Genomic DNA, 72089 nt, shown 5'->3' on the forward strand with positions numbered 1-72089 from the left:
ATTTAACTTACCTTTTATACATTTAATATCCGAATATATATTGTTTTCATATCACACTCGCATAACAATTGATTAGCCTACTGGGCGTTAGAGGAAAGTTATCTGGTAAGTATGGTGGCATATTAATGTCATCTGTTAACTGATAAGTATGTAGGCATATTATGTCATCTACATACTCTTTTGATCACAAAGCATATCATGTCAAGTCAGGAAAATTGCCATGTCAAAAAATTTGTGCCCCCCCCCCCGCTTCAGAAAACAGAGAAGGATGCTCATATTGAGGTGTCGAGCCCCCTCTAACTATTCGTAATTTTGCAAATGTTAATTGAAATTTTCACCAACGTTGAGATTAGAGTAGAAGATTTTCTTTCTTTCCTGACAGACATACTAAAAAACTAATGCAAACGTTCACGTTTCATCTTTTAATTAAAATTAATTCAATTTTTTTTCGTCTTTCTAATTTCTTTTCCTAATTATACTGGGGTACATGTAGGTTTCTCTTTGAAATACCACTTTTCTTATATGATAAAAAAATAAACATCAGTCCCAAAATTACGCAGGACCAACCTTTCTCAAACACTTTAAACTATTCACTCTATTTTGATTTATGTAATTTACAGGTACGCGTACGCAGCACCTCTTTTAGGGTAATACACATAAGAGCGTTGTGTAGAGATAAAACCTTCTTTTGTGATGGTGAAGGGACAGAAAACATTTCTATAGTTATGGAATAATAATGATACGGAGACTTTTGAAAATCTAATTTTTATCGTTTATTATCATTGAAAATCCTGAGATCCGCTCCTGTTGTTCCGTGATTACCTCATTACCACTGTACCCGAATGATTAAGCATACCGGAAGTGTTCCTGATTCTGCTACACTATCTTGATTTATGCTACGATTGCCCACGAATAAGAAAAACAATTTAAAATCGCCGTTTATTGCCAGGTAAGTCTTCCTTTTTTTTAGGGATGCATGGCAACTTGTAAGCAGTTGCCCGAAGGCAATCTGTTAGAAATTTGTAATCGGTTAGTCGAAAAACAAAATTGAACACAATGTTCTTTAAATTTATTTTTATAAAAATAAATCGCTGCACATATGATTGAAAATATAGCGTTTAACAAAACTATTTAAACTGATTTTGAGATAATAATTGCCTTCCGGGTTGAGACCATGGGGTAGTTAGTCAGTTTTCATAGCGTTAATTATTATGTGAATCACCATGCCGCACAGAGCGACCGGTATCTCTTTAATGATGATAATAAATTGATTGAGAGAAACGTTAAATGGTATACATGTATTTGTCATAATTAGTTCACTTAAGTAATGAATATAATATTTTTTCTTTGATCGATGTTTCAAAGAAAAAATTGGACGGAAAACATCATCAATGAGCGTAGTTTTCCGTCTAAATTTTTCTTTGATACATTGATCAAAGAAACACATTAATTTCTTATCATTTAATTATGATTTTAAATTAATAAAATGAAAGTTTCTTTCACTTTTTCTATTAAAATTTTTTGCATCAAAAACGGTGCGCACGAATACATCACCATTAAGTCAACGTTGCTGAAAATTCAAAATGGCTCTAACCATGCTTACGAAAAACATTCTCAAATATTGCCGTGTGATTACTAACATTCTCGATCTGAAATAATTACAGTTTTTTTTTTTTAAATTACCTGATGTTTTATCCCTCTTGGTATATTTCCCCTGGTAAGTTATCTAGGTTCGTAAATGTAAAGGGAAGCTACTCAAATATCCTAACAGTTCTAGGTCACAGAAATTTTCACCCGAATTTCAAACCGAATATATAAAAATACGTATCACAACCTGTCAACATGGTCAATGCTGTAAAGCCTGAAAGAGTCTGCTGCCGACAGTTCAAGAATTCCTTCCTCATCCATGCATTGTCGTCTTTCTCGGTCATACATTCCCATGATATACGGTTTCCCACGCTTTTGTAGCATAATAAAACATTTTTTCAGAGTTCTATTGTTTCATACTATATATCTCAAAGTAAAAACATTTAAGAAAAGAATGCCGATTAAACGATTTCTTCCCTAGTAAAGTTCTTTCCAAAAACTGCAGACGATTTGATTTGTTAAGCAAAGGGGGGTAATTGAAAATGAAACGAAAGTAGAAAATAAGTCAGGAACGTAACGGACAGGCTCCGAAATTCAGGAAAATATTTATTTAAGCATAAGGATTTGATTAATCCTTTGAAAAGTAATCTTGAAGCGGGAATATACAGGTAACGACTGCCAAAGTAGTTCCGCCTGCTTAGTGCAAGCGAACTCTAGATTTTATTGATGCAGTTATCAAAAGAATTTTTTATCCACTCAGAGTCAAGTCTTTTATAAAAATTAAATGATTAACTAATCAAATTATTAGGCAAACATCGTAGATTAAGGGCTACATTTCAAACTTAGTTTTGTTTTTCGTGACAATTTTATCTTGCATGACATCTGCTGTAAGATTAGCTTGATAATTTTCTAAGTTTTTTTCTTCTACTAATTTGTTTTGAAAATGAAAAAAAAATGTAGTTTTCTATTACAAAATCAAGAGAAATGAAATGTTTTAACTTCTAACACCTTTTTAAATATTTCTATGTATACATACGAAAAGAGGTACATCTTCTTTGATAAGACATATTTCGATAAGATTAACCAGTTATTTGGCCAAAGCGTCTTTCGGTTAAACGATTAGCAATTCTGCATTTGATTGCCATCCCCACTTATTTTCAATAACGTATTTGGAGAACAGTAGCAGAATCTCGGGTGACAACCGCAGTAAATTTAAATAAACCAACAATAAATCAACAGACCCTCATATTAACTCATACTCATTGCAAGTACTACGGAATTTCGCGAATGTCGAAGATTAACTACATGTACGAACAGGTCTACGAGTGCAGTGCGGATGTTGTGCGATTGTCTACGCATAATTAAAAACCGCGCTGTGCCACCACTATGATAAATCATGATTTGCTTCAATTTTTAAGCGGTTAGCTATCTAACCGTTTTATGGCATGGCTTCACTAAAACCGGAAACTTCCATAAGGCGCTACCTATCGACAACAGTAACTTCAGCGAAGCGCTTCCTATGATTTGTATACTGTAATACGCCCCCTGGTGAGAGATTGACAATATGCTGTGTACGAAGAGTGGCTATTATAACGATTATATCGAATTCCTATTAGTATTTACCAAAGCATTGACAATACCTAGAACACTAACTTCAAAGAACTGAGAATTTGGTCTTTATTACATGTTCATCGTGCGATCGCGATTTATAGCAACTGTTAGTTTATTTTTGAAAGTTGAACGATACGGTTAATTATACAGCATGTTGAAGGTTATTACAGACTGGAAAAACATCAGAAATTCTCTCGATCGAGTTTGATTTTCCTTGCCAAAGTATTAAGAAACACCATTTATTAAGTTAAGTAATACCTGAAAAACGTTTTTATAAAAATACCGAATACATCTGTATATTTTACACTTTTTGTAACGTTTTTATGGAAACAATAGGATTACCTCCACAATGAAACGTTTGTTTTCTTTTCTTTTCTTCTCTGTCTAATAAACAGTTATAAAAGCTCTGCTCCCAGGGTTTAATTCTTTACTCCGTCTTTGATAATTAATTACATGTACAAACGATCATAAGGAATCACTTACTTAAAAAATAATGAGGCACTTAAAGTAGTAAAATTAATTTTGAAAAAAAAATGGATTGTAATCGGCAATGTGATCCTCTTCTAAAAATCAACCGATATTATTATTCACAGAAGAATGAGGTATGAAAAATCTTGGCAATTAGCAAAAAATATATACTTAAGGCTTATTTTTAAGTTTTGAAAATTTGATCAATTCCTAGGGAACGTATTATTAGCTGTGAAAATACTTTTTATATTTGAATTAGTCCAATTTGTCGATTATTATTTTGAGCGTTTGAGAAGAATTAAATTAAAATACAGGTGATTAGAGGCACATTGATAGAAAAGAAATCAGTGTATATTGTTTAACCGACATATTGAAGAAAGTGACACTGATAACTTCTTAAGTTACACTGACTTTTAGTGTACATTTGAACTTTTAAATACTAGTATTGATTGATTAGACAACTTTCCTTTTCACATGTTTTATTTGAGAACAATATTGCATGAAGAGTATATGGCAAATGCACATTATATGTCCTTATATGTCCTTATCTAGACATATTGTGCAAGAGTTCTCTTAAATGATACATACATCATATACCATTTACTTTATTCGAACATTTACTTGTTTGAAAAGTCAATAAAGTACATTTCATAAAGCTTGATAATCTTATTTACTCGCCAGTCTTCCCGTAGAAGTAGTAGTTCATAATATTGCTAAACGGAAGTGTTCAGTATCTGTATCAAAATACAGAATGATCAATGATCGATTTGAGAAGAAAAGCTGACTCCTGAAAGTTCGAGGTGGGATCCGGTGCCTAGAAGAAGTAAGCATCCATCGTTGACAGGTTATACCCGCGATGAGCCTACATAACTGGAGTTCTCTGATATCAATTCATTTACAAAGTCTCTGCTCAGTTATCCTTTTTTCTCTGACTAGCCAGCTGTAGATCTACACTACTCCAAATCCATTAATCTAAAGAATTTAATTTGTCATTTATTTAGTTGTTTGCTATAGTAGGCTTTACAATTACTTAACTTCAGATTCAATAGAGCATGAAAGACATTTAAATTTTCAACATCAACATAATTGTTTTCATCCAGAGAACGATTGGATGCCACAGAGAGAGAACTTTTAAAAATGCACTTCCTGTCTTTCAAACTGAAGAAATCTCATGTTTAAATTTTGAAACATGCATTTCAATCTTATTAAAATTTATTTAAATATTCCAAATCCGCTACTGCTTCTCAAACATCTAACATCCCATTCGGGGTCACATCAGAGCGACCTTTCGATTATGAATACATGTACTAGTAAACACAAACACTTTGGCCATGTAGATTAAAGCCTCGGTAAACAATTCTCAAATTAATTCCACGGCTATATATCATCATTATTGATACTGTCTTACGTCGAATTAAAGTAATTTTGGAATCAATTTCATGTATAGTCTGCAGTCTGGCATCTGAACGTGAATAATGCAAACGAAAGAGCCCAAACTATACAAGATACCCACACGTCATACATAATACAGCTTATGCAATGCATATTTTGTTTACTACAAAACTCCTCGGGTGTTTTGGTTCGGTAGTGAAAACAAGAAACCCATCTGAACTATTAGCCAAGATTTAGAAGAAACCATTTTATTTGGCTAATCGAAGATTCACTCTTACATGACCCCAAATAGGATGTTGTTAGATGTTGGAGAAGCAGTAGCGGATACAGAACATCTAATTTTAATTAGATTGCATCCATCTGTGACATCAGTTTGAAATGTTATTGGCTTAACTATTAAGTAAAGTATTACAAAAACAGAATGTCTGTTTTTTTTTCTCTGATGACATTGGACAAAGATATGCATACTTAAATATCATCATTTCATGCACTTTTTTCGGTACATATTAGATGAAAGCATGCTAACCGTTTTTCAGTACTTTCAGTACTTTGAATAATTCGTAATGAATCACAGCTGTAAGCGCGATAGTTTGACAGGGGCTTTGAACTAAGAATTAAATATTAGTTTGTTAGTTTTTAAAAACATAGTTTTCAGAAATCACAAACTGCATTGATACTACGATTCTCAGTTAACCTTGTACTTTCATTAGTGAGTGACATTCTTGACAATACGTAATTAACTTAAAATTAATTTAAATTAAAATTTATTATTTTTTGATTAAAATAAATTACAATTCTCTGGTATATTAAAAATTCGATTTCTTTATTTTCATTGATTGATACTGTTTCCCATGTTTACTTTTTATACAGAAAATTAAAAGTGAATTATTTTTTTTCCACCAGAATTAGCTTTAAATAGATCTTATCGTACACATTAATCGACCAGGTAAACAGAAGCAAAACAAAAATGAAATGAATCGCAATTCCCTGTATTTTCAACTGTTTATTCTTAAAATTGATGTACTCTTTCATTAGCTTGTTTATCAATTAAAAAATACCGGTAATTCATTAATAAATTCCCCAATGATTATCAAAATTGTTTATGTTACGAAAGAGTTGTATCATTAATCTATTAATTTTATTTCATGGTCATTTAATAAAATGTTAGATTTTATATTTGAGGGTTACATTGGATATTCTTTTTTCTTTTTTTAGTGTGGTACTCGAAAAACATGTACCTTTTTCAATTAAAAATCTAATATTTAATTGTAATTATTTTCAAATAGAGCCAATGCAAATTTGTAGTACACGTAATAAATTTTACATTAAATTCCCCGGTAATAAAAAGGCCTTCATGTAGATATTTTTTCTCATAAACCGTATCATATATTTAGGGAAAAAATAATTTTCTCCTGACTTCCCTATTTAACAACTTTATTTAAAAAAAAATTATTCTAAACTACATTTGTGTATATACATGTATACAGTCTCAATACATATTATTTAACTATAATAATCTCTACTTTTTAAAATATTGTAAGAAATCCTTGCTTTTTAAACTGTTCAAACTCATCTCTGCTGCAAGTAAACAAAACAACAGGGGGCTGCAAATTCAGAATACACAAGAGGGTGGACCAATGATATCACTCATAACCTTTTTTCACAGATGAGTGACCAAAGCAGTCCCAGAAAGCAGTCCCGGGGTCTGCTGGTTCTGCTTTTTAGAGGAGTCCCAGAGCAGTCCCAAAGCGGTCCCAGAGCGGTCCCGGGGTCTGCTTTCTGGGACTGCTTAGGTGTCAGGTTGGGTCTGGTCGATTGAGAAGGGATGGACTTAAGCAGTGCGCCTCCGTCAAGATAAGATTATGCTATACGTCTGCGTTAGCTCTCGCTTCTAGTTTCTGGAGCAGGTCAATTCCAAATTAAACAAGTAACTATTACATGTAGCCCTAATTGGACTTAATTTTCTTGGCTGATGTGTATGGTAAGAGACATACACGTTCCATACTTGCATTGGATGCTGGATCTTACATACATATTTCAGTTGAATGACTGAATTAAAATATTAGAAATCCCAAAGGAACTAATTATGCTCTACCTAGACCAAACTAGCAGGTATGATTCACCAAGTAATGGACGATAATATATTTGATTTAGATCGTGGATCTAAGCTTTATTTCCAGATGAGTGACCAGGTTAAAGGTTACGTATCAGGTCCATCCCAAAATAACTTTCAGACCTAAAGCCGAAAAAAACTCGCATGGATAATGTTCTGGGGATAGGGAATGGCAGTCAAGCTTCGAACGCTAGATACAGGATTTGACCAACAATATGTAGATATATGACCAGATTAAAAATTTTTAAGCATTTTCCAACATTCAGATATATAGCCGAAAAAAAACCTGCGTGGATAATTCTCTTAGCGATAGAAACTGGCAGACAAGCTTTGAATTGCTTCAAATTCTAGATTAAGTGATTTAAGTTAAAATTTTCGGAGCAGGTCAAAGAGCAAGAGCAATCTTCTGCATAAAATATCCATGTACTTATGCCAATTAATTAACTATCACCCTCTTTCCATTTTCATACATCAAAATAAAGTAGACACTTGATGCTTTCATGTTCTATAATAAAATTTCGTTTTGAGAATCTAAATATTTGAAAACAGGCTTTGAGAAATTGCAATGTTCTTGAAATTTGCAGAAAACATGTGTATTTGACTACCTTCAGGAAAGAATTAAAATATGAGCACAACCCACGATCCAAAAAATAAAACATGTTTTCTGATCTTCAGAAACAGAGCTTTTATTATGTATTTGCATATTTAGGATCAGAGGTTGTGCTCTATAAGAAATATTTAAAAAATGCTTCAAAATTAGGTCATTTTCAAAGGAATTTACAGGATATGGGGAAAATGACGCATTTTATGACGTCACAATACATTGACTAGATGTGAAATTACGTCACGATTAATAGATACATGGTCACCAACACTCCAAGTGATAAATACTGCATTTGCAACCTAGACTGAGCAGTTTTGATTTTTTAGAAATTCTCAAGACCAAATAATGCCCAAAGTGGCTCCTGCTCTTTCAAAGTAACTATAAGCCCGTGTCGTTTTGATAACTCTTTGAATAGTAGCTAAATAGTTTAAAATATATTGAAGTTCAATTTTGGCTTAAAAAATACATCACTATTAGTTACAAGTGATCTTCAATTTAACTTTCTTTTTTATTACATGTAAATCATGAGTACACAAAAAGAATAATCTACAAAGGTAAAAATAGAATATGTTTTAATATAATGATGATGGTTATTGAGACATCTTTGGTTAGAATCGGAATTCAAGTGTTAAACGACCTATAGTTTATGCATTATACATAATGTCTAAATAACAATATCATAGGAGAATGATAGATATTTATCAGAAATATACGTCTATTTGCCACAATACTTATATCCATAATACACTGCACCTTTGGCAACAACAAGATCTGCATTCTTTGGTATTACAACTGTTCGCAGTTTAAATTTTTCTCGCACCTTTTTTTGCACCAATTTACAATTTGCATATCCACCAATTACGCACACACATTTCATTTCACAGTTTTTGTCCTGTGAAAAATGGTCTTCGATTGTTTTATCTATGTCATCCAACATTTGTTTAAATATTGCTTCCATCGCTTTAACTTTCAAACGAAAGCAACTTTTATCGCCGCTATCTATCCATGAAATCAAATCGGCAGAAATTTTCGTTTTATTGACATTTTTTTCTATTGATGTCTTTACATCGATTTTCTTTTCCCGTATCAAGCTGTGCAAAGCAGTGGGCAAGAGCAATTCTACACCGTCCAAATTACTCGATTTGAATGAGGATTTTTTGGTCTTTAAACTTTCAAAGGAGAAAAATAATTTTTGAAACTCTCCACTGTTGTCCATCTGAAATGTGTTCATCTCATCATCTCCAATTATGATATTAATCATATTGGAAAATGATTGATCGACCCCTTCCCCCCATTTTTTTCGATATGGTTTACCACATACACAGTCTGGCCCTTTTTTACTTGAAACAAGAATTGTCAGTTCACAGGCAGCTGAAAGTACAGTTTATAAATTAATGTGTATTTAAGAAGTATCCAGTTAATTTGTTTATGGCATAGGATATATATATTTTTTTGCGAAACATTATTGTACAGTTGATGCATGGGTTCTTGTGAAAAGAAGTTTGTGTAACACTGTGACCTTGTAAAACAGTTTAGTCGAAGGTTAGATACAGAGAGACGAACGGACTGATAGGGCAAAAGCTATATACCCCAGAAGAATAAATTACAGGGGCTAAAAACGAACAGTTAATAGAAATGAAAGTCCTATAAAGCATACTGCAAAAGTCAAATAGAAAGGTGACAATATCAGATACAAATGGCACCGTGAGCACCAAGCCAATTCAATATTACACACCGCCCCATAGGATTATAATGGCAAGATCCCTATTTGCTCTGGGAGAGCCGAAATAAGTGTCAGTTAAAGAAGTAATACAACACTTGTGTTTTTTGTTCTGATTATTAGGTCATTATTTTTATCTAAGCACGCAATTAAGTACAGGTTTTCCCCATTAATTCCTAATATTGAGAAGGAGCACATGACGGGAGTGGCCTGACTACAGGGGGTACTCATTCCTTCATGGCACCTGATCCCAGTTCTCATTTTTTGGAGGTCCTTGTTTTCCCCGCTCCTATCTGTTGATGTTTAATGGATTTTTGACTTTAAATACTGTTTTTATCACCATATATTTCAGTATTTACATGTAACAAGGATTCTGTAAAAGTCTCATAAAATTTCATATAGTGGTATGATATATATCAATTGCAGATATGAAATTGATACCCAAAATAGTGATAGACGGACGGGCAAACTCACAGATAAAGGTAAGGAGATACCCGCCCACTTTTCAAGCGATGGGTATAATAAAACCATGCAGTATTTTATTGTTCTGGATAAATAATTATGAAAATAAAAATCATCTACTCACTAGAGCCTATATCTAGAATAGCATATTTTGTTCCCTCCTCAAATGATAAATGGTCGACATTAAAGTTCTGACATAAAACATCCGCCTTGACTTCATGTAAGAAAGGAGACACCACCTCAGCTTTGGTCACCAGTTTCCATCGAGCACTCTCTTTATTTATCTATTTGATTTCCAGGCATATAAATGCATTTAATATTGTTAAAAATTATAATTGCAAATAATAAGACATACTGATAGGATATTTGACCTGCACAAGAAATGTTTTTTTAAACATATATGTATGAAACTACAGTAAAAAGTCTTTATAAACAAAAGGTTAAGGGGCCACATCGCTAACCTGAGCAACTGGCTGGGTAAAAGGTTATCTCAGTTCAGTATTCAAGGGAGGGGGTGGGGTATTTGAACAAACTTAAATCTACACTTCCTAAGGATGTTTTTGAATTAATATGACACATAATGGCTTTGTTGTTTTCAGGATGAAAATTTTTATTGATAAAGCCTTTATAATCCTTTTACTCTAATGGCTCCTCTTTTCTCCTAATTCTCACAATATAAACAAGTTTAAATTCACATTACCATTTTGATGCTTTTATTTTGATGATTACACGTAACGTAATCATGGCTTTGTTGTTTTTGTGAAGAATTTTAAGTCTTTTTTCATGTATTCCTACGTAAAATGTTATTCATCCATTGTGGCTCTCCCGGGGGATCATGTTTTGAACAAACTTGGATGATTCCATATAACTACATGTATGACCAATCATGGCTTTGTTGTTTTTGAGAAGAAAGATTTTAAAGATTTTTTTCTATAATTCCAATATGATCACCAATTATGGCCCCAACCGTGCCCTGGGGTGATGATTTGAACAAATTTGAATCCACACTACCAGAGGATACTTCCATGTAACTATGACCAAATAAGGCTTTGCTGTTCCTGAGAATTTTTTTTTCTGTATTAAAGATTTTTCTTATGTATTCCTATGTAAAATTTTGATCCCCCAATGTGTCTCAATTCTACCACCGGGAGTCATGTTTTGAACAAACATAATTTTGCATTTACAGAGGTTGTTTCCATTTAATTATGAGCAATCTTGGGTTTGCTGTTCTTGAGGAAACACCATCAAATTTTCACTATTTCTGAATTATCTCCCCTTGGATGAGGGCATGACCTTTTTTTGAACAAACCTGAATCCCCTTTACCCAAGGATACTGTTTGCCAAGTTTGGTTAAATTGGTCGTCGAGTGGTTCTTGAGAAGAAGATGAAAATAAAAAGTTCAGAATGACGACGACAACAACGACAACAACGACAGACAACGGTCAAATTTTGATCAGAAAACTCATCTGAGCCTCCGGCTCAGCTGCGCTACAAAAGAAGCAATTAAATAAGAAGCAATTATATTTTTTTTTTTACAATTTTAGATACTTTTAAATATTATGGGGAATATAGCGATCGATGGCATTAATATTTTATCATTTTTACATATTCTAGTTTTATTTTTGAAACTTTTGATGTGAAAATGAAATAACCTTTGATTTTTTAACGGAATCTTCAAGTATTCTTCCCAAATCCTCATCTTTCCAATAACTTGGGATAGTAATGATAAATTCAATATCTTTTGGTTTTCGTGCACACTCTTTTGACTCATGATTTGCTTCATCAAAAACTTGATCAGCAATGTAGTTTAGTATTTTTCTATAGATACGTTTAGGACACATTTCACTACCGGTATTTGCCTACAGAAAAGACACAACAATACTAGTAGATTATTTGTATGAAATGTCAGCTGAATCAAGCATCAATATCATTTATCATAGTACTGAAAGTATTAACACAAACCTATAAACGGAAACAAAAAGTTTATTTGCTACAACGCTCACATGAGTCACTTCCTGTTCTGCTGTTTTTCATAAAATTATCCCCTTGTGATATCTTGTTTCCCAGGCCTATTGTTGTTCCAAATAGTCCCTCTGGTCATGATTTACAAATCATATGGTACACTACCTCTAGAATATTTCACATTATTTTCAGGATTTGTGGACCAGTAGTTCTAAGGAAGATTAAAAATAAATTCTACATATATCAATCCACTGTGGCCCAACCCTATCTCCGGGGGTCGTGATTTTAACATTTTAGACTCTTAACAACCTCAAAAAGCCTCCACATCACGTTCAGTTTTTTCTAGTCGCTGGTTTTTACAAATAAAAATTAAAAAGTGTTCCCATATAATTTATTGTGATTTCCTCATCCCTATTACGGCCCAACTTTTCTTAGAAGTAAATGTTTATAATAAAAACTTATAATCTTCCCAATCTCTTAAAGCTCCCACAAAATTGTATGCTATTTTGGCCAGGTGTTTTTTGTGGAAAAGATTTTTTTACTATAAAAATTTATGTACATTTTTATGTACAAATTGTACAGCCCTATTGTAGCCCCATTCTATCAAGGTGGCCATTTAAATTTTTTATATAAATTTTGCTATCTCAGTAAGTTTCCATATCAGTTTTTTGGCCATTGGTTTTTGAGACATTTTTCGATGATTTGTCTTATAAAACAAACGTAAATATTTGATTTCCTTGTGTGCAAACCTGGACTATGAGTGATATGATGTAAACCATTTAAAATCTATGTATGTGAACCACCCCTATTTTTGTCTTTTTGATAATCTCCTTTTGGAAAAGAAGCAGTCTTTTACTTTTATCTACAATTTAAACAATTATCTCATGAATGCATTGTACCAACACTGGTTAAAATTGGCCCAATGGTTCTTGAGAAGATAAAAATATAAGTTTACAGAGTTTACAGAGGATAACAGACGGACAACTAATAATCATAAAAGCTTGCGAGCTTTTAACTCAGTTGAGCTAAGAAGGTATTGGTAAATGGCATTTCATAAATGTTTTAATGTTAATCATAATAGAGAGCTGATAATCTTCTAACAACACGGATCTTGATCCCCATTTCCCTCTCCCTTTCTGAAATGCTTCTTTTACCAGAGCAATTTTTTCCATTTTATGATAAAAAGTACATTCTCTTGTTTTCTTGATATAGGACTGCAGAGCTTCGTAGCCAAACAGTTCTTCGTCTTTCGCAAGAAGAATAGATGTTGGTTGTTTTCTTGTTGGATTATCCTTCCTGCCTTCATCTTTTACATTTATATGTCTCCTATCTTTAAGATCTTGAGTAGCCCAACCAAAGTACGAATTGCTAATTTCTATGGAAACAATATATCTGTCATCGACACCATTCTGTATATCTTGAAAAAGAAAATAAAGAGAAATTACAATAATTAGTACTTTTGCATGAATACAGAATAAAAGCAACAATGGGGTTCTTCATGTTTTGAACATGTATCTGAAATCATGACAGAAATGTTTGAAAAATATAACAAACAGCAATGTCGAATACACATTGAGTGCGTTGACAATTCTCCCATTGGTTGATATTGGTGGTGTAATTTACCAATGGCAAAACCTCGGTACCAATGTTTACTATTGGTAACTTTTATAAGATACCTATTTTGCAGGCCAACCACATAATTATATGGAAGATTGGTAACGAAGATCATTAGGGTCACAACTAAGATGGCTACCTGGACTGTTCCTGTTAGCATGATAACCGTGAAATTTCCTCACTAGTAATAACACTTCAGATGAATTCTACTACAATTCAAGGGAGAATAGTGTTATCTCTACATAGTATTACGAATTTCAAACAAATGATCACTCATTTGACAAAAAAAAAAGAATCACCTGAAGACAAGTTTTCATATAAATCAATTTCCATAAAAATAATTTTATTTTGTTTGAGCAGTGTAACAAACAAGTTTCTTATTAGATTTGCTGTTTCTTGAAAACGGTGAAAAACTCAACATTTGCCGTTGTTAACCACTGCTTTTCACTGGTTACTATAAGTAACGAAGTGATACCACTATTCAGTTGTAATAGTCATTGGCACAGCCTTTGGTTGTTTTGTCATTGGTTTACCAATATGCGATTCACAATTTGAAGGTAACCAATTGCACCATTGTTCTACATTGGTGTCAAAGACAAACCAATGGCAAATCGATATCTGTACCAATGGAAGAATTGTGATCGCACCCATTGGCGAGAATGAAAAAAAAAAAATTGAAAAATCACAAAAAAGTAAAATATGTTATCAAAGATATATAATTATAATAATAGTAATACATGTATTTATGACAAAAAATGATCAGATATAAAAACAGACGTGTTTGTAAAATCTGATGCCCCCTCATGGCATCTAAAATGGGTGTTGAATTTTCTCAAATTCATGTAATACTCCAAAGATCTAGATCAAAAGGCTAACATTTTTTTGTATCCAATGAAATGAAAACTTCAGTTAAATATGAAAGAAATTATAGCCTTACCCAATCAAAATTTATGAGCTAGCTAGGGTTAATGCTACATACGGAATAACTGCCAAATCTTCGATTGCTGGGCATGAGAAGACAAGGCAAATTCATATTTATTTAAATCGTTTATATCAAAAAGATTTCTTATCCCTAATTACAATGTACAATGTAGTTTTTCTTTGTTATCCCCAGGGAACCACCCTTTGAAAGAAAACTTTAAAAGATGTAGGGTTTAGATTTCATTCGACTTTTCAATGATTTTTGATGGAGTTGTAGCATTTTCAATTGATAGTGTGAACCAGATTTTACTGGTCGGTACTCGGTAGAGAACTGGTACTGCTTATGCAATACCTTTAGAATGCTTTTTCATTTTAATTTTGGGCAATACATCGGATATATCAAATATGAACAAAAGATAACCTTTCGTCAATGAAGACTCTGAGGACACAAATTCGGTTTCACAATGCTTTGATTGGGAATCAATCTCTTTACCTGTAAGAAATTCCACGACTTTACATTGCTGAACATTTCAACAGTTATGCAAAAGACAACTTAATGTACATGTAGTACCATTAATTATTCATGAACACGCGTCCATCTTTATGTAAAACAATATTTGCCTGTGAAACACTGATACCCCCATTTGTCAGCCGATGGTGAAAGTTTCTCAAATATGAGTCAAACTTCTATGCCAAGGGGTCATAATATCAAAAGTTTTGGTATCTAAAGGTGTTCCTTTTATCTTTTTACAAACTGTGGAAAATGAAAGCCCTAGTGCTTATTTCATAAAACTTATGTCCAAAGTTAGCTTTTTTTCTGAGCGGGTCAAACCTTAAGGTCAATGTCAAAAGGATAAAAATATCAATTCCAGGACTTGTCACAATAGATATACATGCGTAGTATGAAAGCCCTAACACCAACTGTTCAAAAATTATGACCAAGTTTAAAGTTTGGAATTCATTTTTGGTGTAAAAGTGGGTCAAACTCCAAGCTCAAAGCCAGAGGTCCAATTTGGAGGTAATCAGAAAAAGATCTTGGCACATGAAATGCACCTTTGATAGATGAAATATAAAAGGAATAGCCAGAAGATTTTGAAGATTAAAAGACAAATAGATTGACAGACAAACAAACAGACATACAAGGGTGGTCTAAAAAGTTCGTGGACAATGACGTTTTTATGAAAATAAATGGTTCTATATGAATCTATTGCATATCAAAATATTTCTTATGAAAAAAAAAACAAATCAGAATGATTTAATTTTTATTGATGGAACCTAATATTTCTGTAAAGATCGGGGTATATAAAGGTCGCGGATAGTACGCACGGACCAATTTTTTATATACGACAAGTCAAAAATTAATAAAATTTTTATGAAACACAAATGAAGAGGCTTTAATCATTTTCTGATATCTCTAGTATCACTCACTATATAGACATTAGAAATACAAAACAAAGACCCTGACAAATAGGTGTCAAAACTCGAAAAAAAAAAGCGACGTCGGCCGTTCGCACGGGGCAGCGTACGATCAAAAAATTAGTTTTTATACGGTTGAAACGACGCAAGAGACAAAATATTTGTTAAACCAACTGAACATTATTGAAATCCATTTAGTGTATCAATTTCAGATTGGTATATACGGTTTTCCAACTGTGTGTACAAATTCGAAGACACTACAAGAATTTAAAAACACATGTAATTTACTGAAAATGGAGATTTCTATTCATGATGTTGTTATAAATCTAGCGCAGCGTCGGACTGGGGTGTGCAGTTTGTGTATACAAACTGTTTATATAGATAACATCCGTAATTTTTGTGCATTGTTTTGAATTTTTAAAATGAAATAAATTATAATCTATACTTAACGATTATTGATAGCACTTGGAAGTGCATTGCACCTTAAAAAATTTGAAGTGTGTGTCCATGAACATGTGTTAAATCAAAATCCAAATGTTTAACGTTCTGATGAAATTAGCTTAAAGTCAGACTGATCCGTGCGGACAATCTGCGATCTTTAAAGACCTTGATTTTTACAAAAATATTAAATTTCCTCAATAAAATTCAAACCACTCTGACTTGGTTTTTCATGAGAAATATTTTGATATACAATTGATGCATATAGAACCAATTATTTTGTCAAAAACGTCATTGTCCACGAATTTTTTAGACAACCCTCGTACAGACACTGAAGGCAAACACAATAAATCCCAAATATTCAATATGGAGTTTAAAAAATTTACATGTTTGCCCTTCATTTAGTTCCATGTATTCGTTCTCAGGCTTCCAGTTTACAATGAAACCCTCTTCTTTTCCTTTAAAATAAATAAATAAAATAATATAAAACTCTGGGTGCTTACACTTATTTACATGTACCTGACGCAATTATAAACTTTACCTGTACAGCATTGACAGTGTTTAGCACTTTGATTGTGCTACGAATAACGTATTATCTTTTAAAAAATTAATAAAGATGGGAAATTATGCATGTCAATGCCTATAACTCCAGCTATAACAAATATTTTATTAACTTTGTGAATTTAGTATCAAAACACAGTTCTCATTATTGATATTTATGAAGCTAGTTCATGATATTATAGAAAAAAATCTGATGGAGAGGTTAATCGCGAAAAAAAAATATTATTTAATTATTATTTATTTACAAAATATGGAATTCATGTGTTTCGAATCCTAGCAATAAAAATAATTAGAGACATTCTTACCTCTACTCCTGACATTTCGATAAATGTAAAACCAAATTGCCAGAATAGTAACAATTATGATTGTGGCAATCAAAGCGACTATCTGCCATATCATTTCGTTACAACTAGAAGTGTCTTCGACTTGATTCCTGGAAGGAAGGAAAATCAACCTTAACAAAGAATAGTGGAGAGCAATTCATCAAACAGATCTAATTTCTACCAAACACTTTCCTGACTTTCTAATTTTTTAAAGGATTCTGTATATGAAAGAATGCCACATCCCCCAACCGAAAATTTGAACATTTTGGTTATTACTTAAGGAGTTTTTAAAGTTTTGCGTGAGTTTAGTGTGTGAACTACACAGACTTGACACCTAGGCATATTTCATGAAGCGTGTTAGCGCTTCATGAAAAGTATGTCTTCGAGCAAGTCTGTGTGATTCACACACTATTAATTCACACTAAAATTAAAAACATTCCTTATCTTTACATTTTACATGTTTGGAAGCACCAAAAATATACTCAATATTTGAAGTTCTCTCTGCCTCATATCATTATACTTTCACTAACGTCGCTGTACCCTTATTGTGACGTCACGCAAAAGCCCGTTTCTCCGTGTATATTTCTACGCCTGAGTATACACGAAAATGATATTCAAATCAATTTCCCTGTTGACTCACTAGAAAAACACAGCCAATGTAAATATTTGTTAATGAATAAAATGTCATGAAACTAAATCGATTTGTCTTACAAAGAAAGACATGTTTGAATGCCATTGGACATACATGTATGCATACTTTGTTCAGAACAGTTCATTTTTTGTCATTTTATACATAAAAAAATCAAACTTGATTGATCGTTCAAAGTAATCATTGATGACACAAGTTTGGTTTTCCAGTTCATTCCTTTGGATTCATTTATGTCACAGAATTGGAAGTAAAATTTTCTTTCAACGAATACATGTAACCTGGAAAGCTTTCCATTATGACTGCACTGAATTCTGTGTTTGGGGTCTTTTTGGTCCCTTATGTTGCTTTTAAATCTTTTTCTAATTTTACCTTTATATTTTTTAGCGGTCTGTCAATAAGACACCCAATTTAAATGTTAAAAATTATTTTAGACTGTAATACATTTACAGTGGACCCTCATTTATCCGGACGCTTTGGCTCCCAGTCCATTTGTCCGGATATGTGAAGCATCCGGATATCTGAATCACCAATTAAACAAGACAACACAGCATTTAAAAATTTCGTTCCGATGAAAAATCGTCCGGATACTGAAGCATCCGGATATCTGGCGTCCGGATATCTGAAGGTCCACTGTACTAATTTCATGATTTTTGTCCATGCAGTGTTGCAAATATGGAGAATTTACACTTACCTGCCCTTGATTGAACATTATATATGCATGTGAGGTATAGCTAACACCGTAAGAATTTATCTAAAATAAGACTGGATGGATAATAATGACATGTATATACAAGTATATACTGACAAAACGTCAGAAATACTTAATCTATAGAAAGTCAACTTAGAAGAGTCATTAATATCCTAAAATGGTATAAGATGAGGGACATGGAGTTTAATTAATCTTCTGTTGAACTAGGAAACAAAATTTATAGACATGTATTGAATTTAGAATATTAAATATATTAAATTTATCGTACTACTTTTTAAAAATGTATTTACGTTACTTACTTTCAGGAATATCTACGGAGCAAATTGGCCGTTTCTTAATTTATTAAAACATTATTTTTATGCAGACAATTATTTACCTACTTCAAATTATATACTTTTTTTGCTTAATGACGTTCATCACATTTAATACACCGCAATCTAAATAGATTGTTACAAACCTGTAGCAAAGTTTTTCAAAGTGGAGAGGGGAGGGACTTTAGGTTCCAAAAAATCCACGTGACTACTCGGATTGGATCTAGCTATGCGACATGCTCAAAACAAAAACTGATACAATCTTCCGTACGAATCCAAAGTTTTAAAGGTTCCGTTAACAAAGCAATGAAACTGAAAATTTTGGCCGATTTTTTTAAATAAAAAAAAAACGGATGAGGGAGAATTAATTTATAACATTATGTTTGTCCTATTATATTGCTATCACTCAAAGTACACATCATTTGCAGGCACGCGGAAAGCAATTTCAGTTTTGGGGCACAGCCATACATTTTGTGACCATGCATCACCTTTGAGAATAACCAGTGGACTCGTCCAAGGATACTTTGTCGGCGATTTTAAAAGTTACCTGAGACCTACGCAAGTGAAAGCGCGAAATCTCCGTAAAGAAACTGTTTTGACTGCGGAGCTTCACTCATTCTTCATTCGCCATATAAAAGAATCCACATCTAACAAATAATATCTTTTAATATACAAACATTTTCAAGATAAGCTTCCAATCTGTTTCTAGGAATGCTTTAATCTATAAAAATATTACATTTTCGAGTTTTCAAATTGAGTAAAGCTATGACCTAGCATTAGTTTAGATAACTTAAGCCCCTCTATTTTTTTTTTTTTTTTTGCGGAGGGGGTGGGGGTATTCATGATCATCTTGAGGACAAAACATTTTCAAACATATAATTTCGGAAAGCAAGAAATCTTTCGTAAATGATAAAAACATACCTCTGGATACCTAGCACATCAATGCAATGGGAACAGTTTTCTTTATCTTGAAGTTTTGATATCGCAAAACATGATTGATCTGTAAATGAAAAAAAAATGTAACTAAGTAACCCATATGAAATTTTATATGAAAGGTTTACGCTATAAATCGATATAAACTAATTTTAGATTGTCGTAAAATGATATTTACATTTGTAGACATCCGTAGAATTGTAGCGAAATGGACAACTTTGTGGATATTTACAATTATACATGTTGTATGGACTCTCCTGAATCAAACTTCCTCGCATATTAAACTCCACACAGCTATGTCCTATTTAAAAAGATATCGACGTAAAATACATTTTATACTGACGAAAATGGAAATAATGAATTTAAATTATTTTAATTTTGACCTCATATCTATTTGAGACCGCAGTGGATTAAAAATATAGTATTTTGAAGTCTGCATAGATCCTCCTAGTATTTAAAGTATTTCAGATTTTATATCTTATTTAATTTTACGAGTAACACATCATTTGATTGGCTAAAAGGTTTTTTTTTTCCATTTTGCATAACATAACTTGCCTACGTCACAATGAGTTACGTCGAAAACGTATTACTACGCTTAACGTTACTTTTGAAATTTAATCAATGTGATGCCTTATTCTAAGGGGAAAATTGTCTCGTTGTCTACACTGAATTAAATTATAAGGAATGAAGCTTATTTCAACTTATGCTATACGATATAACATAATATGGGGCAGTTTACGCTTTATTAACCTTTTCAAGCGATTTTACATTCCCGTTTTTGTTATGACTTTGATTATATTATACATCATGATACATGTAGCACCATTTTGCAGAAATTTTGTTTACAATATGACAAAAAGATACACATGTTGCTATCACATACAACTGTGAACACTGAGCTCACTTAATGTTCCCTCAACTCCCATATTATTATAATAGCAAAATCCATGTTTTGCTCTGGGAGACGCGAATAAAGTGTCAGATAAGAAAGTAAAATAGGAGGTGCATAATGGCATTACGTAGTAAATTATTGAAATTATTAAATTGATTGACTGAATTCTCATCTGAGGACAATACTCCCTGAAAAAACAGGGCTACCCCCTTGGATTCACCGTGTTTATCTCTACGTGTGGGTATACACGAAAATGACATTCAAATCAATTTCACAGTTGGCTTAGTAGAAAAATACAGCGAATGTAAATATTGCAAAATGAAGACAACGATAATATTTCGAAATGTCAGTGAAAATACCTTTTCAAAATAATTTTATTGGTCTCGGACACGATACATTAGTTGTCAAACACTCGTTTAAACCACATACATTTGGGATTATGCCTTAAAACACGTCGGAATATTGGTAAAAATAATTAAGATTTCGCCTATGTATAATTCGGTATAATAAATCAGTCACGGAATGGGGACTCGGGAAAAAACAAATTTATGGCTCCCCTCGGCAAAAAACTTTTTTCTCCCTTTGAGAACCATAAATTTGCTATTTCCCGAGTACACATTCCATACAATTCATGCAATTGAATAATATGCAATGCTTTATAAACAACAAGTATGTTAATCACGTTAGCTGTAAAACTTTTTTTTTGTCTTGCACTGTGCAGAACTTAACGTTCAAAATATTGATTTAAAAACACCTACATAATATAATTTATTTTAAAAGGGCATTAAAATGTCTGAACAAAATATAAAAACTTAGATTACCAATGATGGAGACTGACGGAGCACAAACTTCAATGGTTGAATTGGCATAGCTGTTTATGACACAGTGATAAACAAAATCTTTAGCCGATGTACATTTCTGTTTTACAGACGAACAATTCTTCGCCTTTGCTCGTAAATTCCAATCTTCCTCTGTCGTTGGACAGGAGGGTACATACTTAATAGTGTTTGTCGACTCTGGACAAGATTTTGTGTTTTTTGATGAATCAGCTGACTGTAGAAAAACAACACAAATAGATAATTTAAAGTAACATTAATTGTACAAAATAGAGGGTTAAAATTTACTTGATTTTACCAACCAGGAAAAGAAGACAGCAAGCAAAGATCCACCGCATATTTTTGACAGTCGTAAGAAGAATTAGCGATGATTCCAGACAATTGTTCTAAAATGTAAAAAATATGTTATATATATATATTTTTTTTTACAGAAGAACACTATATTTACCTTATTTATGTGAATTAAGGTCAGATAATACAAATATGGATGCCTGGATTGGTATATATTTTTTGACATAACTTCATTGCAAATGGTGCAAATAATAAATTTCTAGAATATAAAGAAATTGTAAAACTTCCGTGACGTTCAAAAGCTACGTAGCTCTTCTGAAACCATCCTTATTATTCTATACAAATACTTTTCAGTTCAAATTCAATTTTTATGTAACTTAGAGCTGTCACGTTATTTAGCAGTCAGTTTCAATTGCGCAATATTTAGCGCATTATATTAAAATAGAGCATATTAACTGTTTTAAGCAATTTTTTTTCACTTGATAAACACAACTAAACAAAATTAAGAAATTGTGGGTTGAAAAAGTTAATAACAAATTTAGATAACTAATTTCTAAAACGATTTTATAACTGATAGGAAGATTGACGTTGTAATCGTGTGTTTTCGACATTAGATAGTTAGGTAATTCAGATATCCGAACTCTTCACATATCCGGACAATGTAACTAGGAACCAAAGTGTCCGGATAAACGAGGCTCCACTGTAATTCATTTGTAATTAATATTTTAGATATCTTTTTATATCTTAAGTCTATGCGTAAAAGCTTGTCAAAATCAATTGATGACACGCCCTTGTTTGCAATATATGATTATCAATTTTTATGCAATCCATGAACCTTCAATACATCTGCAGCAGTATAAATTTTCAAGGGAATATACGAAAGTATTATATAATTTATAGATAAATATTTAATGCAAGTAAATCGTCTGTTTTAGTCTGCAAGTAATACTTAAAATGACTAAAAAATTCACTCTTGTATAACATAAACATGTTACTTGGTCCATCTCTCACATGTCTTTACGAAATGACGTAACGTTGACTAATGAAATGCAATCGGCGAATTATGTTTATCTTGCTATAAGTGATTTCATAAACGAGGAAACCTCACATGATTTGTAAGTGTTAATATAGTCTATATCCAGTAGTTTAAAATAAAGAATAGTTTATTTTGTTGAAATTCGAAAAAGTGATATTATTGTGTGATGCCAAAGTAAGCATTTGCTGTATAAACAGGTCGACACCACGAGATTTTCTGACGTCAGCATAAATTTGCATGTAAATTAGCTATCTGTTAACTTTACCTACTGCTGAATGAGCCGCAAATTGCATTGTGGACTACTACAAGTACCCAGCTGTGTTGAAAACATAGGGCAATTTTAATTGTCCTTTGGAAATTTATTTTTAATTCTTTTTTTTGATATTTGTGAAAGAAATATTTTTAAAAAATGATATATAATCTTTCATTACTATGCTCACATTTACAATTTGCTTTATGAAGACTTATATCAATTTATAATACATCGGCATAAACCATTGTTCAAAGAGATGTAGGTGATTTTGTGTCAATAAAACATTGTTTTTTTCACGTGATATACCTGTACATAGTTTAGGCAGGAAGTATACAGGTCCTTAGTTTTAGACAGCAGGAGAAGGGTGCAATTATTATTTAACCTCTCAATATTATCAGAAAGTGTTTTATGTACATGCAAACATCAAAGCGTTTGTACGCTGTGTATTAATCATCTAAAACAATCTCAATATTAAATATGAGCATGGAGCATTGTCTTCAGAATATATTCTTTCAATTTCGGTCTTATAGAGTGATAAAGAAGCTGTACAGTTTTTTTTCCGGTGACAAGTTAAATAATTGTGCATTAAACCGAAGAAAAACATGTGTCGCCATTGGATCGTAAACACATAGTAGACTGTCATGCTTTGAGACTCAGTCACCTGATTGGAGAATGGGTGTGACGAAGACATCGTCACTTGTTAAAAATTGCCTTCCATATAAGGTAGTCATTTTGTCCTAGTAAATCCTAGTAAATTAAATCCAACTTCCTTTGTTGTCTCAACCGTGCTGCATAATTTTAATTCAGTGTCTTGTCTGAAATAGGGCTGCGATTCGACTTTGTAATTAATATTTTTTCACATGATTAAAATGTAGATCTTAATATCAGATAAGAGTGTTTGTTTATGAAAATTATACCATAACAGGTATACTTTGGCTTCGATTCCATCATGCACTTTGAATATCAACTGAACGTTTTCATTTTCATAAACCGGAACATATGGAGTCTTGTACAGTATTCATATCATTTTAAATATTTAGTATATCATGATTGATAATACATATAAAATCTACTAGAAGCAATTTCAGTGGATCTCGGAAATGTTTTGTTCAGTATATTAAGGCTATTTTAACTTTTTTGACCAACACATTATACATGATAACAGACATTCTTCTTTTTTTTTCAAGTCTTATCACTTCGTGAAAGGGAGGATGGCGTTCTCGGCGCCGCGTCAAACCTAAGACGTAAACATAGGTAGTGACTGTTCCTTCGCCAAGTGCTCGGCACTAAAGGTCTTTCGGATATGACCTTAATGACGTTGGTCCCATGTCACGGTAGGCGTTGGCACGATAAAGATCCCTCACTGCTCAAAGGCCCTAGTGCCGAGTATAGGTCTAAATTTGAAGCCCTTCACCGGCATACAGTGACGTATCCATATGATTGAAAAAATTTTGAGAGGGACGTTAAACAATATTCAGTCAATCAATCAAGTCTTTTTTTTTATAAGTTTCTGTCTACATTGTTAAACATCAATGCCTATGCGTTAAGTGTATTTTTAATACTTGCAAGTAAATGTAGTTTGAATCTTAAGAACAAATTGTCTTACCTATAGCAATGAAAAGGATAAATTTTACCATACGCCATGCCAATATTGCTATCTAATTCATCTCCTGAACAAACACATGTGCACACGAAAAAGATGTATGTATTTTTTCCTGTTATTTCTATTTTTTGTGAATACTCTGGAAAAGATCTCTTGTTCAACTTCCATGTATCATATAGAATAATTTAAAATCACGTTGAATAACTTAATAGTACAGAGTTTCAGTTTTAAGATGCCACATGCATTCTTATTTTATTAAGTATAACATATTCACTTCTCTTGTATACTCAAGAAATGCATTTTTTAAAGAAGAGAACCATGGGCGTTAAGTGGAACGAAATTGTCATTATTTAAATGTCGATTGAGGAAGAAGAAAAAAAACAAGACTAGGAGGAGAGGGTTGTTATATAATACATAAGTTGCTTAGATATTTGTCACTAACGTAAACACTTGAATTGTCTTTAAAAATCAGACCTTCGTTGTGAAAACATGAATAACTAAATTGGTCAAGGTACTGATTCTTAGTATACAACTTTATACAATTAAATAAGCTTTAACAAAATTGCAAAAATAACACTGAATACAAGAATTTAACGATTCGTATTGAACTAATATGGAAGAAAAAAGTTTTTCCAAAAAATAAATGACGTAAGATTGATAGGCATCTTTGATAAAGTGTGCAATTGCTTCATTTAAATACTGTATAAGCCTACGTGAAAGTCTGTTTGATTAACATAAAATTAATTTACACTAAAATTAAAACCCTTCCGTAGATTAAAATGTTATGTGTTTCAAAAGCACAAAAAGGAAAACTCAATATTTCGAATAATTCGCTGCCTTGTATCATCACATTAATATCCCTTTAACGAGCGCTTCCCTTTGCATATATATCTGCGCCTGAGTGTCCAAACTAATGCCAGTTTGATTCATAGAAAATTATTTTTTTTCCTTAAATCTTGATTTTCCCCAATAATATATAAAAAAGAAAAAGACTTAGCATGAATTAAATGGATACCAGTTTCGAACAGTAAGCAAGCTCAAATGTCCTTTAGGAAAACACACATATCAGAAGTAACGAAAACAAGGGCCTCTTTAAACATCATTGGTGGAATCAGCTGCCATGGATGACAAAGCATCCTCTGTCAACCCGTTTAATTTCCAGTTATGTTTAAAGCCAAAAGTATGTTTACCGACTAATTAAATTGTGATCTGTGGTTTTGGTGCTAAATACCTTGTAGGATAAATCAGGATCTATTTTGGAAATGACTTTGTGGTGAATATATAGCAAGATGTCTAACATTAAGTTCTGTGAAAAGTGTGTCGGTTTAAAATACGAATTCTTGCTGACAAAGCAGGATCTAAAGGCAGGAAATAGATATTTAGATACTATTTATACTATAAAAAAAGGCCGAAAGGTAAGGTGTCACAAGACGGTAATGTGAATTTTTTACTCAAAAAGAAAAAAAAATTGAAACACCTAGTTGGATTACTGTAGAAGTACTTTTTTCCGTGTGGTATTAATTAACGCTATATACGCGGTTACATTTTTTTTTTACAAATTTGTACAAGCGTAATTAATATAAATGTAAGGCATATAGTGACATTCTAGAAAATCCGCGCAATTTTCTACCAGCGGATTAAACAGAAATTAAGATTCTGTAGAATTATGACCCCATTGAAAAAAGGACGTCTACAGTAGTCACATTATCATGCATGTACTGTCATCCTTCGATTGAATAATTGTTTGATTTACGCCCCGTTCGAGAATTACTTATGCTTAATTCTAGAAACATGATTATTTAAATCAATACTTCACCAATAAGCATCAGGAAATTGTGTCAATTCTAAAATTTTATAGGGGATTCTTTAACCTCCAAAAGTACATGTACCTGATTCCCTTTTGAATTCTATCCCCTTAACCTGTGCAAAGTCATGTTCACAAAGTATTGATTGTAGATTTTTAAGATCGTTTACTGATTGTTAGCTTTAACTTTTATGCTTTAAAAAAAAATTGATGAAAACCTCAATTCTAATATCAAAAAGTTTCAATTATCAAGAAAGATTTTGTGGATTTTTTTTATGATATGATATTTTATACATGTAATTAATAGAGACCCTTCAATTCTTCCAGGTAAGACGGTAAAGGCGAAGAAACATTTTTAATTAGGATAGACACAAAATAAAATTTCAAACAACGTAAGGCTACACTGAATTTGATTACTGGGTTTAGTCTCACAATGATTTTTTTTTTTGGAAATAGGTCTTGTTTTCTCTTAAACCCAATCAATAAACAAAGGTGCACAGGTTTTGTTTTCGACATAAAAAAATACACGTCCTTAAAGGGACCGACTATAGTTTTATTGTGTGAAAACTACAATAGCGAAACTCTTCATTTTTATACCATTTATAACTTGCATTAACTTCAGTGTACATGCAAAGTTTGGGGGAAATCTACCGTCCAGGTATTTTTGAGGGACCGTCTCAAAATACAGGTACATTTACTATAGGATTATATAGGAAAATGCCAATTTTTAGCACATTAAAGAAAATTATACAGATACTACGAGAGATATTTTGTTCAAATATAATATTTGATGAGTAATGCTATATTATACAATATTTGTAAGAAACACAAAATTCTACCGTCTTGTTACCAGAGGGGGCATGTCAAAATGTAAAAAAAAATTAGCAAAAAAAAAAAATGTAGTATGACATGTAGGTGTGCTGCACAGGCTTGTCATTTGGCTTTTGGATGCATCAGTTCCAATGGTAATTTTCACATGTTAAAATTATATCTCTGGCCATTGCAATTTTTCTATAAAAGGATTTGATTTTTATATCTCAAACATTTGCGCAATGAGTCTTCTTTTCATGTGTATTATTTCACTTTTCAGAGCTGTCTACAGATGCTTTGAGTGAAGAAAATGTCGTTTCCTCTATATCAGTTGATACAACTAATGAACAAGGTAATATTCATAATACATAGAAAATTATTAATAATATTTTGATCTAAAAGTTTTTGAGCTATGTATGTAAGCTAACCCTTCTTTCAAATTGTTTACACCTTCACTTGATTCTTAAGAACATGATTCTTAAGAACATGTATTGTCCTGATAACTATTAATTATCAATACTTGAGATATGTAAGAAAATGAACTTTTTAATTTAGGCAATTGAATACAATGACATTTTTTTGCTTATCTTTCTTGCATTCATGTATATATTTGTATACAATTTCCGAACGAATAAACCTATGTTTGATTTTTTCACTTCTTGAAATAGATTAGCATACTTTGAGTTAGCTGCAGATCTGTAGCTCTCCGAAAAAATATATTGATAGACCGGAGAGCTACAGTGCCACCCATTGAAAAAACTGTATATTTATTGCGCACAAAAAAGTGCACTCGGTTCTTAAATAATTCGTCAAAATTCTAACCTCAATCGCTAAACTGGAATATTTTTAAAAAAGTTCCTTTCTCCTCTATCAAGTACTCGCGTAGTTAACATCTGAACGAAGCATATTGGATCGAATTATCTTGAAAACCAAACTGGCAGTATAAATAAGCGAAATTTCCGATTATTACAACATCAGGGTCAGGAGGACTATTAACAACAATTATGAGGAATGTTTGGTCGTGGAAACAGTGATAGGAACATACGGTTAGTAATATTTTGAGATTACATATTTAAAAACATGGAGAAATAAATCGAGAACCGAGCGCACCTTTTTTTGCGCAATAAATATACAGTTTTTTCAATGGGTGGCACTGTCGCTCTCCGGTCTATCAATATATTTTTTCGGAGAGTTACAGATCTGTGGCTAACTTTGAGTGCGATAAAATTATGAGCATTTTTGCAGAACCTAGTTGCACAAAGTTATAATTTCAGAAAATATAAGAAAACCAGTGATACCAAAAGAAGGATCATCATCAACACTCCATCTTTTGGTCACAGACAACATTATATCAAATGTCACAAAAGCAGATAGCGCGATTGGCTTTTTCTCTACTATAGCCCTCCAGAAAATACATTTGACCGACAATTTCTCTCATGAAAAGAAACCGTATGATGCCTTCAAGTTTGCAATAGATATTGGTGTGGCATCGCTACTACTTTTATTCTTCCTTGTGGTGTGCGCGTACTTTATGAGAAAGGTAGTAAAATGCTTGAGATCTAAGAAGAACCAATCATCTCAACCAAGAAAGCCAATTAGGGAATCCGGTCATTATCAGAGTTTAGAGTCTGTTCCGCTCATTAATGCTAATGATGTTCTGTTTGAGGGTCTAGCTGAAGTAAAAATTCAGTTCAATCACGAGAGGAAAAACTATACTGTCGAATTTGAAACAAAAAGTGAAGTTAAAGAAGGAAGACCCGAAGAAGGAAGCAAGGAATGTTGCTCACATACAGGGAATTTAACTAGTATGGTGAAGGATTGCAGAAATCATGTGACCGTTGAAAATAAAAAGGCTATAATGCTGGTTCAAGGAAATATTGAAAAACAATCGCCTCTCATTGCTAAAACCGATTATATTGAAATGAAATCAAATAATCGAGAAGGCGACAATGGTGACCCGTATCTGAGTGTTGTTCAAAATGATAAATAGAATCGGTGCTGTATTTGTTCGCATTTTTGTTGTAGAGTCTTTAATGTTTTTTTTTTAATTCCATTGTCAATTGCTCTTGTCAGCAAGTCTAATCCAGTTGTAAAGATGTACATGTGCGATATATTATATGTTCTACAATTTGGAAAAATGTGTGTAGATTTTTAAATACCATTGTAACCATATTCATGTTCCTCAATCACTATCGACTTTTTTGGTGATATCCTGCCATTATCATTTCTTGAACTTTGCGGACATTGACAATATTTCACAATTTTGGTGAATTGATGATTTTATTTACGTTCTTAAACCAGAAGCTTGAATGCTATATTTAGGATGTCTTTTACTCGGAAAAATGTTTGGAACAATGTTTAGTTATCCTCTTAAGAAATGTTTAATGCAACCATCAATAACCAGAACACTTTTCCGATTACCCTTCATAGAAAAGTTAAAGGAGAAAAGTTAATAGTACATATTCATACAGTACATCATTACAAAATGAATATTCTTTTTATTACTACATGTATATATAACTGTAAATATTAATTCGTTTGTATCTTTTTCAAAATATGTAAATAAAATTATTTATCATGAAAAAAATGTTTTTATATAATTTACTGTCCGAGAAAGCCAAAACCTACGTGGCAGTATTGTGACTTTGTATTGAATAAGATAAACATGTAATGTTTAACCTATTCCTATTTAATGGAATACAGATGTACTCCTACAAGAAAAAATGTATTGAGTGAAATCGTCCAATCACTATTCAAAGATTCAAAAGTGTTTTAAATGTCTGCAAATGCCTGTCGATTTAATCCTGACAATCCATGAAACATTCCTACGTAAAAAGTATTTTTCAGGGACTTTTCAGTAACTATCTTTTTAAAATAAATAAATGTCCAAAATAACTCTGATAATTGACATACGTAATAACCTTTTGCACATTCAACTATTGTTTAAGACTATGAGATAAATTATCTATACATTGTTAGATACAGAAAACTCTTTCAAAATATGAATAAAAACGTTGCTAAAATCATGTCTATGAAGTGTAAATTAATGTTCGTCTAGACACTGCAACTGAGGTGAGGGTTTATATGAACAAGGGGTTTGAAATCTGACTCGTGATTATAAAGGAAATCTCAAGTACTTTCAAAAAATATGAGTGTCACAAGTTGATATCCTTAAACACAAGGAAATACATGTAAAGTACTTATTATGAATTAATGCATCTGACATGTAATACTGAGTTATGAAGTACACATCGAAATGTTCAGTATACCAGAGTCGTAATTCTAGATGCCCTTTATCATAATAAATATAGAAGACCTTAATTTTATTTTTCACACTAGAAACTTTTTATTTAAGAAGTCATCATCACCGAAAACTACAAAAATGTTCCTTATCTCTATATGCTTCATCTGTCTTTCTTACGACATTATCTTTTGTAGTAAGTATGGTCACGTCAATAATCTAGAAATGCCAATGCTGTAAGTGAATTAATGCCTGAAAATCAAACTTATTTACACTTATACTCGTAGACGTTGATGAAACGATTATTATTTCATAGTTACAAAGTTGATTACGTTTCGTGTCGAATGGGAGCATTATTACTTTACATATGCCAACAAGAAGACACACCTCGAATGTTTTAAGAGTCCATGAACATTTTTGTAATAATTAAAAAAAATGTATCTAAACAGCAAAAAAAGAGGTACACTGTTTCTAGTCAAAATGTGGATAATGAGAGGAAGCTGTGGGACATTTTTAGAGAGAAATAAAGCCCTAAGCATGTCTTTTCTATGGGTATTTCTTCCTACCTGAGAGGTCATGTACCTAAAACTAAAGTAACGGAGAGGACAATCAACACTAGAATACTTCTTATAATTTAACATAGGAAAGAAAAAGCAGGTTTTCTCAATACAAATTGAAATTCAAAGACCTGCTCCCAGAATAATGAAGCATACATAAAAAATTACATTATACCAGGGTCAAACAAAACATTTCAGTATTTGCTATATATGTATTCTTTCCCCCTTTCAAAATTAGTGAGAAAGAAGATATTTATTATATAGTTTTAAATTGTTTAGAAAATAATACCAAAGCTCTAGAGAATTTTGTTTTCAATCATGACGTTCTATTGAACGCTGAGATTGTATTGCGTATACGAGTAAGCCCGAAACATTCAGGATACGAGCGTTCAATATCGAACGCCCCGTTGTAAACAAAAAAAATCGTCTGGTCAAATTCTCAGAGCTTAGGTAAAGAAAGGATGAGGCATCTAGGTAAGAAGTGTTTTTTTTTCTACATAAAAATGAAATTATTTTTTTTTGATTTAGTATGTACTATACCCACTAAAACTTAAATAAGCAAATCATAACGCTCGGTAGGGTAATCGGAATTGTGTTAAATTTAATACTTACAGGAAAGGACTTTATTTGAAAACCGATATCAAAAAAATCATTAATTTCAGATTTTTAGTTGGAAAGATTATTTTAAATTATGAGGAAATGTACAAGCCATATAATAATATAGAGCAGACCCTGTTACAATTGACCATTTTTGATGATAAATGTAGAAATCATTTACTCAATAATATTTATATATGCTTTAAAATATTAAGTTAAGGACAAGACTGTCATTTACACATATTTTCTGCATGGAGTCATGTATTTCAAACAATGAAAAGGCTGTAACAATATTATATTTTTTTGAAAGGCTCATTTATTTTTCGATTTTAAATATTTTAAACATTTAAATATTCCATCAATCAAACTTGATTTACGCGTACTTTTGCAACTTTTATAAACAACATCTAATAGTTTGGTTTACTTAGAAACTCGTATTTGAGCAACGGGGGGGGGGGGCAGGTGGGGGGGGCTCTTTTTTTACTCTTTACTAAGATATGGAAGATAAAATCAGGAGTACTGTATAACAATATATTCTCTAAGTAGTTTTATTAAAACGCTTGTACCAAAAAACCAAAACAACGTAAAAAAAGTGAAATCGAACTCCAATCGACGGAAGTGAATTGTTTATGAAATTGTACCACTTTTCAACAGTTTGAATATAAGTCATAGCCTATTGATTTCATCGTCAGCTGCTTCCTATGTTTAAATAAATTCTTTATTTGCTATGTTTGCCATTGGTCATTTGTAAAACTACTTTTTATTTATTATAACAATGTTCCGGTTCTGCACTTAACATCGAAGTTTATATTTAAAAGATAATTTAGTTGATTTTTTTTACAATGGTATTTCTCGGAAATCAAATCAACCAGAAATATTTTGGTATTCCCAAGGGTGCTAATTGTATTTAGTGTTTTAGAGGCATTTCTTTATATCCATTGGAAGCAGAGGTCATAAACATTAAAATAACCTCGTTAGCAAATACATATCTATCGTCTAGACAAAATCTATGTTGTTTAAATCGACTAAATTCCTGTTAATCCCTTTTTTATCGTTATTTTCATACATGATAGTAATATTGGCATTATCAAATTATAGCTCCTTCCTTTGTCGGGGCCCATTCTTTTCGGCACATTTACACTTGAATATGCACTTTGTCATTAGCTATCACATATATTTTTAGTTTTCTTAAGGGAAGAAGGCAATTTTAATGAACTTGCCTTACGAAGTAATGCTTTGGATCCTCCTTAAAAAATAGATTTTTTAACACCACTATAATTTTTGCCAGGTTTGGTAAAATTAGATTGTAGTATCGTATACATAATTTACACTACAGTACTACTCATCATACAACTTGGTAAAACGTATATAGAACAATTTGAAAAACTTGCTTCAAAATGCAATAAAGGGACTTTCCTATACAGAGACAGTCACTTAAAATAGAAAATAACAGTATAAACTGAACAATTAAAGAAAGAGCGAAGAAATCGAAAAAATCCCACTTATATATGCGTTTGTCTTGAGAACAAATGAGTTAAATGTCTTATAACACAGTGTAACATGCATTGCAGTTTGAAAAATTAAGCAAGCAAAAACTTACGATTAACTTGTGTCTTTTTAAATACGTTTTTCTTCATAAGTGAAATACGATGTTACACTGTATATCCATTTGTACCAAGCGCCGCTTTTTTGATCACCATCATTAAAAAGGCAAACTAAAAGACTTCCGTTTTCTAAGCATCAAAAAGTTTTAATTGATTGCTTTTTCTGTTAACGGAAAGGAAACATAGTATTAAGATATTTATTTGGTTTATATTGCAGATGGATGTTTGTTGAGTTTGCACTCTTTGATAATTATGTGCTAATGTATGTTACAAAAGTCATACAAAAATATAGGCAATGTTCCTCATCGTAATATTATTATTACGAGATAATAGACACATTTTAGTAAACAATATTTACGAGGGCTGTTCAATAAATAATGTGCTCAGAAAGAAGCAAACGACGCTTTTCAATGATTTAGTCTTCATGATTTTACTTATTTATCTCTTTTAATTCAAACAAATGTCCGTAACATTTTCTGTCCAATTTCTGATTGTTTTTAGAACTCATTTTTGGGTACGACCCTTAGTATACTTGAAAAGGGCAGATCCAATCATTTTCTGGATTTGTTTTTCCTTCTAAAAGGTGTTTTTTTTTCAAGTTAGAATTTAGAAAGAAGTCAAAAGGTCAAAGATCTGGCAAAAATTGTTAAAGTGAAAAAACATTAACTTTCTGTTTATCCCGAAAACCCTTTTACTCTTCAGGGCATGCGGGTTTGAAGCTGTCATGAAGAAATTCAATGTGGTGGATTCCTGATTCTGCGTCCTCCTCATATTAACCTTTCGATTTTTTTGCAAAATATTTGCTTTCTAGACTTCTCCAGATATTAAACTGTCTCCCCGAATACGAATTTGAAAAACTATACCACTAATGTTAAAGAAAATTACATATAAATCTGTCTTTGATCTCTTGCATACCTTTGCTCTTGTCAGACCTTCGCGCCGTTTTTATCAAGTAAATTTTATGGTAAATTTTTTTTGATGGTTTTAAGCAATAGATTCATGTTCCAATATCTGTTAGAATATAAAACAAACGTGGATAACTACAATTACTGATATTTTACAATAGTTGTTAAGACTTTCGTACACACTGTCGTTTTCACTTATTTTTCAAAATAAAGGGTGACCTTTGAGTACCAAGCTTTTTTACTGTCCAACGTTTCTTTAAAACAGTGTAAACTACTCCCGATATGATGTCTATCAAATTTGCTAAGTGTCTTAAAGTCAATTATACATAATCGAATATTATTTGTTGAAATTTTGCAAACAGAACATAATTTGTTATAATTTTTGTTGGCAAGTAGGGTACCTATTTTTTATGCCCATTATTTATTTTTTTATAATTGAAATCCACCTGCTCATTTGTCTGTAAAACAGGTATCGGTTGGTGTAAATGTCACATATTTCAGTGAATATTTCTATGGGAGTTTTAACAAGTTTTACAGCAGCATTAATGTAGCTTTTATTTTCACTCTAGTTTACTGATTCTTTACCATTCATTTATAATGCAGTGTCTCTAATAGCCCTTGTTTCCCAGCTTCTCACGATGAAACTATGTGATGAAAAGTGGTCATATAAACTGGTATAAATTCATCAAAGATTAAATAATGAGAGAAAGTCAATTTTAACGTCACATGATATCTGTATTGTATGTCATGCAGTCCAGGATATTCTTTATTGAACAGCCCTCGTATTTTGTCGGCGTATGAAGTTTCGTTCCATTTGATTAAATAGAACTCATGTTAGCAAAATTTTAACATGTTTTGTTATCACGGAGCACGTTTTACCTTCATTGTAATGACAAAAACAACATTGAGAAAGTTTTTATCAAAATTACTCGGCTTTTTAATTTCATTCACGGTTTGTAGAGCCTTCTCCATTTATATAAAAAAAACATCTCCACAACACTTAACACCTAGTTTGCTAACAATTGTGCAAATGCTTGAATTAGTTTGTCAGTGTTTTCAAATTTTAATATTTTTAATATTTATTTCGAACAATGAAGCGCACTTCACGATAAATGATGCTCCCGACTCTATTGAAAAGAATTTTAACTATAATCTGTTTCTTTGCAGACAATCCATCGTACGATTCAAACTCGCTTCCACTCGAAAATTGTATTTTCCGTTTTATACAAAAACAAGGCTTATATTTCATACAGATCCTGGTTTGACCACATTTTTAAAAAAGTTTTTAAAGTTTTTTTTTAAAGTTTGTAAAAAAAAGTTTCCCGAATGTAAGGCACAATATTATTGCTATTCGCTGCTCCGTCACGACCTCCAATGTCATGTTTTTTTGCCTTTTTAAATCAAATCCATTTGTATTTAGAAACCGAAATCTTTTAAATGGAGCTACATATTATATAACCTGATTTCAATTAAAACATCAATACTTGATTTAAGCATGTTTATGTGGAGGGGATTGGATAAGAAAATCTCGACTTGGGAAGGTAGCATATAACAGTACGACATTTAACCCCAGACACGACATAGTTCAGACTTTTAACTACTATTTCTCATTGCAATATCAAACAAGCTAATTCAGAGAACTCGTGTCCCCCGCTTAGGGAAAAAGTCGGATCCCCCTGACTGAATTTGTAGAATTATTAAATGTATACATGTATACTGATGCAAATAAAATACATGTATGTCAATATGCGTATAAAGATTTGATTGCTTATTCTTTATTATGTGTATAGAAAATTCTTTTTATACGGAATATTTATCACACTGTAATAATGATTTTATAACCTCATAATTTTTTCTTTTCACATGCTGAATACTATCATTTAAAAAAAAAAAGAAAATTAAAAAAAAAAAAAAAAAAAGAAAGGTACAAGCGAGATTTGATCCCGGGACCTCTCACATAAGAAGCGGGAGACATACCACTAGACCACGGAGGCGCTTTACATGTGATCGCGTATATGCAGAAGTGAAGTCACATACATGTATATATTCATGCTCGGTATTGTCAAAATTTGACACAATCCATGGTGTTTGATTTATTTAGCCTTTATTAAACAGTTCTAATAGATGTAATAAGAACATAAAGTCCTCCGAGAACCTGTTTAATTTATACGCAATAACTCTCCGCATGCCCCTGTGCTAAAATTAGCGACATGTAATACTATAAATACTAATAAAACAAACGGGGCGGGGCACTTTGAGAGGGATGAGAGAGGTCCTAGGGAGTTTAGGTATAAAATTACATTGCATAAGCTCAAAATCTTCCTGAAATATCGCCCGGAAATGATAGTGTTACACACAGACAGAATGTATAAATTTACGACCTTGAACTTTGACCTTCTGACCTCAAAATCAATAGGGGTCTTCCCTAGGCCACAGGGAGTTGTTATGTAAAATTTCATTGCAATAGCTCAAATGGTTCTAGAGATATCGTGTGGAAACGAAAGTGTTATAACAGACATAATTTTCTTATATATGACCTTGACCTTTGACCTTTTGACCTCAAAATCAATAGGGGTCTTCTTTAGTCCGTACTGAGTTGCTATGCTTAATTTCATTGCAAAAGCTCAATGGGTTCTCGAGATATCGTGTGGAAACGAAAGCGTTACAGACAGACAGAAAGACGGACGGACACACATTTGGTTATATATTGGGTACATCAAGTCCAAGTCCTATTGGATACTGCTTATTGGATACAAAAAAAGTGTACACACGAGAGAGCATTATTTGGGTAGTTACTGTTCAAATCTTATTGGATATTAATCGTCGTGTCCGTATTTAATTGGGTTTTTTTTCTTATTGTTTTTTATTCATTTCAAATTTATATATATCTAATATTTGCAGGTAAATTCAGACAAGACTGAAAACCTTTGGTTTTGAACCCATAATTTTGTCAATTTCTGTGATATAGCTCTTTTATTGTAACACCTAACTAATTTGTTCTTAGCAATAAGGATATACACCTGTATATTTCAAAATATCTAATATTAAGATATATGAATACCTAAGTGCAAAAAAACTGAATTGTGAAAACACTACTCAACACTTCTCAGACTCTGTTCAACCTTTCTTGAATAACAAAATTAAGTATTTCAGGAGAAACCTTTTTGAGTCATGACCAATTAATAATAAGCAAATGCCCATTACATGTTGGACAGAATGAAGGTATCCAACAGGCATTGGACAGGTGTCCAATACCTGTTGGGTTGTATTTTGACGAAGGGATTAAACTACCCAAGAACAATTGAACATGTGTACATTGTCCAATTCTATTTGGGTTTCTTGAATCTCCTCATCAAAATACAACCCAACAGGTAATGGACACCTGTCCAACTCCTCTTGGATATCTACATCCCACCCAACAGGTAATGGACACTTGTCCAATTCTTCTTGGGTTTCAATTGTTTCATCAGAATACCACCCAACAGGTAATGGACATCTGTCCAACTCCTCTTGGATATCTACATCCCACCCAACAGGCAATGGACACTTGTCTAATTCTTGGGTTTCTTGAATCTCCTCATAAAATACAACCCAACAGGTAATGGACACCTGTCCAACTCTTCTTGGATATCTACATCCAACCCAACAGGTAATGGACACTTGTCCAATTCTTCTTGGGTTTCTTGAATTGTTTCATCAGAATACCACCCAACAGGTAATGGACATCTGTCCAACTCCTCTTGGATATCTACATCCCACCCAACAGGCAATGGACACTTGTCTAATTCTTGGGTTTCTTGAATCGCATCATCAAGCTACAACCCAACAGGTAATGGACACCTGTCCAACTCCTCTTGGATATCTACATCCCACCCAACAGGTAATGGACACTTGTCCAATTCTTCTTGGGTTTCTTGAATTGTTTCATCAGAATACCATCCAATAGGTAATGGACATCCGTCCAACTCCTCTTGGATATCTACATCCCACCCAACAGGCAATGGACACTTGTCTAATTCCTGGGTTTCTTGAGAATCCCCTCATCAAAATACTACCCAACATGTAATGGACACCTGTCCAATTCCTCTTGGATATCTTCATCCCTTCAATAGTATATAAACTAAAAGGTATTGGACATTCTTCTTGGGTTACTCAAATTTTTTTTCATAAGAAAGAAAACCCAATAGGTAGTGGACATTGGTTCAACTCTTCTTGGATATTACATCCAAACATTAGAATAAAACCCAACAGGTGATGTTTACCTGTCCAATTCTTCTTGGGTTACTTATACCCTTCATTAAAATTGTCAAATTTGCCTTGGATATTTATACTCTTGTATTAGATTGCAAACCCAATAAGTATGACATTTACCTTCCCTAGCTGAATTCAAATTTATCTGCATAAGCATACATAAGTCCAAAACATATTTAATACTTTAATTCTAATATTGCACATCTCATTCAGTGTACACTTTACAAATAATAGGAAATATATAAGCATTTTGTGCCTAAACTATTTGGCTTTTAAAGAATTTTATAACCATGTTTGCAAAATTTAAATTTAAATATTGGAACTTGGAGCAAGTAATTACAGGTAGAGCAAGATGCTGAAATAGATCACACACTTGTTAAGTATTTGCCTCCAGTTGCTAAGATTGTGTTGTATTACATGGAAAATTTCTATAATCCTGTTTATTATAGATACATGCACAATGCATATTTTCCCTGTAATAATAAAAATACTTCTGAGATGTAATAGAATGGATTAAATAGTCACCGATGTTAAAAGATATTACATGATCTCATTAATCTGGTTTGGAAATCACAAACTTAGTTTTGAAGCCGATAAAACAGTGTCGCACCAGAAAACTCAGTTACAAGTACAATGAATGAATTCGTTGTATCAAAACTTTAAAATAATTGATGCACTATGTCCAAATCTTTTCGACAAATCGGGATAAAGATATTAAATCAAATCATCACTGTTATCCAAATTTTACATGTAAGACTTTGATCCTATATTTCAATAAATGTCAAAATGGTTTTATTTTTGTTTCTGTTCAATACTTTCTTCTTCAAGGTCTCTCATGGCCTATACTGTATGATACCTCAATTGACCCTGCTCTTTTATATTGCCATATGTTTATCCAGTAGCAGTGGTTATGCTCAGGCAATCTTTGAAATATTCCTCATTTCATGCATCTCCTTCAGTTCTGCCTCTGTCCATTTTATTCATTCTGCAATTAGATAAAGGCATTTCTTTGCCGTATAAAACATGTTTTTCTTGACTACAGCAAGATCACCCTTTATGTTGATTAAACCCAACCAAGAAGAAGAAGTATATTTCTTATTCAGAAATATGTATTGATAAATAAAATGGAAGAAAAACTAAATTCTATCAACTCTTTTTTTTTCTTCTATGTCTAACTGCATCTTCATCCTACCCTCTATCCGCCATAATTTTATCAAAATGGAATCATCATTCAACACACAAAACGATGTTGCATATTAATTAGACAGTATGTTAGTTTCTGATTGTTAAGAAGGAGATTTTAAAAAGATTTTACACATATTCCTTGCAAATTTTAGACTTCTAATGTAACACTATCAGTACATTAGGGGTACATAATCTTCAAAAACATCTCTACACTTAATGATAAAGCTTTCACATTAGTATTGTTTTTAGCCCAATGGTTCTGCTAAAGAGGATTTAAAATTGACCCAAACCTTACTAACTGCTTTGAAATTATATTGACAGGGACAGAGACACACTTGACACTCCATCCCACCTTCCTGGGGTATGCTTTGCACAAAATTTGATTAAAATTGACTAAGCTGGATAGAAGTTGAAAATATGAAAAATTACAGTCAAACAGATTATGAATAACTTTCAGCACATCAGACATGAAGTAGTGATCCTTAAATAAAATACACCTACAAGATGAAGCTGTTTTATTTCTTTGAAGTGATATCTAGCATTGTTTCTTTTCCTGTATGCCACCTCTATCAGAACAAAATGTTATACATGTATTAACATAACCTATGACCGAATAATACCCCAGTATTTACTTTACGATTAATTAAGTTCTGGAACCAACCCTCAGATGCCCTTAAAACAAATGATTCTAAACTGGCAAAGGTAAAGGGCATCTGAAGAATTTAAAATAAAATGATAGTACAAACAAGCAAACAGTGTGCATGAAAATGTTGGCAAACACTAGAAAAAATACTAAGGTACTTTCTCAAACTTTAACATGAATACTAAAGAGGTTTTTTGTAGCTGTATTGCACATACCAAAAGCTTTCCTGCAGTTAAAGGTTGGTTGCCTAGTAGTTATGTAGTATGTACAAGTTTTCCCCTCCATCTCTTCTAATTTAAGAAGCGAAAATGTCTCTAAAAATCTTATGGTTGGCATGACGTATTCCTGTTCATTTTACTGATTACTTACAATTGTCCTATTTCTGAGGGTCATCTTCTGATGAGTGTGTTCTCTGCAATGTTCACAATTGAAGTTCCTGTATGACCTGTTACATATTGAAAATCCTCAATGAACATGATTATGGTTTTAATTTCCATTGTAATTATTGATTACTTTTATTAAAAAAATCTAAACCAATTTATTGTAACATAATACTTGGGAAAATATTGATGTAATATCAATGGAAAAGAGGAATCATTATCTCCAGTTATCCTAAAATCACAAGTAAGCATTAATCATATAAATTCACATACGTAAGCCCATTAGCTTTTTGTGCTATTAAATCATAGTCATCGCTGTGCAATAAAGGAAATCAAGTACTAATCCACAGCTTTGTGGCAATAAAGTTACTATCCCGGAGTAAAAAGTGACAAGCCCAAATATAGAGGCAAAACTTAAAAAGTAACATTGAAAAAAAGTTCATCGTGAAAAAAATCAGGGTATTAACTACAGATGATTCTTTTTAAAATTAAAGTTTAATTTAATTTTCGCTACTAAAATTTAATCATATATAAATTAATGATTTAAAAAAATGAAAAAAAGATATTAAATACTCCTCTTCTGGTCATTCACTAGTTCGTCTAATTAAAACGAAGCAAAAATCATTTTGTTTTCATATGCATCTTGAATCATTTAAAGCCATATATGGCGTATGCAATGAAAATTATTAGACTAAAATTATAAGAACTTATTATTTGTATCATTAGTTTATATAAACAAGATAAAGATAGAAATTTTCTGTAAATTACAAAATCTAAGTCATTTGTGTTATAAAGATATCAAAATTTAATTTGGATTCTCGGAATTTTCTCCGACTTGGAAGAAAATACAAAAGATTTAAATAACACATTACAGAGAAGATAAAATCGTATTATTAGATAAAACGAGGTGTTCTTCATGCTCCGAATTGTATGAAAAGCTTTAATTTAAATGTATTAATTATATTTCTTTACTTAATTTTGTATTTTTCAAAAATATATTTTTTGATCATATATGGCTTTAAAAAAACGCTACATAATTGCATGACACTTATCATTGAGCTGATTGAGTGAATGTATATAATTTAATAATGAGATATCTGTGAGGCATATATGTACAAGCAAATATTGCTATATTAAACAAAGGAAAGGGGGAATTCAAATTAGGAAACAAAAGATCGTTTTTAAGTAAATCAGCCTTGTAGTACTGCAAAATGGATGCAGTTGTGGAGATTTATGGATAATATGAGCATGCTGTCTGGAATATTTCCATATTAGGGAATTTAATAGCAAAAAAGAGTGAAAATACCGGAAGTGCTTTTCGTGTATTACATGTGTATTTTAAAATTCCTAATAGCCCAAGGGGATTCCTCAGTGCAGAAAACCACTAGCCCCATCCTCAAAAATGGAAGCCCCGGGTGTAGCGCGATGCTAATTACACACCCATCATGTGAAATAGTTATAGTAGCCCTATATCAATTTCAGTATTGTTTTAAATCAATTAAAACAAAAGACAAAAACAATAATTAAAAAAAAAAATCAAAATAAAGCAGACACTCATTTTTTTAAATAAATAAAAAATAAATTATTTAGTGTTAAATCTAGACCCTAAAAAGGGCATGGTAAATTAATCAAGGAATCAAAAGGGCACTTTTGAATATCAGCATGCACTGAATAAACAGAACAGCAAAGGAATATTGCCTAAACTGGGCATATTTATTAATTTTGGGTTAGGAAATAAGGACATGGCGCTGGAAAAAAGGGCATGGCTCCGAGAAAAAAGGGCATGGCGCCGCGCCATGCTAGTTTGCTTTAGATTTAGCACTTTTTTCATTTGAGTCAAAATCTAAGACAGAATTCGAAAGAAGCACTGTTTTGACTGAAAGTTTTTCAGTAATACAATGAATCTCTTAAGTTACATATCAGATGAGATAAACTTACATAAAATTATTTAGTTGTTGTCAATTATCCCATTTATCATCATCTCAGCTCACTTTGCGATTGTGATATACTGTGTACATGAACCGATAATTTACAGCTGATTTATGAACACACGATTGTTAACATTTTCATTTCCCTTTCCAATATACATTGTCAGAATATACTTAGTTGGTTATGATATAAAATTAAATAATAAACACTTTCGATTTATTAAAGATTATCTAACAATATACGATCATTTACTAAATACTTCTCGCCCTCAAGAGAGTTAAAAAGACGGAGAAAATTCAAAATACAAACAAGTGCAACTTAGGATTAATTGTTCCGATATATCTATTTTAATTTTGTGCACAATTGTTTTCAAAATTACATTAAAATCTATTTTCCTTAAACAAGAACCCAGCAATGGATAGATATTAATCGAATAAACTTACCTTTTCTCTTGTCAATCAGGAAATCTTGTTGACATTAAGTGTTTCTTAGTCGCCATATTTTTTCCCATGAAAACAAACGTTGTTATGATCAGGATCAACGGAAGTTGATTTTCGGAACTCTCGAGAATTTAGAGTTCCGAATGTAAAACTGAAACAACAAAACACGGTGCGTCCGTGAAAGCAACTTTTTTGGACACTTTTTTGGACAAATCGTCGTGTCCAAGTTTTGTTGGGTACTAACTTGCAAATACCCAATTAGGGTGTTTTAAACATATTCAGCGACACTTCTTATTGGGTATACCCAATAAGCAAAAAGTACCCAATAAGTACAATCTTGGCATGAAAAATACCCAATAAATGCACTCTCGTAAACACGGACGGACGGACGGACGGACGGACGGACGGACAAACCCAAATTAATATCCCCCACTTTTCAAGCGGGGGACAATTTGACCTATTTTGGTAAAACTTGGGATTTCATAGCAGTATCCAAGAGTCTTATGTTGAGTTCACAAACATCTCAACTTCTAATGATAGGAAGTCCAAAATATCAGAACCCCATGGGAGAATGGTGAGATTTTCAATTTTCAAACAGTTCCTCCATTCCCCCATGTAAGAAAAAAAATGTAAGATGGGAAATTTCCACCCACAAATTTGTTCAAATGGGATAAATACACATATACCACAGATATTTACATTCAAACAATTTCTCCCATACATTGTGAAACATGAAATATATGCAATACAGTATGACAATGACAATTTTGTCATTATTATACAGTTGTAGGAATTACATGTATACCAACTATAACATTGTATTGGAGAGAATAATCCATTGTCAATATCCATGAGATCTATTCCATTTGAACACATTGATGGGAAAAAAACTTAGGAGAAAATAACCCATCGGACATTTTTCTCCCATGTGAGAAAAAGACAATTAAGGTGGGCGACAGGGGAATATCATTGCGCAATGCTTCGCACATCACAGTAAAATGAAAAATATTTACTGTTTTAAAGCGTTTTTAACATTATTAATAAAAGATAAAAAGAATAAATTACAAGCTAAAAACATTTTTTAAAAAATTATGTAGGTAATTCTTAGAATTTTTTTTTAAAAACTTTGAGGTCGATTAAAAGTGTGTGAATTTGACCTCATGATAAAATAAAAAAAAAACCTTACAGAATAGGTTATGAAAACGTCAAGATAAGATAAGTCCCTGAAAATAAAAACATTCTATCAATTATTCATATACATTTACCGGGTATATAAAGTTATTCATCTGTTATATTTTGTAATACTCCGTATAAACAGAAAAAAATAAACTGATATTGACATTTTGAGATGCCCCCTACAAATCAAAATTAAAATTTTGTGTTTCGTATACATAATTAACAATACAGTACTACTCATAATACAATTGGTAAAACGTATATTGAACAATTTGAAAAACTTGCTTAAAAGTGCAATAAAGGCACTTTCCTATACAGCGACAGTCCGTTTAAATAAAAAATACAGATAAAAAGGCTTAAGCAATTACTATTACTAGTGTGTGTGAGACACTTAAGACATGAAAGTCGGTATGTTTCATGTATTAACCATTTTTGGCTAAAAATCAAGTCACAATACTTTTAATTAGCAAATACATGTATATGAGGCACGAATGTGGAGTTTGCCCCCTTTTATCAATGTCTTCTGTCTCAATTAGCTGTTTTTAGATATATCATTTTCAACGTATCCATCTAATAGCCTCAATAAAAATCCCAGAATCGTAACGCAAAGGAAGGTCAAGGGAAATGCTTGAATGAAATGCATGTAAAGGAGGAACAGGACCTTTCGCTGAAAAAAATTCCTGTCAATGATTTTTTTTTTTTTGTATTTTTTTATATTACTAATTCAATATGTACTTAACAAAAAAAAAAAACGGTCTTGTCATGGGATTTCTTGACTTATTTAAAAGATATCGACCCGCAAATACGGCCCTGATTAGAGTTTGTATAGAGTTTAGATACTTCATGTTTACGGGCACATAACGGAGTCTACAATGCGAATTAAATTATCGGAAAGCAATTGTTTTAATTTTATATAGTATATAGTTATTTGTAAAAAAAATTCTGTCGATAAATATTTCTAAATTTATGATTGAATGTCAGTCCTTCATCGTAATTATTATCTGCATGAATATCACAGGGTGAAGCTTACCTCAATATCGCACAAGACATCGTTGAATTAGAGGTAAGAATTATAAAACTGCTACACAATTGTATTTTCCAAGTGCGGGAAATCAATTGTGACGTCACACAGAAACATAAACGTTCAAAATTATCTAGATATAGAGAATCTTTGCTACTTAACATGAAAAAGTATTAATTTAAAAAATACAGAAATTTATCTTGATACATTAGCTGTGACCTGTTTATTATGAAATAAAACTGATCATGACGGGTATGTGTACTTGATTAATTGATTGTATATTGTTTAACGTCCCTCTCGAGAATTTTCACTCATACGGAGACGCCACCACTTGCCGGTGGAGAGCTGCAAATTTTGTCCTATGCTCGGCACTCAGGGCCATTGACCAGAGAGGGATCTTTTTGGTGCCAGCACCTTCTGCAACATGGGACCACGGTTTAAACGGTCTCATCCGAAGGACCGGTCTACACGCCCCACTGTGGGATTCGAACTCGCTACCTAAGGATTGATTCCTTATTTTGCGATTCTAGAGCAGACGCTCTAACCACTGCGCAACGCGGACGACTGTGTGTACTTGATCTTGCTGCACTGAGAATTCAAACACTACGTCTATGACGTCACTGACGTCAGACTGAGGGTAAAGAGAAACAATTGTGTGGATTTGGCAACTTTACAATATCTAAAGATTAGAATTAAGAATAAAATTACACAAGAACTGTTAATTTTAACAAGGTTTAACATGTATATCATCACCGATAATGACGTAATATGACTTTATAGTCATGTGACATGTGCACTGTCTCCCCTTAAATACAAATTTCCTGCTAAAACATTCAACATTCTTATTCATTTTGAAAACTAATTCAAATAATTAAGGAGAGATGATACATTCTTAATATATGTTATATATTTTTTCCCAATATTTTGTCAATGAAGTATTGCTTCTATAAAACGATTCCCACTATTTTTGAGGTACGTCACCAGACATTTGTGCAAGATATCAGAAGGTAGTGTTCCTTCCATACTCCTTTTGGGAAAACACTTATTTTTCTTAAATAAATTTAGGCGTTTCATTTTTTTTAAACAATTAGAAACTGGTTTTAAAATCGGAATGTACCTAAAACTTTGAATAATTTTAATACATTGCAAAACTACACAAAACAGATATTCGGGCATCGAATCGCCTGACCTTAATATAAATTATCTGGAAATATTTTTCATAGGAGTTACTGAACTTATATTAGTGAATATTGACACTTGATTGCTTGTCTATGTAGCCTCTCATAAACAGTATTGGCTATTGCAAAATTATACTTTTTCTAATGAGATCAGAACTTCTCCTTTAAAGACAAATACTACTAGAAAATGTTAATGTGGCAAAGTTAAACTTTCAAAAGGAATTTTTTATAAACTTCATGAAAAGAAATGGTGTTTTGTTTTACTAAAATAATAAATACTCGAAATGTAAAGAAACCATATAATTATATTTCAGTTTTAATTTTATTTGTTTATTTAATCAGTGTAAACGTTTCAGGTAGGATAAGATAATGTTCTTTTATGAGGAGGCCTTTTCTTTTTCTCTGTAGATGTAGGCACAGATTGTGCTGACGGAAATTGGTCTCTGGACTCGGATCTTTCACTAATGGACATGCTGGTCTGACTGTCTCCCTTGTGGCGTCTCATTTTGTTGTTGGAAGCACACTGTATTCTTCGAATAGCGTTTTTACATTTTTCCTGCTGGCCTATATCTAACCCAAGGCTCTGCAGTTTGTCATTATCCAAACCAAGAAAGGTAACAACACAGTCAATATGGTGTTGTTTAAATAATTCCTCAACGCTCGTTAAATGAAAGTCTTTGATAACTTTATCAAAGCCCTCTTTATCGAATCCTGAAGCTGTAAAATATGTCATTGGTGATTATCTAATAATAAAATACTACTTATTTTAAAGACATTTACGCAATAGATTTGAAGTAAGAAAAATAAAATTAAAAAAACTTTAACATTTCTCTCATAAAAAATTAATCCTTAGACCCATTAGAAAATTTTGACAAAGGGATGCTAAAAGTTACTATTATACGATTTTGAATACTGTCATACAAAATTGAAAATATTTCAACTTGATGTTATAAGATTTTTTACCGTCATATCTCGTGAGAGAAATATCAGTTTCCTCGTTGATATCACATAATAATGCCTTGGAATTGTCATTTTCATTCTGATTTTCCTGCAAAATGTAATGATTATTTTTAATATAAAGTAAGTGTAATGTTGGACAAAAAAACGACGAAATTTATTTATTGGGATGGGTGGGTGAAGGGAATTGGTCAAATGTTTCTTTTTTAAGGGATGGTGGGAGTCAATCAGTCTAAATATCAATTAAAAAATTCATACTTAATTTAAAGAACAAATTACATTTAGAAAGTAAGTATAAGTAAGCGACAGGCCTCAACTCATATTCGTATATGTCTGAATGATGGACGTTCATTAATAGTCAAAAGTCCTAAATTATGGTCTTAAACACTTGTTGCATACTTACAGTAATTTTCCCTTTTCTTTTTTTATAATCTGAAATGTATTAATTGTTTTTAGTTTTGCAAGTTATAGGTGGCTTGTTAATCACACAATATAAAGCTTATCCCATGGTGCGCCCTCTAGGACTTGAATTTGCATTAACATCAGTTCATAATCGACTTAAGAGTCAAAATCAGCAAGCATCGAGCATTGAATGGAAAGTCAAAATTTTATTTTTTCAAAAGCTTTTGGTATATGAAAGATTTTGTCCTACCTAATGCTAAAACACAATTAAAATTTTTTTCGAACGTATGAAGGGACTGGTATCCAAGGAAATTCTTTTCCTTAGCAACGGGTTCATAAATCCTCATGAAAATCAATGATTTTTAGACATTTTTCTACGAATATGTTTTCTGAACGTGATAAGATAAGGTATTTTGGTTACTTTATTTGTTTTAAGATGGAATTATTTTATTATCCAAAAATAGGAAAAACAAAATTTCTGTAGTCATATTGTTGCCATGACAACGGCAAAAGAACATGGCGTCGATGCTTATTAATTTTGAAAAAAATTACATATGTTTATCACTTTATTTACAAAATCTACAACCACTGCTGGAAAAATGAATGGTATGATCTTGTTAGGGGTTATCTATATGTCATATCTATACAATAAAATTTGCAGGCAAATTTAGCAGAAAAAAGTTACAAATGGTTAAAATGAGTGAAAATCTGGCATTTATAAGCTTTTTTGAAGGGGTGGGGGTAATTTGAATACATGTTCAGTGTCCATTATATTGGCCATATTGGTTCTGATCAAAGCATACTCATTACTTTACTATTGTTAATAAATAAATGCACATTCAATTTCAAAAGGAATTTTATATTCCTCACAAACGAAACTTGGAAAAGGGGGGGGGGGGGTGGGTAGGAATCAACTTGTTCACCGATCCATATGTATGTAAAATTTTGACTTGTCCATAACATTTCAATGAAGTGCCACTGAAAGTTCATACTTGATATTAAGATTGCTTGCGATCGAGAGATGTGTCAAAAACTTGACTCAAGGTCATTTGAACAAGTTCAAGGTCATTGGTAGAAGAAAAGTGCAACCTTTGCCCATTCTGTAACATTCTAATGAAAAGACTTGGTTTCATCTTGGGAATTATTTTTAAGCTGTAGGTTTGTCATTACCTTGACCAAAATTCATTTGAACATGTTTGCCCTTGACTCAAGGACATAGCTTTTTCAAGGTCACTGCAGTAAAAGTGTACTATATGAGTTTGGCACATTTACATATTTAACTTCGAATGAATGGAAATTGGAAGTTTGTGCTCAACACATCGGTTTTACTACCTATGACTTGAGTATTTGTCATAGTCATTTTTGGTAAGTACATGTATATCTGCACAAGTAAAATTTTAAAAGGTTTCAAATTAGTATTTAGACCTTTTTTGTAATAAAAAACATTTAATGCAATAGCAGGAGGGTTGGTATCATTTTATTAGCTTGCTCACAATAATTCTTGTTTATGAAAGAGAGTCACTATGACAGCTCACATAATTATAAAGTAAAACCATGTCAATCAGGCATGTAGCATCAGGTTTGGGTTGGGTAGGGGGGATGACATCCCCCACCCAACTTTTTTCTCAACGTACCCTAATGTTTAACCACACACACCCCCTCCCGAGTTTGTCCGTTTGTCCTTCCGTCTAGCCGTCTTTCTGTCTGTCTGGAACGCTTTCGTTTGCACACGATATCTCGAGAACCCTCTGAGCTTTTGCAATGAAATTTAGCATAGCAACAGTTACTCCCTATGGACTAAAGAAGAACCCTATTGATTTTGTGGTCAAAAAGTCAAAGGTCAAGGTCATAAATAAACAAATTCTGTCTGTTACAGTGCAGGGAAATAATTTTGTTACAGCATCAATGCTGATTTTGGTGCTTCCTATGCTTGCTGATTTTGATGCTTCCTTTGCTTGCTGATTTTGATGCTAGTTATCCTTATCCTGATCCTGGTTTGATCCTTATCCTGATGCTGGTTTGAAACTAGGTCAATGCTAGCAATGCTACCGGACGTAGGATTATCCTGCCGGAAGTGGATAATTCAAAAACAGCATCGCTATTTTAAGCCATTATTTGTAATTTGTATTAAATGACTTTCCTTTATCTGTTTTCACTTTGGTCAATGCTAGTTCTATCCTTTGCTTGCTGATGCTGATCCAAGTAATGCTGTTTTTTTAAATGCTGATGCTGATGCTAGTTCTATCCTGATCCTACTTATGCTGATCCTGATGCTGGTTTATGTAACAAAATTAGTTCCTTGCACTGTATAACACTTTCCTTTCCACACAGTATCTCTAGAACCATTTGAGCTATTGCAATGAAATTTTACATAACAACTTTCCGTGACATTATGAAGACCCCTATTGATTTTGAGGTCAAAAGGTCAAAGTTAAAGGTCGTAAATTTATACATTCTCTCTGTGTGTAACACTATCATTTCCGGGCGATATTTCAAGAAGATTTTGAGCTTATGCAATGTATTTTATACCAAAACTTCCTAGGACCTCTCTCAAAGTGTCCCGCCTCGTTTGTTTTATTAGTATTTATAGTATTACATGTCGCTATTTTTAGCACAGGGGCATGAGGAGAGTTATTGCGTATAAAACAGGTTCACGGCAGAATTTATATTCCTATCACATCTACCAGAACTGGTTAATAAAGGTTGAATTAGACACCATGTTTTGTGTAAATTTTTGACGATATCAAACGTGAATATATACATGTATGTGACTTCATATTTGCATATAATTGTCAAAATTTTACAGCAGTTCCGTGGCGCAGTGGTATGTCTCCCGCTTCACATGCGAAATTCTTTTTTACTAAATGATAGTATTCAGCATGTGAAATGAAAAAAAAATTATGAGGTCTAGCTTGTACAAACTCATAAAATAATCATTACGTTGTGATAAATAATCCACATAAAAAGAATCTTCTATACACATAATCAAATCATTATATCAATATTGACATATTTTATTTGCTTCAGTATACATGTATACATTTAAAAATTCTACAAATTCAATTAGGGGGATCCGACCCCCACCCCCCACCCCCACCCCGCCCCGAACTGCGCATGGTTTACTTTTTCCCTAAGCGGGGGACACAAATTCTCTGAATTAGCTTGTTAGATTTACATCAATAAAAAAATGCTAACAGACAAAGAATGTTACTTTTGGATTGAACATTTTTATTTGATCCACTTTCATGAATACACTGTACAATTTATGGATCTATTTTCTGGATCCCTGAGTCTCCGGTAACACTATCCACTCACTTCCAGCATCAATGGTCTGTACTGTAATGATGTATTCTCATAACGAAAATCTGAAAAAGTGATGAAATTAAATTGTAATAATATTATACAGCTTTGCCTTCAGATACTAATACTAAGAACCATTTCTAGTTGAGCTAGAGCAATGATGACGAATGCAAAGCATGTTTATTGGAATCAATTAAATTCCAAGAGATCTCAATGGTTTAGTTTATCATTTTATTTTAAAAAGTTAACGTTTTTACTAGATGTATTATTTACACGTTTTTCCTGTCTAATTCTATATCAGCTCATCCAATTCTGTTTCTGCTTCTTTCCGAGTTTGGCTTCAAAATGGCGAATTTCATTCTAAAAACAGAAATATACAACACAAAGTTGAGACGGTATTGATTTTAGATATTCTTTAAATTCATAAACTTGTAATAAAAAGGTCAATTGGTTGTCAAAACTCTAAATTGTGGTTTTCTTTTCTTTCCAATACCCCCCCCCCCCCAAAGAAAAAATTAAGTATAGAAATTCTTTTCAAAAATTTATGTGCTGTAATTCTAATGATGCTTATTATTTGAACCTAGTTGACTTAAATTAGTTCAGTGGTACCGGTGAAAATGTTAGCTGAATATGAATTTTCTTTCATAAGTAAACACTGGATGACATCAGCAAAAACCTTGACTTGGTTACACACATGCTGTGAATAAAACAAATCAAAATTAAACTAAATTCAAATTAAACTTTATAATTTGGGATACAGTTATGTAACTGATCATGACCAACTTTTTCACGTTCGGCCCGCATAAACAATCAAAGTCGGGGAATTTAATTTCATTTTATCATATTATAGTTTAATATCGGCAATATTATCGGGGAGAGGGGGCATACCCCCTTCTCTTGGTTCCTCAGGCCATGCATTAATCTTTTCTTTTTAGTTATAAAATACTAAAGTAATGCTAACATATATAATCAATCAGAATATTAAATTGAAATGTGCAAAAAAAAAACACTTGCCAAGTGTTACATATTTTCCTGCATGTTTAATTTTTGTTATGCATTCTTCAGAAACTGTTGTAATGGTAAATTGTAAAAAATTCAGTCACTAACCGTAATTAAGACTCATGAAAACGCCAAAACTGAGGCTCAGACTGCTCCAAGTTTGTAATTTTCTTCTAGTCTTCTGTACATTGTTATTGAAAACAAGGTAAGCAAACTACCGTTTATTCCTCCTATGTTAGAGAGCTATACCAAAGGGAGGTAATTTGAAGCAAAAAAGACAGAAAAATTATGGATTTAAATCAGTTATCATATATAAATGCTTTAGTTGCCTGCAGATTTTTTTCTTGATTCTTGTAGGACAAATATTGTTTAATATATATTTTATGTTGATAAGCTTTAATGTGGTTGTAGATTTCTTATAGAGTACTGCAAATTTGCTGTTTTTTTTTAAATCAAAATAAACCTCCAAAAACTAGTTTTATTTATCAAAAGGTGAAGAGAATTTCAATAATCATCAGTTGTTAAAATTGAGTATTTTTAGATAAATAGAATAATAATTTAAAAAGCTTTTATTAATGACTAGTAATAAAAAATATTTGTTTAACCATAAATTCAAGTGTCATGATAACGTACAAAACACGCTATTTGAAAGGCGCGTGGTTTCCATAGCAACAATGCGAAAAATTATTTTTGGCTTGCTTTTTTCTATCATACCCTTTGTTCTGAAAATTTATATATGAGTTTAAACCAAATCTGTTTCTATGCCACTTTCCACATTTTTTAACTAAATGCTCGATGCTTGCTGATTTTGACTCTTAATAGATAAACACAGCGTATGCAAAATATTAAGGTAACAAGAAACCTTTGTACCATATCGCTAACTGAGCACATTGGCTAAAAAAAGCAAAAATCAGCTCTGTATGAAAAAAGCATCTTGAGCAGATGTTTTCCTATTTATTTATTCATTTAGTTACAAAACGTGGACCCCAATTGTGACCTAGTCCTACCCTCCGGGACATCATTTGAACCAATTTGATTTTACACTACTTGGTGATGTTTCAAAATCAATCTGACTTATCATGATTTTTCTGTTCTTTAAAAAAGTGTTTTTCCCTACATGTATTAATTTGTATGTAAAACCTTTCATCCCTATTGTGGCGCACATGGGATCATGCTTGAACAAACTTGAATCAACTATACCTGAGGATGCTGTCGTATAAATTCGACCAATTACGGATTGGCTGCCTAAAAATGATGAGTTTTAAAGAATTTTCCTATATATGTCTTTTGAAAAACCTTGATTCCTTGTTGTGCCGTTACCCTAACCCCGGAGCTATAATTTGAACAAGATTGAGGATCTTTCCATATATTTTTAACTTTTCCTTGCCAAATAGTTGTTGAAAAGATTTTTCAAACATGCCATTATCTTGTGTTGCTTATTCCTGATTATCTCCCCTTGAAGGAGGATCAGGTTCTTCATTTGATCAAACTTGAATCCCCTTTTCCCAAGAATACTTGGTGGTTAAGCAACAAATACACAAAATAAAGTCACCTTTTAGTCTTCTACACAACGTTTGCACCAATACTGTCATTATTAAGCCAAATATAAAGGTTCCACACGAGACACCAATCCTGAAAATTGTGTCAAAGCATGAGAATAGAAAAATTCTGATGCAAAGCATATTGAATGACTTTGAAAAAAAACATTTCAAAAGATAAAAAATTATACCACACTGCAGTTGTCTCAGCTCCTCCAGCGTTGGGTTTCCTCTGCTTGTTTTCTATGAGTTCATAGCAACCTGAAACTGTCACAAGAAAAAAAGATATGAATATTTTGTATACTTATAAATGTGCATGATATAATAGTAAACTATATGACGATAAGAACAGTATTCAAGCTCATAAGTCCATAAAACAATACAAAATTGGAGAAGAACAAACCAGAGGTAGGGGAGGTGCAATGGAAGAGTGGGCATACCCTGCCGACAGATCATACCTGCCTTGTGCTCCTTGTCGTAATCGGGAAATGCCAGAAAAATCCGTCGAGAATTAATATGTATACAATGGCCAAACAATCACTTTGCAGTATCAATCGCCAGGCACCATTTTAAATCGCGATAAATCGTTTTTCCCGATAAGGTCAATGTATCTGATCGATGATGTCTTTAATCGAGACTGCTGATATTTGTTTTCAGCAATTGTTTATGAAATCAAAAATATACTGCACTTTAAAAATTGGTCAATACGCAGAGAAGCTGTCTTGTATTCTGATTGTACATACAAGTACTCTGAAGTTGACATAAAAAATGCTTGAGATTCTGTGTGAAAATATCTTTGACATTCTTGGAGACCAGGTCTTCCAACAATCTATTGTAAGTTCCCAATTGAACCCCGTTATAAGCAGCCCTTTTTGTATTCAAATGAAGCAGAATTTGTGTAAAATCGTATCCGTGAAAAGAAAAATAAAGAACGAGGTACAGTTCAAATACAAATAACGCCATTGATTTTTTTCTAAAATATGAAAGTGATCCAAGAAATCAAATTTCATTATTTCTGAATAATAGGAATTCCATGCAGTAAGAAAACATAAATGGTTTTTCTCATATGACCTCCTTAATGCAAATTGTTACGTCATTACCATGCATTTTCCCGTATTTTCTTAAAAAGTTGCAGAGGACATCAATTTTCGGTGGAATTTTCTTTCAGAAAACATATTCTGCCACTCTCGCCCACAAAGATTTTGATATATATCATATTTCAAAGCATTTTACATAAAACATTAAAAACGTGAAGTGGGCGACAGTGGAAGACACTATTTTCTAAAGAAAATTAAAATAAGTACAGAAATTAGTCATTTGAGGCTTTTCTGCAAAAAGCTTAGAAATGTACCAAAAAGATGACGTCATATTTCACAAATAGTCCCCCATCATGCCGTACTCTATGATAATTTATCATATTCATCACTCAACTCTTGCTAAATCCAATTTTATAACTTTTTAGGAACATTGAATATTTAGGTCACAATTAAACCCAAAGTGTATATTCTTCATACTTGCTGTAACGTTTAGCTTAACATTTAGATATATCAACGAGGTATTGTCAATTAGCAATGGTAATTTCAAATCTTATGTCGATACAATATATCCTTGTGAGCTTGAGATTCCACAGCGTCTGACACATCTGTGTCATATTTGAATATTTAACTTCAATCGTCATCTTCCCTGACTTATGCAGCATTATACCGGTACCTTCATCACCTGTATACGGAGTTTATATTTCTCAGTTGATTTAATATGCAAGAGCATGCTTTACGTATTTAAAACAATGACAATTTTTGACAAGAAGGTTGATAAAGCAAGAATTACAGCTGTCTCGTTTAAAGGTTTCACTTTGAAAGTTTATTGGTCGATACAATGACCTTGTCAGCAAATACAAATTATCATTGAGTCAAATGCTGACTGAAATTCTTCATACAGTGTACTAATTGTTTGTCCATTATTTTTACACTGAATTGAAGACGGATAATTGCCGTTATTTCTCCGATCCTAACAAGGAGCACACGGCGGATGTGACCGGTTGGTAGGGGATGCGGAACTCCTCAAAACACTTACGGAGATGAAGGTACTGTACGTGTACATAAATAAGCGTATTCAAAATCTAGCGCAATCACCAGATATGGAGTTGTTGGCGTAGTCATGAATTAGCGCTCCACACGCAGGGATTAAAAATTATAATTGCCTGACGTCACGGCGTCAGGCTGTATAAGGATTGATATTTCCGAGGTGCGAAGAGAAGAGGTCACAGTTAGCCAGCAAAATTTTGTGCATGCTGATTATCACTGGAATTTGTTACCTCCGTTTCAACAAAATATTAAGCAGAAAAAAATAATCGTCTTACTGATACAATATATTGATGTGTTTATTTCCTTAAGTTTTTTTGCATGCAGCTGTTTATTTCATGCGATTTCATATACGGACATGTCCGTTTGACCTTTTTTCGGCATTTCTGTACTATTGGATGAGTCCATTTGTCTTCTAGGTAAGGGGTGTCACAATCATTTTGCGCCAAATGTCACGTGTATATCTTCGCGCCCTTTTCCTGGATGATTCTACTGCACGTACTGAATGGAAATGAAAACTTAAAGTCTGTTCTTTTTATCGGAATTTCGAACTTTGGGGGAAAAGAAGTTAGAGAAGTTACTTCAATTAAAGTGTAAAAACGAAACGGAAAAAGAGTTCTTAAGAGTAAAATGGCCAAATATACATAATATTAATGATCATATCTCGCCCGGACTTGCAGCTCCCCCCCCCCCCCAGTTTTCAGATATAAAATTCTTTCTCCTATGAAACACAGAAAATAGACTTAGGAAAAGTGTCCCTCCTATTCCAGGATTGAGGAATATAAGGAATCGCCGTCAAGTTTGTTGGGTCATTTATGCATAACGGGCTGTTTCCTACAATCGTTGATGCTCTGGCATACCCAACAATCTAGTACTAAAACATATTCTGCATGTTAAATAATCATAACGATTCATTTATTTCTTGTAGTTATCATATTCCCAGCTGTCTTCCTGCCAATCCTGGTACTCTATGCAGTTGAATCTAATTCTAAATTTTAATTTTAAAATATTCATTTGTTCATTTCCCTTATTTAATTATACATCTTCTAAAACCATTTATAGAGTTGTGGAATGAGGAGCTGAGCTTAACGTCGCGTGTTCGAATCCACTGCAGGACATGGAGATCGGTCCTTAGGATGAGACCGTTTTAAACCAAGTCCCGAGTCGCAGTAGGTGTTAGCACGAAAAAGATTACATGAAACTGCTCATTGGTCCTGAGTTCCAAGTATTTGTAACACTCCACAGGCGTCCTTATACAACAAACGAAAAACAGATCAAAAGTTTCAAAACCAATTTTTAACACATACAAAATATACCTTTTAAATAAAATCTCACTGTTCCTTTTCAATCAGACACGTAGCAACTGGGGGGGGGGGGGGGGGGGGCTGTCTCCTCCCTTTTTTCCCAACCTTCCTTTTACTATATATAGTTTCAATGTTAATTGAAAGGTTGGATCCCCCTGTATATAACAGGACATTTATTAAAGGGAAATGCAGTATTTAATGCTAAAAAAAACTGGTTAAGAAAGAACTTGACACTGAAAAAAAGTTGCTCACTACCCCTTACCCCCCCCCCCCCCCCCCCCCCGAAATAGGATTTTCAACTTTGGGCATATTCCTTTTTTATGCAGATGAGTGAAAAAAAATTCTCTAGCTGCCCCCCCCCCTTTTAAAAACGAGGCTCTCCATTGCTTTCATAAGTAGGAATCAACTTAAAATTAATGCATGATGTTTTGTTCGACGTCTTCATAATTTACTCTAATGAAATAATTACCCCTCACCCCAATGTAAACGTTTATATATACAACTTATCAAGATTATATGTTCTTTAGATATTGATTGAATTAGTCAGGCAAGCTTTTTGAAAAGCTATTAGTTGTTATAAAATTATTGTTATCTATGTGTTTCTAAAAATTTTATTATCTTACTCTAATCAATTTTTAATCATCGTATTAAAGTATTGATATTCAAGTAGAATGTTAACCTTGCTGAAAATAGTCGTCAGGTATTTATTGTGAGGTCGTAGTTTGGGTGTTGAACATTTAATTACCGTTTACTAGTGATTAAAAAAACAATTTACACACATTTTCTAGTCAAGGAGGATCTACCTTACTTGTGTAATTGTATTCGAGTGGCATTGTGTTACTAATACCGCTCTTGCAATGTATTGTCGGGGTTCACCTACAGAGCATTCTGGTCGACACAGTTGAACTGAATGGTCCAAGTAACAAGTGCCAATTACCCATTTTAAATTAAAATTGATGCTCAAACGTGAAATAAAAAAAAATCAATTAAAAATGCATCATTTATCATTATATAGTCATATTTCCTACTGAAATAGATGAATAAATCGGGCTCGGTGTTCAAGGCCTGATAAGAAATGTAACATGGCAGATCGAAACAACTAAATAAAAAAAAACATTACATCATATCATTTTAATAATGAATAAGCACATTGCTGTCTGGCCAAAGCTGTTATACGAAGCCCGCTTTTTAAGTACAAATAAAGTGTATTGCTGCATAAGTAAAAGACAGATAAAATATCACCACGTTTATCATCGATCTTGGTTGTTAGATTATCCTTATCATCTTTTTGAAATAGAATAATATGAGACAGATGCGTTAGACCTTGTTGTATCTTTTATTTTAAGCTAACCGGGATTTATCGTATCAACATCAGAATGAAAATAGCCATTCTTAATTGACAGTACACCGTCGATATATCTAAATGTCGAGTTAAAGGCCACAGCAGATGTTTCCTTCTTTACGCGCATTAGATTTTTGACAAATTTTGCTTCATAGGAATGCAACTTAGCATAATAAATTACTCCTTAATTTAATTGCACATTACACCTTATCCCATCTCTAATTTTCCGAGCTCCAAGTTTGATCCGTTCCAATTTTGTATTGTTTAATGAAATTTAGAGCTTGAATACTGTTCGTTTTCTCGTTGTATTTCATGGTTTTTTAAATAAATGTACATAAGGGTAGGAAAACTGACTAAACTGTTTTTATATAATAATTGCAACATACAAGCTGATGAGTTCCAAGAAGCAAATCTAATAGGACAAGGGTCTGGGAATTTAGTACAAGAACTATCAAATATCTGCTGAATTAGTAGTCCTAGCGTGTCAAAGCCAACACAATGTCCTGAAAATAAAAAGAGGAAATGGTATTCATACTATCCCTAACAACGCCCTTAAGCTTAGATTTAATATCTTATAAAGCTTAACAAAAGGATCACTGTTCCACTTACTTAATCACTTAAGCTATTGTATTGTTGTATATATATTGATTGTTTAGATCTTCTGAAGATTTTAAATGAGAGCTCTTAAGGTATAAAGCGTTTTTCCGTTTTTTTTTTTTCTCAACATTTAACATTTACTTTAATTTACATAAGAAAATATGACTACTGTTTAATTTACCTTGGGAAAAGATGTATGGTGCACAAACTTCCATCAGAGATTGCCTGTTCATACTGAGTACACAGTGATACTTAAAATTTTCAGGCTTCGTGCAATTTTGAGAAAGCGCAATAATCTCACAGTTTTTCCGCTGTGCAGCTTCTTCAAGTTCTTTCGGAGTCAAAGGGCATTTCTGGACTTCAGTTCCAGTCGGCTGGGAAGCGTAGCATTTCAAGGCAGAGGAATTACAAACCTTTATAAAAGGAAATCGTAAAAGGGATCAATAACTTGAAAATATATGATCTGAAATACATTGATTATTTGAAAAGAAAACAAAATGATCGTTTACACCCACGGGACGCGATCATGTGCAAAATCATGCTTCCAGATCCAACATTACCTTGGAAATAAACGTATAAAGTATCCATAAGAAGACACCTGAACCTCGAAACTGAAACATTTTTCATTTCTAACTTAGTCTTGAGGAAAAACATCCTAAAAAAAAGCAACAGAAATCTTTAGTGAGTAATACTTATTGACCTTTTATTCCACTTTAATCAATATTTACATAGGATAAATACACAAATGCTCTCAGTATGCCATTCGTTTTTTTTTCACAGTAGAACAGAACTAAAAGACCTAAAGAAATTTGTTTGTTTGAAAAATGTTTATTATTCATTGCGTGCTTATAAAGCATGTAAACAAACAGGAAAATCTTATATTCCTCAATAAAATAAAAAGGCTAAAAAGATATACACGTCTTAGAGGAGGTCGACCATTCATTCTGATAGGGTGGGGAAGGAGTTGGGCTGGCTCATTTCTACTAGTCAGATTATTTATTTTCATGTCAATGAAGAACAAGTTATTTATTTCTTATAAGATGTAGAATAGATCATCTTTTGCTATAAAATTTAAAAAAAGAAAACATCAAAGTCGACAACTCTATGTCGGGGAGTGGTGGGGTGGTCAGGGACAGGAACAGATTATTCATTTCATTTTCAGTCAAGGACAATTTATTCATTTACAACATTTTTCCCAGACTCCCCCTATTTTTGGAAGGGTGGATGCTGGTATGGACGATTATAAGTTTATCATATGAAGGGCCAGGCTCTCTTCCATGGGGGGAGGGGAACCAAACCCATGCCCCAACGTTCAATGCCTATATTATGTCTCGGGGGGGATTACCCGATTCCGACGCCTTTGTAAGCAGGCTGGCGCATCACATCATATATATATTTTTTTACAGTAAGTTAAAGTTAGTGACATCCTGATAACTTTAATTAATGGAGAAGTGTATAATTAAAAGCGGAATATAAACCATAGTAAGGTTTTCTTTTTTTATTTTTTGCTTGTCAAGTTTTATTTTGAAGGTGTGATTTTCTTTCTCTTAGACTTATCCCTCTCCCCTGCCTTCAAATTGCTTCTGTCGCCAATGGCTTAAATTTGCCTTCACCTAAACACGTGCGAATTATGTTTTAACGGATAAATAAAAACAATCAGCACAACTTCACTCTTTGTTGTAAGATTCATAAAAGAAAAAAATGCAATGATAAATATTCAGAAAATATATGTGTAAAACCTTACCATATATAAAACAATCAATGGATGCACATAAAGGCTGATATCCTACGAACACAATTGCAGGTTAATTTTTTTAAAGTTAAAAAAAAATATGTGTAAGCGTCTATCATACAGAGGGAACAAACAGAAAAAAATAGCGTTGAATTACCTTACATCGCATCTGATATTTCAAGTGCCTTCCTTTAAACCTGTAAACGTTTAATCTTGGGAGTGCACTGATATTGTGTTTACTTTGTGTCGTTATAAATAACAGGTAGACGGAAATACCAGTGACGTGTTCATTCATGAAAAAGATGACAAGATAACCCTTTTCAAGTTCATTTAATCGTTGAATAATAAAGATATGAACCAATCAACATTATAATAATGATTTATCATATGTAAAGGCAATTGCGAGAGAAAAAAATCAAGAAAAATGTTATAACTACGCCTTATTTTATAACCTTTTAAAGTTATATTTCGTGTTTCAGAATGTTTGCAAGTTATGCAGCGCATATATAACAACAGTTGAATGGTTGAGAGGAAGCTATATATATATAAATACTGCTCAACGCACTTGCTCACATGGTTTTTCACACAAATTAAGGTCATATTGTTATTGTGCGAAATTGTGTAACAAGGTAACAAAATATATTCTAAAAGTGATTTTTTACTTACTTTTTAGTTCATTTAAGTAACTGAAGACATAATTTACACATGATTATTAATGAATTTATCAAAAGATGATAATAGAATTTCTCATTTGTTCGACTGCTTTTCATGTTAAAAAGCTGGCGTTTTTTATAATTACTTTCTGAATCTAGCATCACAAAAGATACATCCGACCGTACAATTCTAAAGTTTCAGAACGTGAATGTTAAAACAATTTTCTTTTCAATTGTTACAATTTACAAATTATAAAGGTTAACAATACACTTTTATGCTGTCGTTTGACTTGATTTCTTTATAGTCCATTATTTATACACTGAATTGAATTGACGATGGATTTTTCCTTTTTTTCCCGATCATGATAAGGAGGACACGGCGGGTTTGACCGGTCGGCAGGGGATGCTCACTCCTCCATGGCACCTGATCCCACCTCTGATGTTTTGGAGGTCCGTTTTTTTCTCAGCTCCTATTTTGTATTGTTTTATGAACTTTGAGATTGAATACTGTTCGTTATCCTTCTTATGCAGCATTGTCATTTTTCGGCGCTACATGATATGGAAAATCTGCAAAGTTCTTTGAAAATACTCATTTTTAAGATGACAATTTGAAAATTTCATCCAAATAGTATTAGAAAAAATAGGATGATTTTAAAATGTAAATACCTATGGTGAAATAATACAAATGCAATATCATATCATTTATTGATGATCCATATAAATCATCGACTTGAAAACTTTACGATTATGAATTTAAAGGATATGTAACTTTAACATAAGATAGTGCATATACATAATAATATATATATATATATATATATATAACAATTATATTAAAGGTCGATAATTTTTATTTTATTGCAAAAAGAATGTGACCTTACTTTGTGTGAAAAACCATGTGAGCTTAGAAAGTGCGTTAAGCTGCATATATATATAAGTTTAAAGCATGTTAAATTGCCTCATTTATCATTTATGTCAATAAAATCTCAGTCCATTTCTACCTCTCTGTTGAATGGTCTGATGATAGATCTCAAAACAAATGCACTGATTTTATTCACATTTTTTAGATAATATCTACGTGTATTGAAAATTTGAAACAGAAATACGAATGAATTATCACAACCTCTTGAAAGCATGGACTATTGTTGCATGACTAAGATGATATGAGATTAAAACAATAGGCCTAGGGGCCCTGGCTAGGAAAAAACCCAAGTATCAGTTTAGTTTTAGAAAGGTAAAATGCATGTGAAAGGAACCCCACCTATCCTTAATGGAAGAGGGAGAATGATTTGAACAAAACTGAGTCTACACTAACTACGTACATATTTTTGACTGACTTTTTCCTATAAGTTTGAACTTTCATTGTGGTCCTACTAATAATTTGAAGAAAATTTAATCTACACCACAAGGGGAAGATTTTCCCCATACTGTAAACCAACTTTTATTCACGTGCGAGATATTTTCGCGTGGTTCGCGAGAGCCTCTTCATCGCGAATATTTCTCGCCGCGAAAGGGTCCTTAAAATCTCTTTTTCTGTGTAAAACAGTTCCAAAAACGGTTTGATCGCGAAAATTATTCGTCGTGAACTAATTTACTCCCGGTAAATCGCGAAATAAAGTCGTCGCGAATAAATGTTGGTTTACAGTATACTATAAACCAACTATTATTCGCGTCATCTTTTTTAGCGATTCCTCAGTTTTAAATCAATACGTGACTATTAATAATCGTGTCAGAGGAGACATTCTTCACAAAAACAAAGAAATTGGTTCGCTTCAATAAATATTCGAAAATTGAAGAAGATAGCGAAACTTGCAAACATTTCCCGTACACGAATAAAAGTTGGTTAATAATATTCTTATGTAGAATTTTAATTGTCCACTATGGTCCAATCCTACCCCCGGAGGTCATGATTTAATTGAACTTAAATGAACAACGCCTGCAGATGCTTCCATAAAAATGTGACTAATCGTGGCTTGGCTAATTCCTGACAAGAACATTTTAGAAGATTTTTCCTTTATTTTCATATGTATAGTTGCAACCATTCTGGACCCACCCTACCATTTTGGGGTCATGATTTGAACAATCTTGAATCCACACCACCTGCAGATGCTTCAATATATACAATACAAATCATGGCTTTGTTGTTCTTGAGAAAAATAATTTTACCGATTTTCTACATTTTTATGTAAAGTTTTAACCGTCCATTGTGGCCCCGCACGACCCTCCGGGGTCATTATTTGAATAAACTTAGAGATACACTATCTGAGGATGCTTCCACATGAATTTCAATTTTCCTGGTTCAGTGGTTATTGAGAAGGATTTTTTTGAATTATATTAATTTTTCAATAATTCATAATTATCTCCCCTTGGAAGAGAGTCTCGCCCTTCATTTGATAAACTTAAATTCACTTTACCCAAGGATGCTTTGTGACTATTTTGATTAAAATTGACACAGCGCACGTGGTTCTTGAGCATGCCAAAAATTACACTGACTTATGACTTGTTTTTTCATTTAAGATGTAGATATATAAGTATACAAATTTGTTCATCCCCATATGTTAGAAAAATTCTCTCTTGATCCAAACTCTTCTTAATATGCTAAATATAAAATAACATAAATCCTTTACGCTGTTAACGTAACCATATACATTATGCTTAATTGTTGCATCAAAAAGGAAATAGATAATTTATCAATTGCTATCGTGTGCGTTTGCATCGCTAATTTATAAACATGTAAAATGTGCTGTATATTACTTATAATTTTCTGTGTTAACCTATGTTGCTGGCTGTCCACCTCAGACACATTTTGCGAAGGGTAGGTAAAACATGAATTCTATAAAGTTTTGTTTTCAGAAGATGAAGGGTAAAATTGTATGTTTTTAAAATGTTTTTTAAAAATTTTGTCACAAAATATAATGAATGGATTATTTTAAAAAATATGTTTTTTAATGAATTTATATACTTTAGACCAAATGGCCCAGCATGTTGCAATGGCTTTATGTGGAATACAAATACCGGAGAATGCATAAGTATGTATAGTGGTTTTTTTAAGTTCCTTTTTTATGTATTGATGTTTCAAGTAAATTTAGATCTATGCAATTTCTCGTAATAAAGTTTTTTCCCGTTTTCTACTAGGAATGATTTTATGAAGACATTTCAATTAAAAGTTTAATTCTAATCAAAATAAGATGTGAATTTGACAAAATAATGCTTTCATCGATGATCAATTGTCTGTATTATATTTTTATATAGAGTGTACCCTGGGGTTTACAGGAATTGCTTGCTCATTAAAGTGTTTATATCCAAATTATGGTGAAAACTGTCAATTAAATTGTCTATGTTCCGTGGAAGATTGTCACTATGCCTCTGGTTGTAAAGGTAAAAAAGGTACAGTTAATTTCATTCGAATTGCATATTTTGACTGAACATATGTAATAAATGTGCTATTTTAAAATAAGACATTTATAAAGATTATGGCATTTCCTATCTATTTTCCAGAACAAGAGATAAAGACAACAACTACCATATTTGGGCCAAATATCATACGTAATTTTTCTGAAAAGAAAGCATCGCAACCAAGACCAGAAAAAACGACAATGCTACATGTAACCTACATAACATCAAAAGCCGAAATGCATTCGATTTCAACAATTCCCGAGAGTGATATTTACATATCTAATGAATTGTCGCTGTCCATAGTTTTAATTTCTGTTGGGATTCTCGTAGTTTCTATTTCTGTATCAGTATTTTTTATAAGGAAGACTAATAATTGCAGCAGAATTCTAGGAAGACCCAGAACAAATTTAGAGCTACAAGACTTTAATAAACAATTTCCGCAACCGGAACAACAAATTGCACAGCCCAAAAATACGGACACGATTTATGAAGAAATACCGGAAAATACAATTAAAAATTATTCATGTTATGACATTAATCTATGTGAAAATGACAAAATGCGTTCTACAGATCAAGATGAAATAAGCTATATAGAACCTTTAACTGAAGCGGAAATCCCCTTACATTGTACCAGTGATTCTAGACTGAGCTATCTCACTGCGGTACCTTAATAATGTGATGGTTATTTAATGAAATAAACTGAAAACTGTCTAGATCATGAGATGAAATCAATTAACCTCTATAGATAGTGTTACCTCTTTAGCTAAGTATACTATATACAGTGGCGACTGATAAAGCATTTATGTAAAAATATTCAAGTTTTAATACCCAGGAATTTCTTAAATTATATCGTCAGTCAAAAATATCGAAAATAGCAATCAACTTACGCAATTTCAATATCTGTGATCTTTTTAGCATTTTCTTGTTTCAATATTTGCTCCCTATCAATATTGTCAAGTATTTTGTTATCGGTGTAATTTATAAAGGTAAATGTAATCTGTGAAATTGTTGCAATGTCATCAAGATGAGAACGTAAGATATGTGTTTTTTCGCTTGTTGGTTAGTTGTTTAACGTCCCTGAATAGAATTCTCATATATACGAGATCCCAACCTTGCAGGTCCAGGGATAGAGCTACAAATTATATCCTATACTCTGCACTTGCTGCAATTGAGCAGTAAGTGGTCTTTTTCGTGCCATCACCTACCATCACCTGCGACACGGACCTCGGTTTATAAAATCTCACCGAGGCCACGGCCTTTACGTCTAACATTCGATTGTATGAGTGTGGATATGTCGTGTGTAAAATCGGGATGTTTTTTTTTATACATTTTTTTGAAATGATCAATGACCTGTTAAGTAATCATGAGTACTTACTGAAAAAGCAGTTGTCAATGATGTCAAATACCAGCATGGACTTTAACTTTATTGTAGTAAATAGATGCATATAAACTTGAAAACTCTTAAATTTTTGGTTGTTGATTTTGTATAATATTGTGATTTCCAATTTTTAAAAGTTTCTTTGAATTTTGAGAGTCCAAATCTGATTTACATCAATTGTTGTGGCACAGAACTCCAGAGGTTTCTTCTCCACAAGATCAAAGACATACATGTATTAGCTGCACTTTTCATTCATTTAATCAATTATGTTTTTAAAATGCACAAGAAAATCTTTCATTTCTGCAACATGAAAGATAAATGAAATACATCTAGTACCTTTGCGAAAAGGAAAAACTACGTATTATCGAATTAAAGAATTAGTTAAGAATTTAGCTTACCTTTAAGATAAAATTACTTTGCAAGCAAAGGTATACAAAATTATAAAAATGTATATAGTTGAGGAGAACGAGCATGTATAACAGCCTGTGAGGCATTTATTTATTTCATTGAAATGAGTGTTTAATTGCATACGGAGGAATTCATTTCATCACTAATGAAACCAGCTATGGGACATGGAGACCGGTCAATTGGATAAGACCGTATAAACCGAGGTGCCATGTCGCAGTAGGTGCTGGCACGAAAAATATCCCTCCCTGCTCAAGGCCCTGAGTGCCGGGTATGGGTCAAAATTTGTAGCTCTCCACCACCAAGTGGTGGTATCTTCATATTAGTGAAAAATTTCGAGATTGACGTTATAAAACATAAACAATCAATCAACCAATCATCACTACTGATATTTTTCAGACAAAATGAAATCACAAGATTAGGAAGGTACATGTACATCCTACGAGGCAAAGTTAAAGGCCAAAAACTCAAGCTGATAATTCAATTCAGTATTAATAATTATTATGAAATTGTGCCTCAGACGCTCGCTTCCTTATTTTAGCTTTGTAAACAATTGACATACTTGTAGTCACACACACACACACAGCAATTTCTCTATACATTAAAGTTAATCTGCACGTACACCTGAATCCTTTCGTATAACCAAAATTAATGTTATTGATTTTTTTGTAAAATAACGCGGAAGAATCGGTGCATGACTTTTTTAACTGGACTACTTTTTATCATTACATTAATCAGTTTGTCACGTTTCAATTGAAAACGTTTCCCTTTTTATAAGAAGTTTTCAATACTTTTATTTCCGACCTGTATTTTTGAAAAAGTTGGACATTTTTGTCATTGCAATTTCTGAAAGGTATGTATTTTGATTTCAATACTCTAAGCCTAATGTTAATCCTTGCTCATCAAATAGAAAACATTCCATGCTCAATATATAATTATTGAGTTTCATACCCTTTATACAAGAATTTATACTGTTTTAAATTTCGCTTCAATTTTATATTGCGCAGAGATGTTATAAGGGAAAGACTCATTTAAGGCAAGTAACGAGATTTCCATTGAAATGAATTAAGCTAAGAATAGAACAATTGGAATAATAAGCAAAATCCCTTTAAGATAATTCAAGATGTTCTCAAAATTTTCAGAAAAAATCTCTGTGTATGATATCTATGAATAAACCATCCTATATTCTTTTAGATCTATATTCTCAACATCATGGGCACTTTGGGATACAGCACTAATTGTAAAGTAAAATTGTGTTTTCAACATGTTCAATATCAGGGGATTACCGAATTCTACTGTAATACATGCAAGCATGACCTGTGTCACCTGTGTAAAGTGTTGCACGTTTTAAATTTAGAAACCAAACGTCACGATGTTGTAATTTACCGAGAAAAATATGACTACGTTAGACATATCACTTGTGCGACACACCCAGACAGAATGTATGAAATGTTCTGTCACTCATGTAAACTTCCCTTTTGCCTTTTGTGTAATGAACACAGAGAGCATGAAACAGAGGATATTACAACAGCATATAAAATAAACCGACAGCAAATCAAGAAAATCATTGAGCATATTCGAACTGAATCTTTTTATACCAGCTGTTGTATCCTAGTGGAAATAAAAAACGATGTAAAAGCTTTTCATTCAGAAATATCCAACCGTGAAAGAGAGTTGTCAACGAAAGCTCAGAATATAATGCACCTATTTAACAATGCAATTTGCGATGTTAAAACCCGATATGAATGGCATTTAATGCAAAGACTGCAACGACAGGTAAGAAGAATGAGAAGATGCCTAGACAAATTAGAATACTTTGAATACAAATATGAACAGACGGCAAACAGACCGTTAAATTTCCTACTATTCATAAAGAAAAGCCGTGTTCATAAGATACTATGCAGCCCCATTCTTACACAACGAACCCTGCTCTCACTCACCAAGAATATCAACAATGAAGATGTGGGAAAGCTAGGTGAAATTCATAACACCGAAACAGGAAATAGGGAAGTAAGAAATGAATTACAATATAAAATGATGTCTATATGCAAGATAAGCAAATGTTTAACAGCTCCAGGTGTAATTGGTGTGAATCATCTTTCCTGTGTTACATCACACCGTATCTGGATCAGTGATTATTGGTCAAATGAACTCTTCCTGACAAACACTGCTGGTGACACCTTACATCATTTGACAGATAAAGTCACTGGATGGGGAGTACACACCGTCAACGGTGCAGGTGACCTAATTTATGTAGACAGAGATCATAATATCATGAAACTTTCAGCAGATAACAAAACAAAGTCTTGTCTCATAAAGACAACAAATAATTTGAGACCTTGGTGTGTTCACAGCTCCCCATATAATGGAGATATACTTGTCTTAATAAATAAATATGATAAATGTTCGCTGACAATAAACCGTTACGATAAGACTGGCCAACACATTCAAACAATGCCGCACGACAACAGAGGCCAGATTGTGTATATTTATTATCGGAATGTAACAGGTGTGGAGTGGTATAAATATCCCGTGTTTCTCACAGAGAACAGAAATGGAGATATTATTGTATGTGATATCGATAGTCTAATAGTGAAAGACCGTGCAGGAAATCATCGATTCACCTACACAGGGCCACCTAGTGGTTTAGAGCTATCACCACGTGGAATTTGTACGGACGCCTTTTCCCACATCATTGTGTGTGATACTTACACGCGAACAATACAAATGATCGACAAGGATGGTCGTTTTATTGCTTCTTTTCATACACAAAAACAAGGCATAATTAAACCATTTGCTCTAAGTTATGATTTCGATGATCAACTTCTTTGGGTAGGGTGTTTTAACAGCAAAAACATTTGTGCATACAGATACATAAACAGGCATATTTGAAAAGACATTGAGAAGTTTAAATGAAATGCTTATAAGAATTGATAAGTAAAATTTTAAACGGAAAAAAGAGTCCGACATTAGAAAAGATAATTGATATTCGTATAATGGACGAAGCTGTATTAATTATACATTTTGTTATCATTTTAAAAAAATAATTTGATACCAAAATAAATTGAACATAAAAGATACGACAGAGTCTTGCAAATTTCTCATCCTAATTCCTCTATCAAATATACATTTGTTTAAACCACAAAGATTAAAAGTATATCATATATAGTATAACTTTTAAGACTCCAGAAAGCAAGCAATTTAAATGTATTTTGAAAATTACGAATTGAAGTTGAAAGGCTATTGAAAAACGATTAAAATTTTCAACTCAAAATGAAAGGTTGAAAGTTACGTTAAAATAACTTTTTTTTTCGAATAATAAAGACTCATGAGCCATTCTAAGAGATTTGCGTTACTTCACAGGTTTTCTCTCAGGTTTTCATTTGCACATCAGAAGCGTTTTCTTATCAAATTAGTAGACATATATCAATTTAGTGTCATCTTGTTATTGTTTATGTTCAAAATAATTGAAATTCATACGCTGACTTGGAAATTGCTAGATAATAATTGTGTTTTATTTGTTTCCTTAAAATTCAAATTGTGATAAGAGACAGTAAAATATATGTTCCCATATAAAATCAAATATGATGAATATCATTATATTGATTGTTGTCCATTAAAAAAATGGGTTATTTTCAAGAAAACCACCCCCAGGGACTATAATTTTTAGTCAGTCAAATGTTTACTAACATTTTTTAGATCATATATACTCATTGTTAGGCTATTATTTACACACTGGGTTATTCGCATTTTTTTTCGAATATGACAGGTAGCACACGGCGAGTATGACTGGTGGGTAGTGGATGTTCACTCCTCCATGACACCTGATTCAACCTCTAATGTTTTGATTGAGCACGAGCACTTTTCTTCATGTAATTTTTTTTATATAGAGAAAATTCAACACCACCAAAAGTTAATAGTTATTTATTTGTATGTGGTGAGTATTGTCGTGGCATTATGCGTGGGTCGCCGCACAAATCAACACAACATTGGCAGACCCACTTCAGCATCAACAACAAATCAATCAATCATCAATCCAATTCAGCAAATACACTGTATAAAGAAATTAACCACCCCGTGTAATCCGCGGCCGGGTACTTAGTTAATCTTTACGAATTTACATCAGGGACCTATATACTTAGTATTTAGGTCCCTGTTTAGCTACACAATCTGCAATAAATATTTTAATACAAAATGCAATTTTTTTTTCAAATGTATCAAACCAAGTCACACAGTAATGTAGTTCCCATCAGCACAACATTTTCAATCGATCAGTGTCAACCATTAGTCAACGATTATTTCCCATTAATAGTACTTAGTTAAGAAATCAGTTGACTTTAGTGTGCGCATACGTCAAATGGCTGCAAACGAATCAACGTTTGCAGTCACCCCACAAGGGGGCATCAAGTCAACTGACCTACGACAATACTAAACTTCCCTACTTATTTCCTTCCAATTGGACTGATTCTAACGTTATCCGGAAGTACCCCCACCTTATCCCCCCATCCCCCGCCCTAGAAATGTGAACCCATCTTAGAACCAAAAGGAGGATATATCCTGTATTTATAATTCTGACAAATACATAAACCAAGGTCATGTTTAGCAATATCTCAAAGGATCTCTCCATTGGCATTGCTTGATTATATTGAGCATACTTACATTCTAAACAATCAAGACCTGTGATCATAAAAATTTGAATTTGGGAATTTGGGAAATGTTGTACATGTACTTAGGATTTTGTCATTTTTAATTCTTGTGTCAGCTTATTCTGAGTTTTATCCCCCTGACCCATCTGAATCATTTCCTGTGAATTAACAGTGAATACTGTAATAGTACAATATTGTGGAATTTATATACTCTTCAAACAGAACCATTTCATTTTATGGAAGTCAGTAATCTATATATAGTTCAAAGTAGAACAATTAACAAACAATTTTTTTAAATATATCTGAATATATACTTGCAAACTAATTGAGATTTTAGAAATGTTTAGCAAGTGGATGACTAAATGTTTTATTTGTACCCAAGAGAGTTTTATCTATCTGACCCCCCCCCCTATATTTTAAGAACAACCCAATACATATGACCAGTGTCTCTCCCTCTTCTGAAGAATGAGTTTTAAAGAGCAAAGTCCACGAACCATCAAAAAATGCCTCTTGCAGGATATTAACGCGATTTTTATCAAAGATAGTATAGACTTTAAGCTTTTCATAACCGTTTTTCTTTTTTCAATATCTATTATACTTTTTTAAAAACGAGGTCTTGCAATATGGCAATGTTTTAATAGAAAAATGCGTTAGGAACGTCATTTTTTGTAATGTAACGTCACGTCAATTAGCGATAGAATGACCTGGCTATTACAATGCAAAGATATATAGGAATATATGACTTTTAAAATGCAATAATTAGAATCAATTTTATATTTATCTTATCAACTTCATAATCAATAAAGATGATAATTCTGAATGAATAGAATTAGAAAAAAAATATTGGAAATTACTTCCACTGCTGTAGTTTTAGATCCATAAAATAGTTGATACTGCAGCCTTTTATCGCAAATCTTGCATGAAAGTACACCT

General features: G+C 32.5%; 3 protein-coding genes across 11 annotated transcripts; 1 reads left to right on the forward strand and 2 right to left on the reverse strand.

Annotated features, from left to right (window-relative positions):
- Nucleotides 1–8209: 8209 nt before the first annotated feature.
- Nucleotides 8210–33405, reverse strand: LOC134262406 (heat shock 70 kDa protein 12A-like). Of its 6 annotated transcripts, none has more exons than XM_062744791.1 (12): nt 33315–33405; nt 21825–21908; nt 21508–21739; nt 19973–20095; nt 19783–19861; nt 17175–17302; nt 16695–16766; nt 14876–14947; nt 13074–13336; nt 11610–11816; nt 10082–10241; nt 8274–9146 (listed from the first exon to the last, which is right to left on the reverse strand). In XM_062744791.1, exons 2-12 carry the CDS (start codon nt 21858–21860, stop codon nt 8491–8493), a joined length of 2028 nt encoding a protein of 675 aa, XP_062600775.1. In that variant the 5' UTR covers nt 21861–21908; nt 33315–33405; the 3' UTR covers nt 8274–8490. The 6 variants fall into 6 exon arrangements, with proteins under 6 accessions (XP_062600777.1, XP_062600775.1, XP_062600773.1 ...); XM_062744789.1 differs by lacking the exon at nt 33315–33405 and adding an exon at nt 28618–28750; XM_062744790.1 differs by lacking the exon at nt 33315–33405 and adding an exon at nt 24709–24962.
- LOC134262407 (uncharacterized) lies at nt 27411–29317 on the forward strand. The gene is made up of 3 exons (XM_062744795.1): nt 27411–27474; nt 27600–27671; nt 28594–29317. The coding sequence occupies exons 1-3, from the start codon at nt 27414–27416 to the stop codon at nt 29307–29309; spliced, it is 849 nt and encodes a 282-aa protein (XP_062600779.1). The 5' UTR covers nt 27411–27413; the 3' UTR covers nt 29310–29317.
- Nucleotides 33406–46224: 12819 nt separating the features above from the next.
- On the reverse strand, nt 46225–60921 carry LOC134262402 (uncharacterized). Of its 4 annotated transcripts, none has more exons than XM_062744783.1 (9): nt 60691–60793; nt 59507–59601; nt 59128–59359; nt 58709–58852; nt 53814–53889; nt 53637–53716; nt 47787–47815; nt 47390–47474; nt 46225–47143 (listed from the first exon to the last, which is right to left on the reverse strand). In XM_062744783.1, the coding sequence occupies exons 2-9, from the start codon at nt 59564–59566 to the stop codon at nt 46779–46781; spliced, it is 1071 nt and encodes a 356-aa protein (XP_062600767.1). In that variant the 5' UTR covers nt 59567–59601; nt 60691–60793; the 3' UTR covers nt 46225–46778. The 4 variants fall into 4 exon arrangements, with proteins under 4 accessions (XP_062600767.1, XP_062600769.1, XP_062600766.1 ...); XM_062744782.1 differs by lacking the exon at nt 60691–60793 and adding an exon at nt 60836–60921 and having other exon boundaries at nt 46226–47143; XM_062744784.1 differs by lacking the exon at nt 60691–60793 and adding an exon at nt 60836–60921 and having other exon boundaries at nt 46229–47143; nt 58736–58852.
- Between the last annotated feature and the right edge of the window lie 11168 nt (nt 60922–72089).

The sequence above is a fragment of the Saccostrea cucullata genome, unplaced genomic scaffold (assembly GCF_032062105.1).
Source record: "Saccostrea cucullata isolate Sc308-1 unplaced genomic scaffold, CSIRO_AGI_Scuc_v1 ctg995, whole genome shotgun sequence".
In the NCBI taxonomy this organism is placed as follows: Eukaryota; Metazoa; Mollusca; class Bivalvia; order Ostreida; family Ostreidae; genus Saccostrea; species Saccostrea cuccullata.

Excerpts from the sequence above, each read along its gene's own strand:
- LOC134262407 (XM_062744795.1), top strand. The coding sequence starts at position 27,414 with ATGACATGTAGGTGTGCTGCACAGGCTTGTCATTTGGCTTTTGGATGC. Across the intron at positions 27,475-27,599 it reads TGGATGCATCAGTTCCAATG|AGCTGTCTACAGATGCTTTG; the intron begins GTAATTTTCACA and ends TTCACTTTTCAG. Across the intron at positions 27,672-28,593 it reads TGATACAACTAATGAACAAG|AAAATATAAGAAAACCAGTG; the intron begins GTAATATTCATA and ends TTATAATTTCAG.
- LOC134262406 (XM_062744789.1), bottom strand. Across the intron at positions 21,740-21,824 it reads CTTGCTGTCTTCTTTTCCTG|TCAGCTGATTCATCAAAAAA; the intron begins GTTGGTAAAATC and ends GTTTTTCTACAG. Across the intron at positions 16,767-17,174 it reads TCGAAATGTCAGGAGTAGAG|GAAAAGAAGAGGGTTTCATT; the intron begins GTAAGAATGTCT and ends TTTATTTTAAAG.
- LOC134262402 (XM_062744783.1), bottom strand. The coding sequence starts at position 59,566 with ATGTTTCAGTTTCGAGGTTCAGGTGTCTTCTTATGGATACTTTATACG. Across the intron at positions 59,360-59,506 it reads TTTATACGTTTATTTCCAAG|GTTTGTAATTCCTCTGCCTT; the intron begins GTAATGTTGGAT and ends CCTTTTATAAAG. Across the intron at positions 53,890-58,708 it reads GCAATTATTATATAAAAACA|TTTCAGGTTGCTATGAACTC; the intron begins GTTTAGTCAGTT and ends TTCTTGTGACAG.